This window comes from Sorex araneus, chromosome 2 (assembly GCF_027595985.1).
Source record: "Sorex araneus isolate mSorAra2 chromosome 2, mSorAra2.pri, whole genome shotgun sequence".
NCBI lineage: Eukaryota > Metazoa > Chordata > Mammalia > Eulipotyphla > Soricidae > Sorex > Sorex araneus.
The window spans coordinates 34,037,466-34,109,554 of record NC_073303.1 but is presented as its reverse complement, the minus strand read 5'-3'; the positions used below and the strand labels follow the sequence as shown (position 1 = coordinate 34,109,554).

General features: G+C 38.7%; 1 protein-coding gene and 1 pseudogene across 1 annotated transcript; both read left to right on the top strand.

Moving 5' to 3' along the window:
* The first annotated feature begins 6,269 nt into the window (after positions 1–6,269).
* LOC101537091 (U2 small nuclear ribonucleoprotein B''-like) lies at positions 6,270–10,785 on the top strand (annotated as a pseudogene).
* Positions 10,786–23,527: 12,742 nt separating this feature from the next.
* Positions 23,528–24,493, top strand: LOC101557103 (olfactory receptor 14J1). The gene has a single exon (XM_004619648.2). The coding sequence runs from the start codon at positions 23,528–23,530 to the stop codon at positions 24,491–24,493; it is 966 nt and encodes a 321-aa protein (XP_004619705.1).
* Positions 24,494–72,089: the final 47,596 nt, after the last annotated feature.

Here is a 72,089-nt window from a genome sequence, read left to right as displayed (position 1 = left end):
ATCTTGTTTTGTGAGCCATCAATAAACAAGGTTAGGGCCCCAGGGATGGGTCTTGAGATGGTGTTTTTGGATATAATAAAGGGGGTAGTCTTAAGAAATTGTAAAAGCTTGTCCCCGGGCAGGTGTGTGTCAAACTGTCCCTGATAGCTAGACAACAAGACTGCCCAGTCGTCATGACGGCTCTGTAGCCATCCAATTTGTTCTTTAGAATAAGGGGTGATAATCATGTCAGGGTCACGCCCGAAATATCTGACGGCAGTTTTTAATCCAAAAAAGATCAATTGTCCCACTAGCAGAGGATAAGGAGGCAGAACCTTGGAGAAGGACGCAGGCATATGAATCCACATAAGGGGTTGTTTTTCCTGCCACAGCAGGCCAGAAGGCGAGTAAGGGGATGTGAAAATAATGAGATATAGGACTTTGGAAGGGTAAAAATAGCCACAACTCTGTTGTGCAATGGCAGTTTCAACAAGTTTCAGGGCTTCCTCAGCCTCTACAGAGAGGGACCGAGGAGAAGTAGGATCTGGGTCACCGTGGAGTATATCAAATAAAGGTTTAAGTTCCCCAGTAGTTAATTTTAAGTAAGGTCGAAGCCAATTTATATCCCCTAATAATTTTTGAAAATCATTTAGGGAAGTGAGAGAAGACCGTCTGATCTGAATTTTCTTTGGGTGTATGAGGGAGGGGTCAAGCTGGAAACCCAAAAAGAGGAACGGATACTGAGTCTGGATTTTGTCCGGGGCGATAATAAAGCCGCAGTTTTTAAAGGCTAAAACTATTTCTTGCGCAACCTGCTACACTTCTGCAGGGGAAGCTGTGGCAATCAGTAAATCATCCATGTAATGAATAATATATGCAGAGGGAAAAAGCATCCTAAAGGGGTCAATAGTTTGGGCTACATAGCGCCTGCAAAGAGTGGGGCTATTAGCCATGCCTTGCGGAAGGACCTTCCACTGAAAGCGAGGGTTGGGTCCTATATGGTTAGTAATCGGAACTGAAAAAGCAAAGCGTTTGCAATCCTCGGGTGTAGGGGAATGGAGAAAAAGCAATTTTTTATGTCTATGATTATTTTTTGAAAGCCTGAGGGGATAGCAGCTGGAGTTGGGAGTTCAGGTTGTAGAGCGCCCATAGGTTGCATGGTCTTATTTACACTCCTGAGGTCTTGCAACAACCTCCAAGTCCCATTTTTCTTTTTGATTACGAATATGGGGGTATTCCAAGGGGAAGTAGAGGGTTCAAGGTGGCCTAAGCATAATTGCTCCTGCACCAGCTCACAGGCTACCTTGACCTCTTCTAGGGGCATGGACCACTGATCAATCCAGATGGGTTCATCAGATTTCCAAGAGATTTTGTCAGCCTGGAGTGCAGGGGAATGGGTGGATCCAGGGAAAATCTTTAAAAACTCCCAAGCTGACATCTGAGATTAACCCCTTACAACCCTAAGCTAAGTAGTTTTAAAAATTTTAGTTACCAGAAGTCTTGGAGATCAAATAAAACAATAAGTTTTTCAACCAATTTTGCAACTCTAGAAAATAATATTTTAAACTGAAGCATTACTCTTTGAACCTGTTTTCATAGATCACAATTATTTCAACTCACAAGATTCTCTAGGTCAAATAATTCTAATCCAGTGCAGATACAAATATATACATTGGTATAATAGCATAAGACCTTTGGACCATCAATTTTTGTGAAACACGGTAAAACCTTCTTTGACTTAATTTTGATAGTTTTTGTACTTTAGTTCAAATCATGAGCTTTCTAACTTTAACAATTCTACAATACAAACATGCTTTACACATACATACACATATACATACATATACATATTTTAACCAAACTTAGATAATAGCATAGAAAAAAAATTTGGACTGTCAGTTTATGGAAACATAAGAAAACTTTGTTTATTTTGAGGGTTTCTGTACCTTTGTTGCTTTAAAAATAGCTAAATTCCTCATTAAAATTGGCTGAGGCTTGTAAGATAAAGCCTTGCACTTTCTGAATTCTTATTTCACTTTTTAGTTTTCTGGATCTAGTTCTGTAGCTTTTTCTAGATAGTACAAATACTGGAATTCAAAAGAATTTCAACTGTTAATAACTATTAATGTTCTTCCAATAAGAAATTTAGATTAAAACTTTCAATTTCGTTGTAGGCGCTACATTCTAATTAGAAATCTTTGTTTAAACCTGATCTAAGAAGTTCCAAAAATACCTAGATCTTTTAAATTGTTGGGCTTCATATCACTCTGATCTCTCTAGATTTTGTTTGCCCAGGTCTTAATAATTACTGACTTCAAACTAGCTCTAACACTCGAGTGTTCCACAGACAGACAGACAGACAGACAATAAGTTCACTAAAAATTAGTTCACTAAAAACATCACACGTACATGTGCACACGTCTATAGTTGATCTTTCAATCTGACCCTTCAGAAACGGCAGGGAGAAAACTGACAGACTGAGATAGGAAGGAGCAGTCCCCAGGGCAAATTTTATTGCTCCCCGTTTCCCTGCCTGACCAGCCAGTCTCCTGCTTATTAAAAATGGGTCAAGAAAGCGCTTTTGTTGATATAAGCCGGCAAAACCTCTTCAAAATTGTTGAAACCTAAGGTGGTCAGATGCTAGCATTTTTCTTTCTTGGTCAAGACTAGTTCTGAGGTGGGGAACTAGTATCTTCTTATCAGACTTGGGGACACAGAAATGAAAACACAGGACAAAGGAATTCAACCTTCCACCAGTGACTGTCTTCACTGGGAGGCTGTTTCTGCCAACTCGACAGAAATGAGAACACAGAAAGGAAAGGGTCACTGGTAGGCTGTTTCTCTAACTCGACGGAAATGAACAAGAAGGGGGGGGACGGGGACACTCATAACAAACCACTCAGTTGCATGTCTGGCCAGTGAGGAACTTAGCCATAGTGGATCAGCCTGAGAGGTAACTTGCGGCCGGTGTCTAAACCAGCACCACCCTAGACCATATGTTCCTCCTGGAATTGCAGACAGCCCAATCGGACTCCGTAACCTTAAAGGGATCTTAAGGATGCCAAGTCGTGGAGCCACAGACTCAGTGCAAGGACGAGGACGTCCAAGACTGCACAATCACTCACACACACACACACACACACACACACACACAAGACAAGGGAATTCAAGCCTTTCCGCCAGTGACCGTCTCGTCCTTATATTAATGAGCATCAATATAACTAAAAAATTTTACCAAATTTTTTTTTAACCCATACTCCTCTTTCCCTGAATGAATTTTTGAGCTCCTTAATAAAGCTCTGTTCCTTAAATAATGAATGGCCCATGCTGAATGGGACGGCATATGAATAGGTATACCTTTTTATGTCCCCCGCCTCCGAAGGTCGCTCGGGCAGCACTGATCCTTCGGGGGCCTTCTCCATTGCTGGCGCCGTCCGGTAGTTGGCCGTGTTTCAGGTCCCTGTTGAGGGCGCCACTTGTCCCGTCCCGCGGGACTAAGTTATTCCAGGGTCTGAAGAGGCGCTACCTGAAATAGCAAGGGCGAGAAAGAAGAGGGAGACCAAGCAAGGAACTGTTGTCAAGGTCTCATTTATTGAAGGAAAGTTTACAGAATATATAGGCTGAGGGGCAAGGCTTTTGCGAGGGGGCCAGGGTGGATCACTCGGGGCATTCGAGGGGCATTTGCATAAGGGGGATCAGCAGGCTGGAACATGATATGCCTGTCATCTTTGTGGGTCTCGCCCTTGGTACAGGATGTCTGTTTCATAATACAATATCTTGGTGGGCACTCCCTGTCTGGGAAAATGGCTAAGTTCTCCTTTTCCCAGGGTCCCGGTCCCCCACATTCCGTGACCTTGATTTCCAGTGACCAGCTCTATTCAGGAGTCCATCCAGTGTTGCCTCATTAGAATAAAGATGCTCCTATTCCCCTCATCCCCCCAAATTCATGAAGTTTCAGGAGCCTCCTGTCAGGAACCACAGTAAAAGACCAAATATTACAACTGAATATGTGTCTAAAGCTCTGACCACTGAGGAAATCCCAAGGGTTTTAAAGGCTCTCTACCAGAAATGGGAATGAAGCAAAAATGTGTGTGTTACTATAAACCTCAAAATCACAACCTCAGTTGAGGTAATTGTGCAGAATCCCAAGCTTACCCACCACATCCCTCATTTTCACATAAAAGTTCTGCCTTGGCTAAGTCCACACATTTATGGTGTGACCCTCTCAATTGTATTTGCAACTGCCCTTCAGCTCTCTCTGCCCATCCTCTAAAAGTTATTTTTTGAATATACTTTTAAAAACTCATATGTAAAGCCATTATTTTCTGGTCAATAATCCTGGGATTCTTATACTTTTATAGGGCACCTATGATAAAATTCCCTTCTTAGGGCTTCCCCTAATAAATTCCCTCTGAATGTAACCTCATCTTGGCTTCTACTTAGAGGATGTAGAATAGACTACTAAAGCCATTTCTGTTGCTACACCAACACCCAATGTTTGATTCAATCCTTTAATTTCTTTGCTTCCCCTAATTCTTCCATCACCATCTGATTTTACTTGGTTTTATCTCTTTTAGCTAATAGACACTTGTTCACCCAAGTCCCCAATTCTAGGATTATTTGTTACAAATTAATAAGTATTAATAAAGTTTTCCTGTTTCTGCTGTCCTATAGTTATTACTTATATCAACTTTGTTTCCTGAGTCTTGTAACTGTTATTCATACTAGCTTCAGTTTCTTCTCTTCTACTTCTTCCTTTTACTTTTTAAATGTATTTTTTCTTTTCCCTTCATTGACACTATAATGACAGAAGTAAGAAGTGTGTGCTTGTACATGTGTGTGTATGTGTGTTTGTGTGTATCTTGGGGCACACCTGTCACAAACATACCTGTTAACATATATGATGATAAAGGGATATATTTTGAGGAAATAAGTGTTACGTGAGTGGAAAAAATGTAAATTTCCCAGTAAAAAGAAGAATAAGGGGATGCAGCGATAGTACAGCAGGTAAGGCGTTTGCCTTGCACGTTGCCGACCTAGGTTTGATTCCCATGATCCCATATGGTGCCCGGATCGCCGCCAGGAGTAATTCCTGAGTGTGGAGCCATGGTTGACCCCTATGCATCCCTGCATGTGACCCAAAAAGAAAAAAAAGGAACAAGTGGTATCTTTACAAATATTTCTCCTTTCATACCAAAATAATACAGGGCATATTTCACATTTTAAAAATATTTTCTCCTGGGATATGGTGCTGCCAGCAAGTAAACCTGTACTTGTGGGGCAAGTGCATCAGCAGCCTGATGGTGCCTTCAGACTTCCAGATACCCCAAAATTGCTGCTGTGCCTTTGTTCAGACCCCAATAACTTGGGGCCAAGTTTACCAAGAAATTAAATGGCCAAAAGTTAGGTATGTGGGAGACACACCCACAAACCACCTCTGGTTCAGCTACATAAGTGCACTTCTCGGAGAGCCTGGCAAGCTACCGAGGATATCCCGCCTGTATAGCAGAGCCTGGCAAGATACCCATGACATATCTAATATGCCCAAAACAGTAACAACAACGTGCTCTTCGTGTTCCTGGAGCAAGCAGATACCATTGGGCTACACTAGCATGCGACAGGTATGAATGGAGACGTAACTGGTGCCTGCTCGAGCAATCGATGAGCAATAGGATGACAGTGATACAGTGATACAGTGATGGTAAGGTTATGCTTTTGCAGGAAAGGAGATCAGTCTCAATCTTCAGTGTATTTATATTATTTATCTTTTCTATAGAAAAGGTAAAGTAAATGATGCTTGTAAATGATACTAGGAGAACTTGCTCGAGATGGGAGATGTGTGCTGAAAGTAGACTATGGACCAAACATGATGGCCACTTAGTACCTGTATTGCAAGCCATAACATTCAAAAGGAGAGAAAGTAAAAGGAAATGTGCCTGCCACAGAGGCAGGCGGGGGGAGGTGGGGGTGGTGGGAGGGATACTGGGAACATTGGCACTGGTGGAGGGATGGGTACTCGATCATTGTATGACTGACTGAAATGTAATCATGAAAGTATGTAAGTCTGTAATTGTGTCTCACAGTGACTCATTTAAAAATAAATTATAAAATGAATAATTGCATATTTACTCTCAAGGATGGCTAATAAAATAGTAAAGAGTGATATAATTGGGCTAAAGATAGAAATTGTATTCTAGTCAAGCCTCTTAAGAATTGATGTAAAATGTTGATGTTTTGCCCTGCGCTCTTGCACGCTGTCTCCCAGGTGTTTGAAAAGTTTGACTCAAAACATGGATATCAGACCAAATCATACAATTTATATCAATAATATGACTGACAAAATTATAAAAAAGAACTAAAGAGATCCCTATATGCCCTGTTTTCTCAGTTTGGCCATGTGGTGGATATTGTGGCTTTAAAGACCATGAAGATGAGGGGACAAGCTTTTGTTATATTTAAGGAACATGGTTCATCCACTAATGCTTTAAGGCAGCTACAAGGATTTATCTTTTATGGTAAATCAATGTGAATCCAGCATGCAAAATCTGATTCTGATATAATATCCAAGATGAATGGCATTTTTGCTGAGAAAGAAAAGAAAGAAAAGAAAAAAGTCAAAACTGTGGAGCAGACTGCAGCAATTGCAAACAAGAAGCCTGGTCTGGGAACACCAAATTCAGATATTGCACAAGGAAATTAGCACAAAATCCTCAGGTTCCTGACTACCTTTCAAACTATATTTTATTCCTTAATAATTTACCAGATGAAGAACAACTATGTGAACAAGCCGGGTTCCAAAAAAGATTCAGCACAATCGACCATATTCACATGGTGACCAAGTTCATTGTGTTTTACAAGAGTTCAAGATGGGCCAGGAGGATTGCACCATAGCTGGAAGACTTTTTCATGAATGGAGGGGAGAAGGGAGATGGAATATAGAAGGGATCCCTAAGAAAATGATGGCTGGAGGAACCAATTGGGTTGGAAGATGCATGCCGAAAGTAGATAATGGACCAAACATGATGACCTCTCAGTGTCTGTGTTGCAAGCCATAATGCCCAAAAGTAGAGAGAGAGTATGGGGAATATTGTCTGCCATGGAGGCAGGGGGAGGGTGGGAAAGGGGCTGTATACCTGGGATATCGGTGGTGGGAAATGTGCAGTGGTGGAGGGATGGGTGTTTGATCATTGTGAGATTGTAGCCCAAACATGAAATCTTGTAACTATCTCACGGTGATTCAATAAAATAAAATTTAAAATAAATAAATATAAATAAATAAATAAATAAAAAAGATGCTGTTCTGTCTAACATTTATCGATTTAAAGAAGGCCTTTGATTCTGTTGAGACTGAAATAGTCATCGAAGCCCTAGCCAAATAGGGCATTCAAACTCAGTATATCAGGATCCTTGGCGAGCTGTATTACAGATTCACCAGTATGCAAAAAATAGATTCTGAGGGGCTGAGACAAGGAATGTGAGAGTAATTATATTTCATGTATGGCCCAGACTTGCTCAGATCTTGTGACAAAAGGTAGAGTGTCCTGAGATCTCCTTTTATTACCATCATACCTCTAAAAGGCTCAATACAGTGACGTCATCAAAAGAAGTTACAGAAAGAACATTGAGGCAGCAAGACATGTATTGTTTCCTTGTGTCTGCAAATCAGTGGATTTAGGCCTCAGGAAAGAGATACAGAACCAAAACCAAAACGGAAACCTTTCCTGGACTACAAGCATCTGGGTTTGCATCCCAAAGACAAGCTGGGCAAGATTCTGGAATCTACATCCCAAAGGGTAGGCTAGTACCTGGAATCTGGATGTCAAAGACAAGCCAGGCTTTTGTGAGAAAAGGAAAATGGACTCTTTCAATAAACAAATTATTTACTGAAGGCAGCTTAAAGGAAAAGATGTTCTGCTTCATCCAAACCAGTCAGGACACAGGAGAAACCTCGCCCATTTTCATGGGTCACTAAGTTGCTACCCTGTGTGCACTGAAGTCTACATGTGTTCATTCTGATAGTTCAGTCCAGCCCCAACATTTATCACCTCTGGATAGATCAACAAAATTGAAACCCAGCTTGCTTGCATGGTAGTCCTTTGTCTAGTGTTCTGCCTATTCTATTCATGATGACTTGAGTGAACAACTTGTAGATGATGGACAACAGGCAGATTAGGTGATAGTTGCTGATGTCATGGATGTCTCTCTTCTTGCACAACAGAACAGTCCTGCTGGTTTTCCACTGGGATGGCGGCAGATTCTTCAGGTGTTCGGGTCTGACCTTGTCTGGATCAGGTGATGTATGCATCTTTACTGACAAAATGGCATGTTGGTTTTCAGAAGGGAGGACGTTGGGAACGACATATCCATCCTGTGGAATTTGGTATGTGGGCAGGAGGACATGGTTGTCGAAGAGATCCAAGTAGAAGTCATGAATAACCCTATCCATTGCCATTCTGGAAGATGTGATAGATCCATCAGGACGTTGGAAGGAAGTCATCTTGGTCTTGTAGTTGGCAAAGGACAGGCGAGCATTGTGAATACTTTTCCCAGCTTCTGCTGCATCAGCCAACACTGCTGCTCTTCTCTCTTTGAGGTCTTCCTTTATCGCTTCTCTGCACAGTGAGCTCGCACGTTAGCTTGTGGCTGCCTGAGGCTTGTGTCAAACCACTTTGGTGAATGAGCTCGAGAGTTTCCAAAGACAGGCATCTGTTTGTGGCTTTCCCACTCTCGGCATATTTCACGCAGTCATGGAGATGCTGAACCAGTCAATCATAAATAAATATTTTTCATTTATATTTATTAAAATTACATAATAATTTTAGTTTGCAAAATTATTCATAATACAGTTGTTTCAAGCATTCAATTTTCCAACATCAATCCCACCACCAATGTGACCTTCCTTCACCAATTCCCCAGTTTCCCTCCCACCACCCAATGTGTTATTATGTGTTATTAGGCACATAATAAATTTATTTCATATTGTTTGTTCCAAGAAAATTTAAAGGAATGGTACATGGAATGATTTGAAAAATAAAGCTATACAATTCCATTTGTGAGGATTGATTTTGATAGATTTTAACTCATGTAAATAAATTAAAATAATTTCATAGAGTAGAATGCCTACTCTCCACTATATAAGTTTTCAACTCTTGTATCTTATATATATTGCACTAACTTGTATTTTGTAGTTAGATCTCATTATGGCAAAAATCATGTCTTCCCTGTTGTTTTTTGCTTATATATTTTGGAGTTTACACTAACTGGGTAACTCCTGCAACTATATAATTTAGTAAGAGAGAAGAGAATAAAATTTAAAGGGGAAAATATGAATATGCCTATAAGCTATATGTGTTTTATCCAAAGCAAGGGAATATTGGTTTATATTAGAAGAAATTATATTATAGATACTGTTTAAGTGCCTGCTATTGCAGATGAGAGATTGCTATAAAATCTCTATTGATGCATAAAAAGACTGATAAGACATAAAGACATAGAACATTCAATATTAATGCTATGTTAGTTCATTGTTGAAAATACATAAAATCCCTTAGCAACCTAGGAGTAAACATACCCTCCTTAACCTAGCAGAGGGCAACCATACACACCATGAGTGAGTGCCACACTCAGTGGCACATGCTGAGAAACGTGTCCTTTAGAGAAGCTCCTTTTTTAAAAAAAAAATTGAATCATGCTGAGAACAGTTACAAATCTTTCCAGTCTAAGTCTCAGTCATACAATGATCAAACACCCGTCCCCTCACCAGTGCACACCCTCCACCACCAAGAACCCCAGTATACCCCCATCCCACCCCTCCCCCCACCTATGTGGCAGATGATTTCCACCTTACTCTCTCTCCGTAGAGAAGCTCCTTTTAAGCTTCCTTTGCAACTGGTTTCAGGGCTGTGCATTCCCTAAGCCTGTCCCTGAAGCTTTATATCATTCCTCCAAATGTGAATGATAATCTAGCTGACTAGAGTATGGTTGGTGAGATGTAAGTTTTGTTGAGGTTGTCTACTATATCCCTCTCTTCTGGCTCATTTGATAGATCTAATGGGAATTATATGGGCGTTCCTTTGTATGAGTCTTGCTTTATTGCTCTTGCTATTCTCAATATTATGTCTTCATTTTTGGAATTTGTTAATTTGAATATGATGTATCTTAGAGTTCTGGGGACCCTTCCAGTCTCCTGGATCTCTATGACTATAATCTTCAAATCTAAGAAATTTCTACTTATGATTTTTCCAAGTGTTGTTTCTTCATCAAAGTTTTGTCCCTTTGTCTCTTTTCAAAGACTCAAGTGATTCTTATATTTTTCCTCTTAAACTCATCACATAATTCTCTGGTAGGCTGTTTATTACTTTTGACTATTCTCCACCTTCTGTTATTTTCTAGTGGTTTCCTCTTGAGATCTTTGTGATCCTTGATATTTTATTAAGCTGCTATTAATCTTTTGTTCATACCTTCTATTGAGCTTTCTGTATCACCTACCAAAATCTGCATTTCTGCTGGTAGTATTCTCTTTTTAGTACTCATTCTTCTGCACTGCTGGCCATGCTTAATACCTGTAATATTGTTTCTTTGACCTCATCCAATATCCTCACAATGGTGTTACTAATATCATTGTCTGAGAATATGCTAACTTGGTTGGTGCTGGTGGCGCCCTCCGTGTTCTTGTTTTCACACATTGAGCTTGGGGGCTTCTGTGTGTCTTCCCCATCGGGCTTGCTATGCTCCTACTATGTTGTGAGTAGAGTGAAATTTGGAGGAGCTGTCACTTTAGGAGTCATGGAACTGGAGTGTCGATAGGCGGAGTTAAGAGTTTGTGTTTGCAGGGCTGGAGCAATAGTTCAGTGGGTAGGGAGTTTGCCTTGCACTTGGCCGACTCAGGTTCGATTCCCAGCATTCCATACGGTGCCCTGAGCACCACTAGGAGTAACTCCTGAGTGCAGAGCCAGGAGTAACTCCTGAGCATCGCTGGGTGTGACCCAAAAAAGAAAAAAAGAAAGAGTTTGAGTGTGGTTCTGGGAATATACCCTGGGGGCCCAAAAACACACAGTAGAAACGTCATCTGCACTTTTATGTTCATTGCATAAAATGCAGTGTTCACAATATCCATAATCTGGAAACAACCCGAGTGCCCAAGGACAGATTACTGGTAAAGAAACCATAATATATCTACACAGAAGAATACTATGCAACTGTTAGAAAGAATCACTGTATCACTGTCATCCTGTTGTTCATTGATTTGCTTGAACGGGCAACAGTAACATCTCCATTTATCCCAGCCCTGAGATTTTATTTTATTTATTTATGTTTTAGTGTTTCTATTTCTTTTTTTTCTTTTTTTCTTTTTAAAATTTCTTTTTAAATTTTAAATTTTTATTAGTGAATCACTGTGAGGTACAGTTACAAACTTATGAACTCAATATTTGCTCAGTAGAGACTGTTTGCAAGTGTTTCTGAATCTTCAATTTTCTGGAAAAGCTTAGAGAGGATTTGGAGTGAATCCTCTTTAAGGATTTGGAAGAATTCATTAGATAAGAGATGGGTACTCTATCACTGTATGATTGAAACATAATCAGGAAAGTTTGTTAGTCTGTATCTCACAGTGATTCATTAATTTTTTTTTAAACGTTAAAAAAAAACATTGTTTGAAAACCCATGGTGATTTATGATAGATTCAATGCCTGGAATCCCATATGATCCTCTGAGCATTACCAGGAATTAGTGCTTCCTGAGTACAGAGCCAGAAATCATTGCTATGTGTGCCCCCCCAATAAAACATCACTGTCACTGTCATCCCGTTGCTCATCGATTTGTTTGAGTGGGCACCAGCAACGTCTCTCATTGTGAGACTTGTTGTTACTGTTTTTGGCACATCAAATACGCCACGGGTAGCTTGCCAGGCTCTGCTGTGCGGGCGCAATACTCTTGGTAGCTTGCCAGGCTCTCGAGAGGGGTGGAGGAATCGAACACGGATTGGCTGCGTGCAAGGCGAACACCCTACCACTGTGCTATCTTTCCAGCCCCCCAGTTTTAAAAAACATGAAACTTCAAAATACTGAAATTATCTATGAATTATCAACATAAAAATAATGGGAATTTTATTGAAAGTAATCTGTAAAATCACATCATCACAAAACAAAGGACACATTATATTTCTTCTCTTTTTATGACTTTGAGAAGATATTGAAGAGCCTAATACCATCATGCCTTATGAAAAACTGAAAGCAGAAATTATAAACAAATATGTTTTTGAAGATCTGAAAATTGAAATATAGATGAAATATTTATTAAAAAGGCTAAAGTGGTTATAATTAAAAGAGCATGGTACTGGAACAAAAACAGGCTGCAGACAATGGAACAGGGTGAAATATCCTTACACACACCCTCAAATATATGATCACCTAATCTTTGACAAGGGAGTAAGAAATGTGAAGTGGAACAAGAAAATCCTCTTTAACAAGTGATGCTGGCAAAACTGGACAGCTACATGCAAAAATATGGGCTCAGATCTCTACCTAACACCATGCACAAAGATTAGATCAAAATGGATTAAAGACTTCAACATCAGACCAGAGTCCATTAGGTACATTGAAAATATGGTTGGCAAAAAAAAAAAAGAAAAGAAAATATGGTTGGCAAAACTCTCTATGACATCGAGGCACAAGGTGTCCTTAATGAGGACACTCCATTGGCCAACCAAGTAGAAACAGAGATAAACAGATGGGATTACCTCAAACTGAGAAGTTTCTGCACCTCAAAAGACACAGTGAACAGAATTCAAAGACAATCAACAGAATGGGAAAGGATCACTTGTATCACTTGTCATCTCGTTCGTCAATTTGTTTGAGCGGGAGCCAGTAACGTCTCCATTTGTCCCTGTCATGTGCTAAGTGTAGCCCAATGGCATCTGCTTGCTCCAGGAACATGAAGAGCCTCAGACCATTAGTTCAGGGTCTTGAAGAAGAAGTCTGACCATCTCGTAGGCGGGTGGCCACGTGGTCTTTTGACATCCTGCAGAATCTAGTCGGTAACAGCTCTAGTCCTGCGGTCGTCTCTAAATCGCAGTATGTGTCCTGCCAATCTGATTTTCGAAGCCATGGCAAACAAGACAGCATACCTGATTCTTGATTGTCGATGGAGGTCGGAACTCTGGATCCCTTCTCTCAATTGAGTGAAATGTGGTACTCCAAGCATAGCTCTTTAGATTCCTCTTTGGGATACTCGAATAGCATGCTCATCCTGTTTTCTTAGGGCCCAGGTCATATGTTAGTACAGGAAGAATGGTGGAGTCCTAAAGATGTGCCCGGAGCTGAAGTTTCTTTGTCCTCTTAACAACTTTTCTGAGGCTCTTGAAGGTGTTCCACCCCACTCTCTTTCTCCTGCGCAGCTCAGGTGCCAGGTCGTTCGTCATGTTGAGTTCTCCACCTACGTACACATAACTGCTGCATTCGGAGATGTTCGTTCTGTTGAGGGCAAATGGAACATCAGGAACTAGTCCGTTTCTCATGAACATTGTCTTCATGAAATTCAGCTCCAGTCTGACCTTTCCATACTCACAGTCGAAGTTGGCCAGCATTTGTGCCACTGGCTGATATTTGGTGTTATGAGAATGATGTCATCAGTGAAGTGGTGGTGGTGTGGTTGCCGACGTCTATCTTCACTCCCATTCCTTCCCATTCCAGTTGTCTCATGACGTTCTTGAGGGTGGCACTGAAGATTTTCTGTAAAACGGTGTCACCCTGCTGCACACCTCTCTTTATGTCAATGGTCACTTTTTTGTAGAATGGTGAGGTCCTGGTGGTGAATCCATAGTACAGCTCATGGAGGATCCTGATGTATTGAGTTTGAACACTATGTTTGGCTAGGGCTTCGATGACTGCTTCGGTCTCAACAGAATCAAAGGCCTTCTTTAAATCAATAAACGTTAGGCAGAGAGGCATCTTGAACGCTTGCGAAACCTCAATGAGCTTGGTCACCATGTGGTTATGGTCGATAGTGCTGAACCCTTTTCGGAACCCGGCTTGCTCACATGGTTGTCCTTCATCTAGTGTTCTGTCAATCCTATTCAGGATGACTTGAGTGAATAACCTGTAGAAAATGGACAACAGGCAGATCGGGTGATAGTTGTCGATGTTGTGGATGTCTCCCTTCTTGTACAACAGAATGGTCCTGCTGGTTTTCCCTTGGGATGGTACTTTGCATTCAGATAGGTAGTGTGTGAAAAGCCGAGTCAGTGTATTAACGAGTACTGGTGGCAGATTCTTCAGGTGTTCGGGTCTGACCTTATCTGGACCAGGTGCTGTATGCTTCTTTACTGACGAAATGGCATGTCGGATTTTGGAAGGAAGAATGCTGGGAACAACATATCCATCCTGCCCAATTTTGTATGTGGGAAGGTGGACATGGCTATCAAAGAGAACCGAGTAGAAGTCGTGAATAACTTTTCCATTGCCCTTCTGGAAGAGGTGATAGATCCATCAGGATGTTGGAGGGCAGTCATCTTGATCTTATAGTTGGTGAAGGACAGGTGGATGTTGCAAATACTTTTCCTAGCCTCTGCTGCATCGGCCAACACTGCTGCTCTTCTTTCTTTGAGGCCTTCCTTTATTGTTTCTCTGCACAGCTTTGCGAGCTCAGACATTAGCTTGTGATTGCCTGAGGCTTGCACCAGACCACGTTGGTGAATGAGCTCAAGAGTTTCTGAAGACAGGTGACTTTTTGTGGCTTTCTGTGTCTCTGCATTTCTCGTGCAATTTTGGAGGTACTGAACCAGTTGATCGTATTCCTTGTTGATATTGTCAATGACAGAATCTTCCTGTATTGCTGCAGTAGTGCCAAAGAGCTCCCAGTTGGTGGTCATTCTGGGAGTTCTCTTCTTAAACTTTGCAACCCTTTCTCCCCGCTATGTGAAGTAGAATTTTGCATAAAGGAGATGGTGGGGCGGTATGATCCCATTTGGAATTTTGGGACAACAGCGACACCGATCAGGCAAAACCGTCGATTGAATATGATGTGGTCAATTTCGTTGTGGAACTGTCCACCGGGAGACTCCCATGTCCAACGTTTAGATTCGGCCTTCTGGAACTGCAAGTTACCATGGATGCTCTTGGTCAACATGATGAACTCAGACAGTCTCTCACCCTGTTTGTTCCATTCTAGGCTGTGGGTCCCGATGTGGAGATCTTCATATGACCTTCTCGGTCCTATCTTGGCGTTAAAATCACCAACAATGACCTTGTAGAAGGTGTGTTCTTCTTTATAGAACTTCTCCAGCTCCATGTAGAACTTCTCAATTTCTTCTTCATCGTAGTTGGATGTTGGTGCATAGACAACCAAGATAGAAACTGCTGGCAATGAGCTACATCTATTCAAATGTAAGCGTCTGATTCAGGTTATTAGGCATTTGATTGAATCAATGCTCATGGCTAAGTTCATGTTGAAAAGGACACCGACACTACTGATGCCTCTACTGTTCCATGTTCCGAGGAACAGCTCTTCTCTAGTGTCGAAAACGGCATGATGTGTTCGACGCCTTATAGTCTAGGTCCATTCAATGACATCGTACTTGATCTTCCGCGCTTGCACCATCAGGTCCTCTATGGATGCCAGTGTAAGTGCATTAGAAGTGCAAATAGTCACTTTACTCCTTCTTTGTTTTGGCAGGCTAGTTCAGCCCTGAGATTTTATCAGCCTCTCCTTGTTCATCTTTCTTAACACTGCCATATTGGGACCTCTTTCAGGGTCAGGGGAATGAGACTCATTGTTGTTACTGTTTTTTGCATATCGAATATGCCAAGGGTAGCTTGGCAGGCTCTGCTGTGGGGGCAGGATACTCTTGGTAGATTGCCAGGCTCTCCAAGAGTGATGGAGGCATTTAGGGCAGCCTCCAATCGCCATTATAGGTGTTCTGATGGTTCACACCATATTTGATGCGGTAATGATGGAAAATGGGTAGGAAGTGTTTATAATGTGTCCAGAAAAGCAGCCTGGAGCATGGCGGTAGTTGGGTAGTAGAGGTCTGCCGATGAGGAATTTATCTGATGACAGCAGGGTGGGTCTTATGGCTGTGACCCATGGGTCACTGGAGATTGGTGGAAGCAGGCAGAGGATCTCTATTTCTGGGTTCCATTGAACATAGAGTCTAAGGTCACAAAGTTCCGTATTACCTGGTTCTGTGGAACTTCACTCATGCATGAGGATAGGCCCGAGCATCTGGAAAAGTGGCCTGCAGTGTGGCGGCAGTTGGGGGAAAGGATATTCACCCGATACCTATCCGGTAGGGGTTGATATCAAAGATTTACAAGGCAGTGGTTGAACTCTACAAAAAGAAAACATTGAACCCCATCAGAAAATGGGACAATGAAATGAACAAAAACTTTCTCAAAGAAGAAATCTGAATGGCAAAAAGGCACATGAAAAAATGCTCCTCATTACTAATCATCAGGGAGGTGCAGACCAAAACAACTATGAGATATTGCCTCACATCACAGAGACTGGTCCACATCCAAAGAACAAAAGCCACCAGTGTTGGCATGGATGTGGGGAGAAAGGGACTCTCCTTCACTGCTGGTGGGAATGCTGACTGATTCCATATTGGAAAACAATATGGACAATTCTCAAAAGATTAAAAATTGAGCTCCCATTTGACCCAGCACGACCACTTCTGGGAATATATCCTGGAGAAGCAAAACTGTATAGTTGAAATGACATCTGCACTTGTATGTTCATTGCAGCACTGTTTACAATAGCCAGAATCTGGAAAAGACCCGAGTACCCGAGAACAGATAACTGGCTAAAGAAACTCTGGTACATCTACACAATGGAATACTATGCAGCTGTTAGACAAGATGAAGTCATGAAATTTGCATATAGGTGGATCAACATGGAAAGTATCACGTTAAGCGAAATGAGTCAGAAAGACCGGGACTGACATAGAAAATTTGCACTCATTTGTAGAATATAAAGTAACAGAATGGGGGACTAACACCCAAGATTATTAAAGATAAGTACCGGGAGGATTACTTCACAGCTTAGAAGTCAGCCTCACATACTGGGGGAAAAGGCAATTCAGTTAGAGAAGGGATCACCAAGTAAATGGTGCTAGGAGGATCCGCTTGGGATGGGAGACGAACCCTGAAAGCAGACTATAGACTGAACATGATGGACACTTAATACCTCTGTTGCAAACCACAACACCCAAAAGAAGAGAGAGAGGAAAAGGGAATGCCCTGCCACAGAGGCAGGGTGGGGGAGAGGGAACAGGGTGGGGATGCTGGGAGAGATGCTGGGACCATTGGTGGTGGAAAATGGGCACTGGTGCAGAGATGGATACTTGACCATTATATGACTGAAATGCAAGCATGGAAGTTTGTAAGTCTGTAACTGTACCTCACAGTGATTCACTAATAAAAAAAATTTTTTTTAAGACAGTAACCATTCTTTTTTTTTTTTCTGCTTTTTTTGAGTCACACCCAGCGATGCATAGGGGTCATTCCTGGCTCATGCACTCAGGAATTACTCCTGGAGGTGCTCAGGGGACCATATGGGATGCTGGGAATCCAACCCGGGTTGGCCACATCTGTTGCGTGAACGTTCGTGCGGTCGGAGGCGCTGAGATAAGGAACGCGGAAGAAATATGTCTCATGGAGGACCAAGGCTCACTCTGGCTCTTGGCAAAGGCAGAGGGCCTCGTGGATCTCCTTTTATTGATCATGGTACCTCTAAAGGGTGCAATACAGTCACATCACCAAAGGCATCAAAAGATGTTACAGGAAGAACACTGAAGCAGTAGAACATATTGTTTCCTTGTACCTGTAGGCCTGTAGCCTCGGCCTCGGAAAGAAGATACAAAATCAAAACTGAAACCTTCCTTGGGCTAAAAGCACTTGGGTTTACATCCCAAAGACAAGGCTGGGCTGCCACAAAAAATCTACATGTCAATTACAAACTAGGCAGCACCTGAAATCTATATCCCAAAGACTAGGCTAGGCCAGAGCCTACAATTTACAATATCAAAGGTCAGGCCTGGCTAACACCTGAGATCTGTATGTCAAAGACCAGCCAGGCTTCTGTGACAGAAGGAAAACTGCTCTTTTCAATAAACTGAAATTATTTTCTGAAGGCAGCTTGAAGGGGGAAAGTGTTCCTGTCTGTAGTACAGTCTACATGGGCTCGCCCTGGTAGCTCAGTCCATCCCCAACACACATCCAAGGCAAACACCCTACCCACTGTACTATCACTCTAGCCCCTGACAGTACCCATTCTTGAACAGAGAAATTTTAATAGATTTGCACATAGAATAAACAAAATTATTAAGACAATAAAAATGAGAACAATGTATGTATTACTTGTATCACTTGTCATCCCGTTGATCTTCGATTTGCTCAAGCAGGCACCAGTAACATCTCCATTCATCCCTTTCGAGTGCTAGTATAGCCCAAAGGCATCTGCTTGATCCAGGAACATGAAGAGCCTCAAACTGTTTGTTTAGGGTTTTGACGAAGAAGTCTGACCATCTCATAGGTGGGCAGCCACATGGTCTTTGGACGTCTTGTGGAATCCAAATAATGTATGTATAAAGCATAAGAACTAATAAACTCATAAACTCAGTTTCTAGAAAATTTATTCTTAAAATGCCCATTACACTTGAGGTCACATGTACATGTGTGTTACATAAAGATCATAAGAAAAATATATGTTCTGTGGCTGGAAAAGTAGTACAACCGATAGGATGCTTGCCTTGCACGAGGCCATTCCGGCAACCCATATAGTCCCACAGGAGTTATCCCTGAAAGCAGAGCCAGGAATAAGCCTGAGAATTGACAAATTTGTCTTAAATATCAAATAGAAAAAGAAATATGCGTATATACTCCAGTGATGCAAATGTTTAGTGGCATATGTGCTACATAGAATGGCAAAAGAAGTAAATTGCAAATAATTTAGCAAAATATAAAGTCAAATAGATAATTTATAGGAAAATTAAATTAAAATGACATCATTACTTGCTAGATTTGCAAAACAATAAAATATATGATTCTAAGAGCTTATTATTTTGTTTCCACAGAAATAGCAAATAAAAAGCAGAAATGTTCAGAAGCAATGTTGTTGGAATTCTTAAACCATTTGAAGATTTTAGAAGAAATTAAATGTTGGGTCAAAAAAGCAACTTAAAACTAGTAGGAAAGTTTTGAGCTATCTTTGTTGGTCCTTGTTGCAGTTCACTGTATCACTGTCCCCATTGTTCATCGATTTGCTCGAGTGGGCGCCAGTAACATCTCCATTCATCCTAGCCCTGAGATTTTAGCAGCCTCCCTTTACTCATCCTTCCCAATGATACCACATTGGAGGCTCTTTCAGGGTCAGGGGAATGAGGCCCATCATTAAAACAGTACTTTTAAACATTGTACTGTTTTTGGCATATGCCACCGGGAGCTTGCCAGGCTCTGCCCCTTGCTCCAGTTATTCTTAGAAATAGTCTTGTTGTGTTGACAGCTTGAGCTCTTAGTATGTGACTCTGGGTTCTGATTTGAATGAGTAGGAGTATACACAGTCTTTGAAAGTTTTAGTGTGAGATTTAGATTCCCTGAATATATCTAAAGGACTGATGCAATATCCTAATTTTTGTTTCACATGTTGAGACATAGTAGACTGGTAAAATAGTTTGTATAATGTGGTAAGATAATTTAACACATTGAAGATATATATGGCTAGAGAAACATACAGATTGAACATTTGAAATATTTTCTAGGAAATTTATAAAAATTGTTTGGAATAATATTTGCAAGTTTTTACACTAAAACATATGTACAGGTGCAATGGATTAAAAGTTTGTGCAAAGGGTTTGTCATTATTCAAGATTATGCCCTAGTTTTTCTATATATATCACAGATAAGTGATATCAGCCCATATTTCTAATTTTATTTAACATGATACTTCTAGATTTATCCATTTTTAAAGAAAACTACAGCATTTCATTTTACAGTTGTCTATAGAACTGTATATATAACTATATTAAAATAATTACCATCTAAAGTATGAATTACATTTTGCTCTTTAATGTGCAAGTATAGAATTATATTGTCAGGGCCAAAGCAGTGAATGAACTTGCCTTTCACATGGTCAACAACGATTTTATTTCCAGCACCACATACAATCCCTGAGGACCATCAGGAGTGATCCCTAAGCTCAGATCCAGGAGTAAGCCATGAGCTCAGGCTAACTCCCCAAATTTTTAAAAGAGTATTCATTTGTAAAGCATGAATATTTTATAGAAAATGTAATTTAGAATCTGAAATTCAGGACTCCTGATGAGACTCAGAACTCAGGGGTGCATGCCTTGCCAGGGCAAAGACCAGAGTTCCAATCTTGGCACCACAAGGTTCCCTTAACACCACCAATTAGAGCCCCAGATCACCCCCAGTCATTGCCAATAATGACCTTGGAAGCTCCTGAGTATAGCACCACAGACATGAGCAGCTTCATACTCTTTTTTATTAAATTAAATCAAAAATAAAAATTGCCTTTTTCACAATTTAAATACCAAATACTTTTATCCTTGGATAAAATTTTCTCTTTTAGCAATTGTTTAAAAGGCTAAAATAACTTTGATGCTATTTATACATCAGGATTACTCAGTGTTCTGTTTGTTTCTATTTGGGTTGGTTTTGGAGCCACACTCAGGGGTGCTCAGGTTTAAGCTTGGCTTTGTGTTCAGGGTTCATTCCTAACAGTGCTCGGGGATCAAATCTGGGTCAGCCATGTACAAGGCAAATGTTACTCTGGACTTTATTTTAGTCCTAGGCAGTGTTTAGATGAGTATTGGACTAAACTGCGTGTATTTTCAAACTCTTAGATTCTTTGATTTATAATTTTGTATGAGATTGTATAAACTGCTAACTACTAAGCGTCCCTTTTTATATGAAGTCCAAGAAGCACTGTAGCACTGTAGCACTGTCGTCCCATTGTTCATCAATTTGCTTGAGCGGTCACCAGTAATGTCTCCATTGTGAGACTTGTTGTTTCAGTTTTTGGCATATCGAATACTCCACGGGTAGCTTGCCAGGTTCTGCTGTGCGGGATACTCTTGGTAGCTTGCTGGGCTCTCTGAGAGGGATGGAGGAATTGAACCGGGGTCCGCCGCATGCAAGGCAAACACCCTACCTGCTGTGCTATCGCTCCAGCCCAAATGACTTAGAAATCCATGAAAATATACTTAAATTGGTAGTTTATCAATTACATTGAAATTGTTAATGGGTGAAAAATATTTCTTGCTAGATTAGAGAAAACCAATGTTTGTAGTATGTAAAATGTTATCTTCAACGTTTCTGCTCCCTAGACTGTATATACCTGTAAAATTCAGTTCAACCAAGAAGTTAATTAGCTATTTTACAGAGGCAATTCCTTAAGGGAGAACTCCTTGAAGCCCCATGCCTTGAACTTGCAATGTTTACTTGAATTGCTAAACAGGCTAAACAGATTGGTTCCCTAGTGCCTGCATAGTATTGGCTTCATTTCAAGTATCACAGTCCTAGAATGAAGTTAAATCAGATCCCTCTGTCTATTCTTCCTATTAGATCTTAAGTAAAGATATCTTGGTCTTTTCCTTGGGTGAGCATTTCAAAGACTGAACCAGAATGTTGATTTTAATATAAAGAAGCTCAACCTCTGAGTTATATGAGATTTTCTCCTACTCACTAAAATCTACTTTGGTGAGTAATACTTCTTCTTCATAATTTAGGTTTATAGCTCTACTATAAACATCAGCCCATACTTTCTTTTTCCTTAGATATCATTTTGTTTACTACTATCATCTTGAGTCCTTCAAAATTCACAAATGAATGATTTTTCACAAAATTTACAAATGCCTTTACTGTGGTAATTGTGATAGTGTGCACTTATTTTAAACGTAGCTTTTTTGAAATAATAACTGCTATTATTGTACAATTATTCCATAGAAAATGTGTCTCTTCCACTAACTTTTTATGCTACTCCCCATTGGTTTTGTCCCTCCTCTGTAAATGTTTCTTTTTCAGTCACTGACTTGGTGTTATTCTGTGCACCTGTTAAAACTTTATAGTACCTAAAAGTTTGTTCTTAGATCTCTGCCATGTCCCTTTTTAACTCAGAAAAGTCTTGTAAATTTTATTTAAAGAGAGAAAGTTAAAGGCATCTCTCCATCATTTTGCATACTTTTATTGAACAGTGTGTTTCTAGGATGTTCCCTGAAAATCAATTTCAGTGCATTTGCAAGATAAACTACAACAAAGAGAAAGATATTAGTTTAGTGATTATTAACCATTTTCCATTTCTTAAATAGAATATACAGCAATGTCTTTAGAGTAACTTGAAAACTATCATCTTTATGTGTTAAGTTGAATAAGTAATGTGTATAAATACTTAACTAGGTACTTAGTACCTATGTATTATGTACCATACCGGAGAAGACTGACAATAATGATGAGGGAATTTCCTAGTAGTGATATTACCACTAGGGTAAAATGTAAAGTTAATTTATCTTTTATAAAATTTAAAAAACATATCACTGTAAGTTACAAATCTGGCATATTTTGCATATTTTACATTTTAAATTACAAATCTGGCATTTTAAAATTCCACGTATATTTTAGATCATGTAGTGCTTGTCTTTCCATCTGAATGATTTTATTTAGAGTAATATAAATTTTATCCATATTGATGCAAATAAATTTATTTTATTTTATTCATTTTAATATTAGAATTCTAATATTAATTTATTATGTACGTATAGATGCAATGATATTAATATATCACTATTATTTTCACTGAATTTGTTGACAATAGGACTCCAAAAATTTTAATTATCTAAACTCTTCACCAGAAAATTCTAAAAACATCTTCAACATTTGTGAGATTATCACATTTTAAGGGTTCTAGTTTAACTTAATTTTATTTAGGGCATTTTCAAATGGTGCTTAGGAAGTTCAGCGTCCCCACAAGCAATTATCAAATGGCCAGTTGTTTAGTGCAAGGACCCAAGAATGGGATTCTTCTCTGGTCTGCAATGCTGGGCCACCTTGTCCACGTTTACTGTTCTGGGTGCTAGGGATTCTTTTTTTAAAATTTATATTTTTCTGAATTAAATGTTAACTAAAGGCTAGGGGGGTAGTTCAGGGGTCACAGGCACTTGACTGGAGACCCAGTACTTCATGACCTACAGAATGCCAAAGGTGCATACCTGAAAGACCCCATGCACTATCAGCAAAGTCTCATACTCCCCAACAACCCTGTGTATTAACACCATTGCATCACCTTGTCTAACACCAAATCTTCTTATTCAATTATCACCAAAAGTGGCCCCTGGCCACTTTGGAAACCCCCTAAAATAGTGATAAAGTGTTAATAGAGATAAAATGTTAACTAATCACCATGGGGGTAGACCCATCTTGATTTTAGTGGGTCTATGCTGAATATACTCTTAACTGACACATATTAAAAACATATATTATTTTCCCACTATTCCTACTTGACTTCCTAAACAACCATATTTGTTATCTTCACAGTGACAATGGCCAATCTGACATCAATGAATGGATTCTACCTTATGGGGTTTTCTGATGATCGAAAATTTCAGATTTTACATGCGCTGCTGTTTTTGGCTACCTATGTGCTGGCATTAATAGGAAACATCCTCATTATCACCATAACTACATTGGATCATCGCCTCCATTCCCCCATGTATTACTTTTTGAAGCATTTGTCTCTTCTTGACCTATGTTTCATCTCCGTTACAGTACCCCAGTCCATTGCAAACTCTCTTGTGAACAATGGTTATATTTCCTTTGGTCAGTGCATTCTTCAGGTTTTCTTCTTCATAGCTCTGGCTTCGTCAGAAGTTGCCATCCTCACAGTGATGTCTTATGACCGGTATGTAGCTATATGTCAACCACTGCGATATGAAATTATTATGGATCCCTGTTCTTGCAAGCACGCTGTCATAGCTGTATGGGTTGCTGGGGGTCTCTCTGGGCTTTTACACACAGTTGTTAACTTCTCCATACCTCTCTGTGGAGAAAGAATCATTCATCAATTCTTCTGTGATGTTCCTCAGATGCTGAAACTAGCTTGTTCTTATGAATTTATTAACGAGATTGCAGTGGCTGCATTCACGACCTCAGCAGCATTTGTCTGTTTGATCTCCATCATATTTTCCTATGTTCACATCTTTTCTGCAGTGCTGAGAATCCCAACTGCTGAGGGCAGAACCAAAGTTTTCTCTACCTGTCTACCACACCTATTTGTAGTGACCTTCTTCCTTTCAGCTGCAGGATTTGAGTTTCTGAGGCCTCCTTCTGATTCCCTATCAGCTATGGACCTCATGTTTTCCATTTTCTATACCGTAATACCTCCAACAATCAATCCAGTTATTTATAGTTTACGGAATGAAGCCATGCAAGCTGCTCTAAGGAAAATACTATCAAAGGAAGAGTTTGCTCAGAGAAAGATATATTTAAAAGCCATGTTTAAACTCTAAGGAATCATACACATGAAACTTTAGCTATAATATTTCATATTATGTCTTCCCTCTCTAAACACCTTCCAACTTTTATATTCTTTCTTCTCAAAGTATAATTCTTAAAATTTTAAGATGCTGTTTATAAAGATATTGGTCTTCCTTTCCCAATTTACTAGTTTAAGGCATTTTCTTAGTGGTTCTGAAATAAAAAAGGCATTTAGCTTGAGCTATGAAACTCAAAATTTAATGTCAGTGTTAACAAAAGATTCTGGAATGCTCTTGTCAGATAACATAACAATGTTTATGTTACTTATCGATGATGTATGTATATGGTTTCCAGTGGGTCCCAAATTAAATATTCATGTTAGTTTTATTTTCTGTCATTAAAATAGTGTTTCATGTTATAATTTATCTAGTCTCCAAAATTTGTGCATTTTATATGTGAAATTTTTCAAACAAGTCCTTAATTTATGCCACATGTTCACTATTCAATCACATGAAATTTAGTAGATATTAATTTTATTGATATTTATGAAATAAAAACAGTAATATTGTTTCAAATTAGCCTCAGGTAATTTATCTCTGTTGAAAATATTTGGTTTCCCAATGTGTGTATGTAATATTAATAAAAAACATTTAAGTCAATAACAAAATGGCCACCAGGTATCTATTTTTAACTACTGGGAATATTTATCCTCTTTTTTTTTTATGACACAAAGAAAAGTCTGGCATGTTTATCTTTTACAGAGTTAGTCAGGGCATGACTTCTGTGTCTCTGAAACAGAATCCACGTGTGGAATAGAAAATGTTTGAACCAATAAATATGTTGTTTATAGATCCTATGAATCTGAAATTCCTATTAATTTTAGCATAATGTAAATTCAATAAAAACTTATAACTCATAAAAGTGCAGTAATGTATTTTCCTCAATTTTTGAAATAAATTAAAATATGTATTATAATGATAGTTATACAGAATATTGAGTGTAGTGCTGAGTAATTAGGGGACTCCAAAACAGTTCTCAAGGTGCCTGGGAATCACAGCCAATTGTACCTGACCAATCAGACCAAATAGTTTAATGCGATGGCTTAGCAGTTACAGGGGCCTTAGGGGTCATGTGATGCTGGGTATAAAACTTAGGATCTTGCACATCCAAGTACTGGGACTCAAAGAGTATTATTTATGTCTTTTTATGATTATTCTTTCAAAACACACATGAAAGTACTTTTATGTTTATATTTAAAGGCAACACATTTTCTTATTCTTATTGCAAGTAGAACTGATGAAAATTGTGTATATTAGTGACATATATTGATGTCCTCAAATTTGATCAGAAATTGTTACTCTTTTTCCATAAGGATATTTCAAATAATTAATTTTTTAAAACATTTTACACTATTTTCAATATTCAAGATTTATTTTATTGTATATGCATGTGGTGAATAGCTTGTGTTGAAATGTTATAATAATCAATAAGTTAATAATCATTAGTAAGTTCTTTTGTCATAACTATTTCTAGATAATTGAAATAATTTTAGTGATCACAGGTTTTATTTAATTTATTCCCAATATTTAGTTACTTCTTTTTCATTCTCCATCTCCTGCATGTATTAATAATATCAATAGACTTCTATTAGTTGTTTTATCTCTTCCAAGACAGAGAAATTTCCATGGGATTTATTAATTCTTAAACTTAATTCCATAAAAAGTTTCTAATTAACAGAGACAAGTATAGTTCTCAAGGTCAAGAAGAAACCATATTGAACAAAGAATTAAAATACAGTGTATTTTAATTGCTTTGTCCTTTCCCCCCTTGCCACAAGGAGCTTAGGTTCATCCTGGTCACACCCATTAAGGTGCTCCCGAGTCACTCCCATTTCTTTGTTTATCTGTAACTACTTCTCTATGCTCTCTTCCCCAAAACAACTAATCAGCTTTCCCCCTAATCTGACTCTGTTAATTTGTAAAGTCAGACCTTTCTAGGACACTGAACTTATAAGTTGATACTGCCTTTCTCCTCTCCTTATGTCTTTTGAATAATTTACTTTAAAGTAATGTCCTTTTTGTATAGACATAAGAAGACAATATTATGCCTTTTTAACTTGGGATTTAATTGGCCTTAAATATTATTCCCTCCCGGGCATCTGCTTTCTCGACTTAAGCCTCAGTTGCCCTCAGTTCCTAGCACCCCAAAAGCAGGGCCCCAACGAGGGATGGGATGGACCCAGGGCAAGCGGTGAGTTATATGCTACCCTGGCATCGAGATGGGTCTGGCCAAAGTGCCTAATTCTTTTTTTTTTTTTTTAAATTTTTTATTGTGGAAAGTTACAAAGTTACAAAGTTTTCAGGTTTAAATCTCAGTTATACAATGCTCAAATACCCATCCCTTAACCAGTGCTCATATTCCACCACCAAGAATCCCAGTATAGCTCCACCCCGCCCCCTCACACCCCAAACCCCCCCACGCCCCTAGCCCCCCCACCCTAAGCCCCCCCCCCCGCCTGTGTAACTAATAAATTTCACTTTACTTTCACTTTGATTGCATACAATATTTCAACAAAACTCACTATTATTGTTTGGAGAGTCTCTCCCCTAAAGTCAGACCTGCTGAAAAGGAAGCATTAGATAATTTGTTTTCCATTGCTGAGGATGAAGAGGTATGAGGTCGAGTGACTACACTTAGCAGCCTCTCAGTTTTGGGTTTCTGTAATTTAGTATTTTAGTAACTAAGTCCAGAGAGATATCTGCCAGAAGTTGCATCGTTGCCAACTTGTACTTCTCAGTTACATTATATTCCACATATGAGTGCAATCTTTCTATGTCTGTCTCTTTCTTTCTGACTCATTTCACTCAACATACTTTCCATATTGATCCACTTGTATGCAAATTTCATGACTTCATGTTTCCTGACAGCTACATAGTATTCCATTGTGTAAATATACCAGAGTTTCTTTAGCCAATCATCTGTTAAAGTGCCTAATTCTTAACTATAAGTTAAGAGCTTGATCATGGACAAATGCAGTCATGATCCAAAAGTAATGACGAGACTAGGACCCTGCTAGGGTAGGAAAGACTAATCTGGCCTGAGCACTGTAGTCTGAGATCGAGATGGCCCCAGGAGAGCAATTCTATAAGCTTAATGCATTTCTTATTGTGTCCATACAAAATGATTAATATTATGAATGCTTATATGTTTGCTGGAAAAGAAGAGGAGAAACACACTCATGGGACTCTGCCCTTGGGTGGATCCTCCTGCTGAAAAAGAATCAGTCCTAGGAGAAGCATCCCCTGAGGGAAAGGAAACTTACCCCTATTGATTGTGACCACACCTATGTGTATGCCCCAACCCCCACATGCTGGGGGGATTTAACTAGGCTGTAAGAGTGGGTTGGGAGGCAAGATCCAGAGAGAGATCCAGAGCCAGGAGAGAAGCAGAGAGAGGAAATGAAATAAACTGATCGAGCAACCAGTTTGGCCTTCTTCTTTCCATCGCCTGCTCTTGACCAACAGCCACACACAGCGGTTCCAGAGCACAGAACGAGGGCGGTGAGACAGAGCAGCCCGGAGAGCCCATGAGTGCACACACCCGTTGGCGTGCTTTAGTTTTTTACAATACAGGACATTATTATTTGAATGATAAATCTTTCACTGTTGAAAAATAATAGTGAATACTTCACAATCTTATTTTTAAGGCATTAAGGCACAATTTTCTATTATGTACTTATGGTGATATAATTATTACAATAGAATCAGCTAACATTAATCTCATATAAATAAATATAAAATAAAGAAATAAAAAATATATATGATGGGAACAGTGAGAGTTTGTTATCTAAATAATATTCATATGTTATATGAGTAGTATTAACTATATTCATGTTTGTACATGTAATGCCTATTAAACCAAATTAATTATTATATTATAACTAGAGTTTTGTATGCTCTTCCGATTAGCCCCATCCTCTCCTGATGTAAGCACAATTTGATATTTTTTGAAGTTTACTTTTTTGTGTTAGATCATGTAGTACTTATCTTCCTATGATGAAACTCAGTGAAAATGCCTAAGACTTATCTATCAGTGACTTTGTATATCATGACTCTTTAATTAAATAAAAAATTGAAAATGAAAAGAAAATGAACTAACTTTCAATAAATTCAAATATTAGAGAACATCTGCCTTGTGAATCACAATATATTTTCCTAAGAGTTATTTTTTCTAGATTCCAAATATAATTTACATCACATAGTAATTTTCTTTCTGTCAGTTGTTTTTAAATTTTTTTTTTTTTTTTTTTTTTGCTTTTTGGGTCACACCTGGCGATGCACAGGGGTTACTCCTGGCTCTGCACTCAGGAATTACCCCTGGCGGTGCTCAGGGGACCATATGGGATGCTGGGATTCGAACCCGGGTCGGCCGCGTGCAAGGCAAACGCCCTACCCGCTGTGCTATCTCTCCAGCCCCTGTTTTTAAATATTATGTACAACTTTTATCTATATTGTTGCAAATGTTATGCTTTCCTCATTTTCCCATACTACTTCATTTTTCTGATTATAAAATATTAGCAATATAAATTGATATATGTTTATGTTCTTTAGATATATTACATTTTTTTTTACTTGCTTATCCATCAGTTGACAAGGTTGTTTCAATGTCTTTTAAAATATTTATTTATTTATTTATTTATTTTGGTTTTGGAGCCACACCCAGCAATGCTTAGGGGTTAAGCATGGCTCTAATCTCAGGAATTACTCCTGGCAGTATTCAAAGGACCATATGGGATACCTGTGATTGAACTCTGGTGGACTGCGAACTCTGCCCTATCTGCTGTATCTCTCCAGCCCTAGTTGTTTCAATGTCTTGCCTATTCTGAAAGAATGATGAAAGTAATCTAAATTTGAATAGATGAACAGGACACAGAGAGATAGTACAACATGCAAGACTCTTTCCTTATAGAGTTGATCTGGTTTCAATCCATGGCACCACATATGGTCCCTTAGAGCACTTCTAGATTTGGACCATGAGCAGAGTTAAGAATAAGTCCTGGTCACAGCCAGATGTGTATCAGAATCCTCACCCTTCTCTGCTCTCTGACCCCTCAAAAAAATAAAAAGATGGAAGTGTACTGGGGGAGATTTCTATTGGTCCAGTCTTTGGAAAACAAAATGGACATTCTTCAAAATACTAGAAATTGAGAGGACACTGAGGCAAGTGCAGTGACGATTAGCATTGAGGATCAGCTGGATACTCGAGATCACCATCTTATCCTGCAGTTCAGGATTAGCACTGCCCGTGAAGTGGAAAAAAAGGAGACAGCTGCTAGCCACTCTGGCTTGGCCCTGTCCAGCCTGGGTCCCATATCCTCACCTCTCCATAAGTCACTATGAACATATAAAATTACATGAACTGTAGTCACCTAGCCACACAAAAACACAATAGAAGCAACTTCAAACTGCAAACATCACAATGGGAAAGTAACACAGAACTGCACCAGGCTTAGTGAGTGAAGATTATAGGATTGAAATTTATAGTGAGTAAAGATTGTAGCCTGAAAGATTCAACTAGGAATAATGAACTCTGTAATCTCTCTGATAAAGAATTTAGGGGAGAATTATTAAGGATGTAGAAGGAGCGTATAGAAACAATTAAAAGAATGACAAAGTGATATGAGAGCAGAAATTAAGAAATTACCAACTGAAATGGCAGAACTGAAAAAGTTGGTAGGTAAAATGAAAAACTCACTGGAAGGCCTTAGCAGCAGAGTAACAGTTGTTGAGGACAGTGTAAGTAAGCTCCAAGATAATGTACAGAAAAACACCAGTCAGCAGAGGAAAATGGAGAAAAAATGGAAACAAAAGTGTTTAAATAAGGTGTGGGGAAAAAATAAAATGACAATTCTATCTAAGTTATTTTATAGAATCAAGGCAATCCCTATCCAAAATCTAATAGCATTCTTCCGGATCTAGAAAAGTCAATAATAACGTTTTTATGGAATCAGAAAAGACCACAAATAGCCAAAGCCATATTAACAAATAAGAAATTGGAAGGTATTTAATGACTGAATTTGGAACAGTATTATAAAACTAAAGTATTCAAAACTGCATGGTACTGGAATAAAGACAGGGTCAGAATCAAACACTTAGTGATAAAATCCCATATACATGGACTGTCAGTTTTCTTTCTTTTTTTAAATTTTATTTTCATAAGTCTGTTCACATTAATTGGTTACATTCAATATTTCAACACCAATTCTACCACTATTACACCTTCCCACCACCATTATTTTGAAACTTCTCACCACCATTCAAGCCTGCCTGCCAGGAGCAGATGCTAGATAATTTATTTACTGTTGCTTATTATGAATATCATGAGAAGTTGCATGGCCTCTTTTGGATTCTAAAATTGTAAATGGTTGGGATCCCTGTAGGGAGTTAATCTACTTTGAGATTCATTTGGGAGTCTCTGGATCAAGGTCATTGATATGCTGAGATGGGGTCCGGAGGCAGATAGTGGGCGTGACAGCCAGGACCCCAAGTGGGTTGGGAAAATGGGAAGGAACAGCCCATCTCCACCACCGCCTTATGCCCGGAGTCTCAGTCCTTAAGCCCACATACCTGGGTTTTGCTTCTTGAAATTTGTGGCCACCAGGGTTTCATCTGGAGGGAGCGGAGGGGGCACACCTGCTCCATCTGAGGTGCCCCAGTGGAACTGACTTGGTCTGGGGTCTGGCGAGGTCTCTGGTGAGCTGTTGTCTCCTGGAATTCACTGCTGTGTTTCTGGATCAAGGCTTTTGATGGGTTGAGATAGAGCCCGGAGTTCAATTTTCTTTCTTTTTTTATTTTTTGTTATTTATTTTTTAATGAATCATCATGAGATAGTTACAGACTTACAAACTTTTGTGATTATGTTTCAGTCACGGCATGGAAGCTGGAGCTCAATTTTCTATAAGGAAGCTGAGAACATAAAATGGAGTAAAAATAGCCTCTTCAATAAATGGTGCTGAGAAAACTGTATAACTTTGTGTAAGATTAAAACTGTATTTTTATCTTAAACCTCACACAAAAGTCAATTCAAAGTGTATCAAAGATGTTGAAACACGACCAGAAATACATTGAGGAAAATATAGGCATAACACTTCAAGATTTGCACCTCAAAATCACCTTTAATGATCTGATACCGCTAACAAAGGCAACAAAATTAAAAATAAACAGTAGAGTACATAAAGTCAAAGAAATGTGGACTAAAAGTCAGTAAACTGAGTAGAAAGATATTTATATTCAGCATATCAGATAATGTTTTGATTTCCCAGATACATAAATTACTCACAATGATCAACAAAAAAGTACAAAAATTGTATTTAAAAATGGGGAGTGGTGGGGCTGGAGCAATAGCACAGCGGGTAGGGCGTTTGCCTTGCACGCGGCCGACCCGGGTTCGAATCCCAGCATCCCATATGGTTCCCTGAGCACCGCCAGGGGTGATTCCTGAGTGCATGAGCCAGGAGTAACCCCTGTGCATCGCCAGGTGTGACCCAAAAAGAAAAAAAATGGGGAGTGGAAATAAATAGACACCTCACAAAGGAAGACAGGCAGACCATAAGTAGGCACATAGAAAAATGCTCAGTATAATTTATTATCAGAGAAATCCTAATCAACAAAACAATAAGATACCATCTCACCCCAGTAAGAATGGCTCCAATCAAAATAATATGAATAATCTGTTGGTGAAAATGTGGTGAAAAAGAAACTCTATCCTCCACTAGTGGTAATGTTGTTTGGTACAACCTCTGTGGAAAACAGTATGGAGAAATATCAGTAAATTTAGAACTGATCTGCCATATGACCCAGAAATGCCAGTTTTGGGTATCTTCCCAGTACATAAAAACACTCTCTCAAAAAGACTTATGCACACTATTATTCATTGCTGCACTCAACACAATAGCTAAGATATGGAATCAACCTAGGTGTCCAATGGCAGATGAATGAATTATAAAGATGTAGTATATATACACAACAGAGTACCATGGAGCTGCAAGGAATGATGAAATCATGCGATCTGTTTCAATCTGGTTGGAACAGAAAGATACCGTGTTTAGTGAAGAAAGCCAAATAAAGAAAGACAAACACAGGATGACCACACTTATCTGTGGTATATAGAATGCTGGATGAAGAAATTTATTGTAGTGAAAATAGGGATTGTCCCTGACTCCAGTATTTAGAGTGAAGTACAGAAAACGAAAGAAATAATCTAAGCAACAAGAGAATGGGACATAATAATAGAACAGGCATCACTGCTTCATTTATATTTGTGACAGATTAGTGGTAGGGCAATATATACAAAACACAGACTCAGCAACACTGAAAACATGAGCTGCAATCACTGGAACTTTGTAATGTGCCTGTCAATTGACAAATGAGAAATGGGGCAGATTTGGGGGGTAGTGATTGAATATGGATATAATGGTGGAGGGAAACTGACATTGATATTGGAATTGGTGTTGAAATATTAGTTGCCTAAATCTAAACAATTAACAACTTTGTAAATTTCCATTCTTTGTTTAAATTTAAATTATTTAAAAAATTTTTAAAAAGGGATAAAAAAGACAAGTCCCACCAACATGTGAAATTCCTGCAGAAAGTTGGTTGATAAGTTAATTTAATGTCAATGGCTAAATTAAGAGAAATTGAGTGGGAAAATATAATAGAAAATTGAACCCAAGACTCTGCTGCCAGCAAGAAACACATTTAAATAGTCAGAAAAAAACACATTCAAAGTTGAAGGATGAAATGCAATTTTTCAAGCAAACACCTCAAAAAGATAGGATAGCCAAAATAGAATTAGACAACGTAGACTCCAGAAAGGAAGAAGTGACTTGCATAAATAATTTAATTGCAAACTTAAAATACTGGAAAATGGTCAGCAAAAGGGGTCCAAAGCAAGCAGGAGGAAGGAAATAAATACATCTTATAGCAGAAATTAATGAACTAATATAGAAAACAATCCAAAGAACAATAAAACCAAGAAATGGTTCTTTGAACAAATAAAAAAAATTGATAAATCACTAGCAACGCTCACAAAGAGGGAAAGAACACTAATAAACTGAATCAGAAATGAAAGAGGAGATATTTCAATAGACATCACAGAAGTGTAAAGCATAAGAAATTTGAGAATTTTTATGCCATGAAACACAAGAACCTAGATGAAATGGATACATTCCTGGATTCCTATAGCCTCCCGAGCCGAACTAGGATGGTTTGGAATACAAAGCTGGCCTATCACTATCAAGGAAATTGAAATGGTTATCAAAATTCTTCCTCAAAGCAAAGTCCAAGCCCTGATGGATTCACTAGTTAGTTCCTTCAGACCCGCAAAGAGACCCTATTTCCAATACTGTTTATGCTCTTCCAGTAAATCGAAGTAACAGAAATACTCCCAAACAGTTTCTATATATCACTTGTATCACTTGTCATCCTGTTGATCTTCGATTTGCTTGAGCAGGTGCCAGTAACGTCTCCATACATCCCTTTCACCAGCTAGTGTAGCCCAATGGTGAGTTCCTATGAAACAAACTTAACCTTGATAGCAAAAGCAGAGACTACACCAAAGAAGAGAACCACATAGTTAGCCACATAGTTAAGTCACTACAACATATCCTTATGACAACTACCACACCAAAACAGTACTGTTAGGGGTGGCAGATCTCTGCCCGGGGGAGGCTTGGAGAAACAAAAGAACAAAACCAAGACAACTCTTTCTGCAAACGCGAGGTTTATTCAAGCCAAGATAGCTATATCGGGACCTTCAACTGTGCCAAGGCCCCGAACTCAAAAAGTGAGCTGTTTTTATACCCTTTTGGGGGAAAAAGGAAAATCACCCATATTGCAGCAAAGGGAATCACACCTTATTGGATCGAAGGGAAATCACACCTATAGATCAAAGGGGATCACAGATAGGTCGCTTCATTTGCATATCTCAACATTTGTTGACTGTTAACTATTTCCCTGCAAATGTTTGCTTACAGTTCCTAGGGCAGTTTGTTGGCCCATCTGGTGACAGTTTCCTGCCCAGCAGTAGGTAGGTCTTTCAAAGCAGCCAAGCATTTACAAAGGCACATTTAACCCTTAACCTGCCCTCCTCTTCAGTACTTTATTTTGTAAATCTTGACCCACTATTACTTCCATGTTTTTTTTCTTTTTTTTCAGCTGTTGAGTGCACAAGGTGAAGAAAAAACTGAGTTAGAAGGGGGTTGCACCTGGAAAATAAATGCTCATAAAAGCAGTAGTAACTAAGACAGCATGGTATTGTATGAAGGACAGAACCTCAGATCAATGCAATAAAGTTGAATATCCAGAGACAGATCCTCAGGTCTATGATAAATTACTCTTTGATAAAGGAGAAAAAAATATGAAATGCAGCAAGTAAACCTTTTCAAATGGTATTTGGAAAATTGCTCAACTATAGGCAGAAAATAAACTTAGACCTCTTTCTCACGTCATTGTGTATTCATAAAATGAGTAGGAAGCCCTTGGCTCTCTCCTGCCTGCATTCTGTGGTCTCAGGCCACTTTCCCACCTGGGACAGCCAATGTCAGGGGTGGACAAAGGAGGAAACGAGGGCCAGGCTGTTTGGTGATCAGCGGCCATTTATTCCATTCTCCCTGTGTGCCTGTTCCAATCTCAATAAACTCCCCATTCCAGTCTCACCCTGTCCTTCATCCCCATCTCATCCTGTCCCCTTTGCTAGACCCTCTGAACTCCCCACTCCAACTGGCTGTTCTGGTCTCTCTTGTCTCTCACCCCTCCAAACCTAGCCTGTAGCAACCACACCCAGGTCTGGTAGCACAGTCAACATATGAAAAGCCCTTCCTGATCTCCTGCAGCCAGGAGATCTGCTCAAGGGTGAAATACCACCTAGGATGTGTTTCTCCCTTCTTCAGTCCAACAATCATTTAAACATTTATCTTAATTTTACTTCTTAATAATATTAGTAATTTTGTATGGACACCATAAGAGATACATTAAGCTTATAGGGTAGCTCTCCAGGGGGCATTGTGCTATAGATCTCAGACTACAGTACTCAGGCTAGATTAGTCTTTCCTAACTCTAGCAGGGTCCTAATCCAGTTGTTACTTTTTGGATCATGACAGAATTTGTCCATGATCATGCTCTTAACTTATAGTTAAGTACTATGGCACCATTTCATTTCCAGAGTAGCTCACAGCTTGCCCTGGGTCCATCCAGTCCCTCATATAGACCTCAGTTGCTAGGAAATAAGGGCAACTGAGGTTTAAGTCAAGAGAACAGATGCCCAGGAGTGAATATTATTCAGAGTAAATTAACTTCCCAAGTTACAAAAGCATAGCATTAACTATCTTCCTGTGTCCATACCAAAAGGACAGTGCTCTGAAATAACTATTTCAAAGGACATAAGGAGAAGAGAAAAGCAATATTTACAAGTTAACAGGGTCTGAGGAGATAAAGGTGATTGACTGGTTGGGGAAACAGAGCACAAAGAAAGAGTTTACAGATAGACACAGAGGAATGGGAATGTCTCGGAAACACTGTGATGGGTGTAACCTAATAAACCTAAGCTCCCTGGGGCATAGCAGAAGGGACAAACCAATATTATCCTATTCAACATGCACAAAAGTAAAATAATAATGGATAAAAGACCTTGATGTCAGACCTGAATCCGTAAAGTACATAATGAAAAACATAAGTAGAGCTTTCCATGACTTTGGAGCTAAATGCCTCTTCAAGGATGAAACAAGTGGAAGCAAAGATGAACAAATGGACCTACATTAAACTAGATAGCTTCTGAGCTTCAAAGGAAACAATGACGAGTATACAAAGACTGTCCATGTAGCACTGTAGCATTGTTGTCCCTGTTGTTCATCGATTTGCTGAGCAGGCACCAGTAACATCTCCATTGTGAGACTTGTTGTTACTGTTTTTGGCATATCAAACACACCATGGGTAGCTTGCCAGGCTCTGCCATGTGGGCAGAATACTCTCAGTAGCTTGCTGGGCTCTCTGAGGGGACAGAGAAATCAAACCTGGGTCGGCCTTGTGCAAGGCAAATGCCCTACCTGCTATGCTATTGCTCCAGTCCATATAATGGGAACTTATTTAACTAACACCCATTCATTAAATGGTTAATATCAAAGATATAGGAGGCACTGGTAGAATTTTACAAACCCAAAAAAATTCAACCCTACCAAAAAATGGAGTGAAAGATAAACAGAAAATTCTTCAAAGAAAAATTAGAAATGACCAAAAGGGTACATTGAAAAAGAAATACTCTATGTCACTAATCATCAAAGAGATGCTAATACAAACATTTATGAGATATCATCTAATGACAGAGAATGGCACACATCAAAAATAACAAGAACAAGCAATACAGGCCCAGATTTGGGAAGAGACACTTATCCATTACTGGTGGGAATTCCAACTGCTGTCGCCTTTGGGGGAAAAAAAAGTATATTCCTCAAAAAACTAGAAATTAAGTTTCCATACAGCCTAGCAATACTGTTCCTAGGAATATATTCTTCGGACCTAAAAATACAATGCAGAAAAGTCATTTGCACTTAATTGAAGCACTAATAACAATTACCAAAATCAGAAAACAATCCAAGTGCTCAAGAAAAATTACTGGATAAAGAAACTATGGTACATCTACACAGTGGAATACTAGTGTCATTACCCAACACCAATGTCCCCAGTTTTCCTCCAGCCCCCCCAGCCTGCCCCTATGACAAATACTTTACTTCTCTCTCTCACTCTCTTTTCCTTTTTTTCCCTTTAGGCACTGTGGTTTGCAATATTGTTACTGAAATGATATCATATATATAATTTTACCTCTTTCAGCACTCAGGTTTTGTCCAGAATGATCATTTCCAATTATTATTGTCATAGTGGTTCTTTCTCTAACCTAATTGCACACCACCACAACTTGTAATAAGTTTTTTACTATGAGCCATTCTTTCTGGACCTTCTACTGTCTTTGGGTGTTATTCTCATACTATGTTTTATTTCTTATATCCCACAAATCAGTATTATCATTGTATGTATGTATGTATGTATGTATCTCTCTCCCACCGACTCATTTCACTCAACATGATACTCTTCATGTCCATCCACATATAAGAAAATGTCATCACTTCACTTTTCCTAATCTGCAATAGTAATCTATTGGTAGAAGGAGTGGACAGTAGTGATGGAACTGGTGTTGGAACATTGTATGCCTAAAACTAAATTATGAGTAATATTGTAGCTTCATAATTCAGTTGATTCAATAAATTTTTTAAAATAGGAAATAGAAAACTTGAAAATGCCAATTAAAAGTAAATATTTTGAAACAGTAATTTAAAATATTTCCAAGAGGAGAGCAACACAGAATGTCCTGACCCTGCTCCAGGCTGTCTTCCGGAGGGCACCTTGGAGAGGGGTAGGTTAAGTTTCCCTCCCCACCCCAAGCAGAACCCCGGCAGCCAAAAACCTCCAGAACCCAACTACCGCCATGCTCAAGGCCACTCTCCACATGCTCAGAGAAGCCTCACTCAAGAGGGAACCAGCAGAAAAACCCGTGACTGAGATCTACAAGCCCACTCGTATTGGGTCTGGGCCTCCTTTCCAGTTTTCCAGTAGCTTGGCAGTCACACAAACAAACTGCCCCCGGTGCCATGTAATCTCATCAACAGCCAAGATCCAGAGACTATAAACTAAAGTTCCCAGAAGAGAGCTACGCAGAGTGTCTTGGAGCTTGCAGCAGCTAATGCTGCCTCTCAATCTCTTATACTCTAGTCCTGTTACGTACTAAAAGTAGCACACATTTGTTTGGTTTTAACATACTTGCTTGTATTCTCTTACTGTAGCACTGTCGTCCAGTTCTTGATCGATTTGCTTGAGCGGGCACCAGTAACGTCTCCATTGTTAGACTTGTTGTTACTGTTTTTTGGCATATTGAATACACCATGGGTAGCTTGCCGGGCTCTCTGCACATCAAAAAAATGTGCAGAAGAAATTGATGTCGGTGGGCCTATGGGTGGCTTATGTGAAGAGGGAAGGAGAAAGATGATCACTCTCTCCCCATCCGCCTCTGCAACCCGGGACCCTGGATTACTGGGTTCTTGTGTCGACTCGCAGAAAAGAATTTCAGTAGTAAAGCAGTGAACTAAAACAGATTTTATTTGAAGAATTTTAGGAGGAAGAGAAGGTGGGAGAGAGTGGAGACTAACGTGCTCAAGAGAGAACCCGGGCTTCTCCAAGGGCGGAGAGAGCCCCAATACACATCCCAGCATTAGACATGAAAGCATGAAAGCACAAATCTCAAGAGGGGAGATGTGGGGGCCACAGTGCTCAGCCACGTGGGTGCAAGCAGCACATGGGCTGGGGCAGCATATGAGTGCCCTTCTTTTGTTCAAGATGGCTTGTATAGGGTTTCTCCACCCCCAAGTGGGGCTTCTACCTAGGTAAAAGTCCACTGCTAAGGAGGTTGCCAAGGGGGATAGGGTCCAGAGTGGTGATGGTCTTCTTTGAAATTCTTTTCCCGGTCTTTTGTTTCTGCTGGAGCTCCTCCGGATCTGTTGCTGATGATAAGTGAGGGTCTTATCAGGCCTTAGCTCCTGTTTTCTGCAATGTTGGCTTTTGTATCTGCAGGTTTATTACTTCCTAGGAAATTTACTGCCATTGCCTTGGAAGGGGACATTCCCCATCCACCTGCCTACAACAAAATCAACAGAAACTTCCTCAAAGAAGAAATACAAATGGCAAAAAGGCACATGAAAAAGTACTCTAGAGGTGTCCCGGTGGCATGGCAGCAGGGAAAGACACTTTCTGGGGTTCAGGAAGTTTTGACCAGGACCCTACTGTAATAGTAGCTACTATTGCCTGCTAATGTCTAGCTACTGCCACAAGTGGGCATGACTTTGAGAGCCAGTGGCTGCTCATGAAGCTGCCAGTTAATTTCCCACACCATATCCTGTTTGGGGAAAGAAAAGCCCATCATACACCATCTCCCCCAGATCCCTCCCTGGCAGTGAAAAGGTGACACTGATAGTGTATTAGAAAGAAGCACCTTCAGACTACCACAGGCATCATGGGGAAACAGCACAGAACTCCAACACGAGGACTGAATGAAGAAATAAGCCCCAAAGCCTCAACAAAGAATGCCAACATAAAAAAAAAACCTCTCTGATAAAGAATTCAGAGACAAAATTGTGAGGAAGTTAAATGACCTCTAAGAAACAGTAAAATAGACAGTAAAATGCAAGAGGAAAGGAGAGAAGAAATAAGAAAACTGCAAACAGAAATGGCATTAATTTAACATTTTGTAGGTGAAATAAAAACCTCAATAGATGCTCTCGGCAATGGAGCAGCAATAGCTAAAGACAGAAACAGTGAGCTTGAGGATGAGAAGAAGAAAACATCAAGGTAACAGCAAAAGATGTGAAAAGTCCTCAAAATAACTCAAGGGCAAAGTAGAAGTCAGGGATGAATTCAAGAGGAACAACGTAAGAACCATCAGAGGGATGCCAGAGGAACAGGGAGCTAACCCCACTATGGTAGTTAAAGACAGCATTGTGAAAAGTTCCCAGAGCCAGAGAATGCAGGCATCCAGATCCAAGAAGCCCAAGGGCACCAGCTAAAAGAGACCCTAATACAAAGACTCCAAGACATATACTAATCACAATGACTAACACCATAGATAGAGATACAATACTAAAAACAGCAAGATCAGAAGGGGAAATTCCATACAAAGAAGTGTCCCTTAGATTTACAGCAGACCTATCAATGAGACCCTCCAAGTCTGAAGACAATGGTGGGATATAGTTAAAAAACGTAACGAAATAAAGGCTTAACCAGGAATATTTTACTGGTAGAATCTCACTCAGATTTCAAGGAATGATACACGAATTCATGGATAAATAATTACTCAGGAACTTTATAGACCAATTTTGAGAGAAAAACCCAAGACAAACACTATAAGCACAATAATATTCTAAAGAAAAATGGTATAAAACACCATTACAATAATCTCTCCATGTTAATGGTATAAACACACCAATTAAAAAACAGTGAGGGGATGGGGCTGGAGAGATAGCACAGCGGATAGGGTGTTTGCCTTGCACACGGCTGACCGGGGTTCGATTCCCAGCATCCCATATGGTCCCCCAAGCACCACCAGGAGTAATTCCTGAGTGCAAAGACCTCAGTGTAACCCCTGAGCATCCCCGGGTGTGACCCAAAAAGCAAAAAAAAAAAAAACAGTGAGGGGAATGGATAAAAAATTAAATCCAGCATTCTACTGGCTACAAGAAATACATTTGAATAGTCAGAGAAAACATAGACTCACAGTCAAAGACTGGACAAAAATTCCTCAAGTAAAAAATTCCTTCAAAATGGCTGAGTGCCATGTTAGTATCCAACCTCATAGATTTCAGGCTGAAAAGGGTTGCAAGAGACAGCAAAGGTCATTTCTTAATAATCAAAAGTTATTCCAAGTGCCCCCAAATAGATAACTAGTTAAAGAAACTTTGGTACATCTACACAATGGAATACTATGCAGCTGTTAGAAAAGATGAAGTCATACAATTTGCATATAAATGGATCAACATGGAAAGTATCATGTTAAGTGAAATGAGTCTTAAAGAGAGGGAGAGACATAGAAAGATTGCACTCTTCTGTGGCATATAAAGTAACAGAATGGGAGACTAACACCCAAGAATAGTAGAGATAAGGACCAGGAGGTTTACTCCATGGCTTGGAAGCCAGCCTCAAATGCTGGGGGAAAAGGCAGCTCATATAGAGAAGGGAACATCAAGTAAAGGGTATTTGGAGGACAAGCTCAGGTTGGGAGATGCGAACCGAATGTAGACTACAGGTAGAACACAATGGCCACTCAATGCTTCTAGTGCAAACTACAACACCCAAAAGGAAAGGGAGAACAAAAGGGAATGCCCTGCCACAGAGACTGGGTTGCGGGGAGGGGTTGGGATGCTGGGTGGGATATTGGGATCATTGGTGATGGAGAATGCACACTGGTAGAGGGATGGCTACTCGGTTATTGTATAATTGAAATGCAAGAACAAAAGTTTGTAAGTCAGTAACTTTACCCCATGGTGATCCACTAATAGAAAAAATAATCAAGGGTTATGTACATCACGAAGAAATTACATACCTAAACCTGTATGCACCAAATGAGGGACAAGCAAAATATTTTTTATAAAACCTGCTACTAGAGCTCAAGGACAACAATTATAGCAACACAATAGTAGTTGGAGACTTCAACATTGCCTTGACACCTCTTTATGGATAAACAAGACCAAGGAAATACTGGCTTTGAGGGATGAAATGGAAAAGAAATGGTGAGTAGATATATACAGGGATTTTAATCCACTAAGAACTGAATATACATTCTTCTACAGTGTACAATGGGATTTTCTCCAAGATAGACCACATGCTGGACCACAAAATATCCCTCCATAAAATTAAGAGGATAGAAATTGCATCAACTATCTTTTCAGACAGACAGTAGAAGTTAATCACACACAGAAACAAAGAATCAAATACAACTCCTGGAAATTTAACTGCTTGCAACTAAACAATCAATAGAGAGGAAATCAAAATATTCCTGGAATAAAATGAGAAGAAGGACACAAGCTACCAAAACTTATAGAATACAGCAAAATCAGTGTTAAGAGGGAAGTTTGTATCTTTGCAAGCATACCTCAGGAAGGAAGAAAGGACTCACATAATTTACTTGACTTCACAACTTAGGATCTTGAAATGTGAACAACAAAATTCGTCCAAACCAGGCAGGAGCAAGGGAATAATAAAACACAGATCAGAAATAAACAAGTGCAATGTTCACCCCCCCCCCACCATTCAAATGATCAAATAAAACCAAGCATTGATTCTTCGAATAAATACACAGATTGATAAACCACTAGGAAGACTCACAAAGAAGGAGAGAGAACACTAATAAACCAAATCAGAAATGAAAGGGCATCACAACAGAAAGCACAGAAATTCAAAGGATCATCAGTGATCACTCTGATAGTCTTTATGCTGTGAAACAGGTGAATCTAGATGAAATGGATGAATTCCTGGATTCCTATAACCTCCCAAGGATGAACCAAGAGATTTTGAATACCTGAATAGACCTATCACCATTGAAGAAATTGAAATGCTATTCAAAAGTCTTCGCAAAAGCAAAAGCCCAGGCCCAGATTGATTCACTACTAAATTTTTTCAAAGCTTTAAAGAGAACCTACTGCCCATCTTATTCAAGAATTTCCAGGAAATTGAAGAAATGTAAACACTCCCAAACAGTTTTTATGAGGCACATATCACTCTGATACCCAAAACAAACTGAGACAGCACAAAAAAAGAAAACTAGAGACTTACATCCCTCATGAAAACAGAAGCAAAGATTCTCAACAAAATACTAACAAATAGTGTCCAACAACTCATCAAACAAATCATACACCATGACTAAGTAGGATTCAGAATGGTTATTCAAGAATTGTTAAATATTTGGAGCTGGAACAGTGGGTAGGGCATTTGCCTTGCACGTGGCCGACCCAGGTTCGATTACCAGCATCCAATATGGTCCCCTGAGCACCGCTGGGAGTGATTCCTGAGTGCAGAGTCAGGAGTAACCCCTGTGCATCGCCGGGTGTGACGTAAAGAGCCAAAAAATAAAAGCAAAAACAAACAAAAAAAGAATTGTTAAACATTTGTAAGTCAATCAACATAAAATACCACATCAATAAAATTTAAAAACACCCGTATGTTCATATCACTAGATGGCAGAGAAAGCATTTGACAAGATCCAGAACCCATTCATGATAAAAACTTTCAACAATGGGTCTGGAGCAATAGCAGAGCGGGCAGTGTGTTTGCCTTGCACGCAGCCGACCCGAGTTCGATTTCCAGCATCCCACCTGGTCCCCCAAGCAATGCCAGGAGTTATTCCTGAGTGCATTGCTAGGTGTGACCCAAAAAGCAAAAAAGCAAAAAAAACAAAAAAACAAAAAACTTTCAACAAAATGTGAGTTGAAGGAATTTTCCTTAATTTAGTCAAAGCCATTTACCACAAACCCACAGTGAGCATTATACTCAATGGGGAAAAACGAAAAGAGTTACCCCAAAGATCAGTCTATAAACAAGGTTGCCCATTCTCAGCATTCCTATTCAATATAGTCATGATGTAAGTACCTGCTACAGCAGTTAGGCAAGAAGAAGATATCAGAGGAACCCAGATAGGAAAGGAAGAAGTCAAGTTTCCACTATTTGGAGATGACATGATGCTATACTTAGAAAATCCCAAAGAATCTACAAAAAAAACTTCTAGAAACAATCAATTTGTATAGTAAAGTGGCAGGTTACAAAATCAGTACTACACATTTCATGGGTTTCCTAGATAGAAATAATGAAAGAGAAGAAAGAGATATTAGAAAACTATCTCGTTCACAATCGTCGTCAGAAAATCAAGTACCTCGGAATCAGCTTAACTAAAGAAGTGAAGGACCCATACAAAGAAAAGTACATAACACTATTTCAAGACGTAAAAGAGGACATGTGGAAATGAGAACACAACCTCCTGCTTATGGGCTGGGAGGATTAACATTGTCAGAATGGCAATAATACCCAAAGCATAATACAGATTCAATTAAGTCCCTTGAAGGATATCAATAACATATTTCAAAGAAGAGATGAAACACTCCTTAAATACATATGGAACAATAAACTCCCACAAATCACTGTATCAGTGTATCACTGTCATCCCATTGCTCATTGATTTGCTCGAGCAGGCACCAGTAACGTCTCATTTGTCCCTGTCATGTTCAGAGTCAGGGGAATGAGACCCATTATTGTTAAATTTTTGACATATCGAATATGCCACGGGTACCTTTCCAGGCTCTGCCATACAAGATTATGCATTGCTCTCTTCTGGGAACTTTGTTTTATAGTTTCTGGATCTTGGTCATTGATGAGATTATATGGCGCTGGGGGCAGTTTGTGGGTGTGGCTGCCAAGCTACTGGAAAACTGGGGATCTGGGTGGAGGAGACCCAGTCCCAATCCGAGCAGGCTTGGAATCTCAGCCACGGGTCCCACATACCTGGGTTACTCTGCCAGTTCCTTCATGGGTGAGGCTTGTCTGAGTGTGTGGAGAGTGGCCTTGGGCATGGCTGTGGCTGGGTTCTGGAGGTTTTCAGCAGCTGGGGCTCTGCTTGGGGCAGGGAGGGAAATTCAATCTTCCCCCCTCCAAGGAGCCCCAGTGAAGACAGCCTGTCGTGGGGGGCAGGAGATTCTGCCCCCACAATAGCTAAATTCCTACAAATAGCTAAAGAAATCCTTGGGAACAAAAAGATGGGACATTCACCTTCCCCAAATTCAAACTGTACTACTACTAATTTAAGCACAGATGAATGGAACAAACTTGAATATCCTTGCACTGACACTCAAATGCATGATTCACTTAATCTTTGATAAAGGAGTAAGAAATATGAAGTGTAGCAAGTAAAGCCTCTTCAACAAGTGGTGCTGGGAAAACTGGGCAACTATATGTGAAAAATTGAACTAAAACCTCTTTCTAAAGCCAGGCACAGAAGTCAGATCAAGATGGATATCACATCTGATATTTAATCAGGCCTGAGTCCATAAGGTACCGGGAGGAAAATTTAGTCCAAGCCCTCCTTGACATTGAAGCTAAAAGATCTTCAAAGATGAAACACTACTTAGCAAGCTAGTGGTAGCAAATATAAACAAAAGCAACTACTTTAAACTACCTTCTGCACCTCAAATGAAATGGCGACTGTGATACAAAGACAGCCCACAGAATAGGAAATATTTACCCAATACCTATCAAATAAGGGGTTAATATCAAAGATATATAAGGAACTGTTAAAACTTTATGAGAAAAAAAATCTAACCCCATCAAAAAATGGAGAAAAGAAATGAGCAGAAACTTCCTCAAAGAAGAAATACAAATGGCCAGAAGGCACCTGAAAAAATGCTATACATCACTAACTATTAGGGAGTTGCAAAATCAAAACAAAATGATATATCAATTTATGCCACAGAGACTGGCACACATTCAAAAGAACAAGAACAACTAGTGCTGGTATTGATGCGGGTAGAAAGAGACTTTCACTCATTGTTGGTGAGAATGCCAACTGATCCAGTCTTTTTTGGAAAACAATATGGATATTACTCAGAAAACTACAAATTAAGCTTCCACATGACCACTATTACCACTCCTAGGTATATATCCTGGGGCCCCTCCAAAAAAACCACACACCGCAGAAATGCCATCTGTATTTCTACATACATTGCAGCACTATCCACAATAGCCAGAATCTCGAAACAACCCAGGTGCCCGCAAACAGATGACTGGATAAAGAAACTATGGAACATTTACACAATGGACTACTATGTTAGGAAAATTTAAGTTATGAAATTTGCTTATAATTGTATAGATAAGAAGAGCATCATGCTGAGTGAAATGAGTCAGATGGAGAGGAACGGATATAGAATGACTGCATTCACTTGTGGGATTTGTAAAAATGCTATGAGACTAATATCCAAGGCCAGGGAAAACAGGGGTCAGTGGTTGGAAGCTACCACATGTGTGTGGGGGATGGAGGGCAGTTAGAAAAGAGAAGGGACTAGTATGACAATAAAAGATGGAAATGATCTCTCTGGACAAGAACTGAGTGTTGAAAGTTATGCATAATAACTTTCAATATATGTATTGAAAATCATAATTTCTGAGAGAGAGACAGAAAGAGAAAGAGAGAAAGAAAGAAGAAAAATTCCTGCTATATAGTTGACTGGCAGGAAGGTAACTAGAGACATTGGTGGTGGGAAATGAGCACTGGTGAAGGGATGGGTGTTGGAACACTATATGACAAACCCAATTATGAACAACTTTTCAAGTGTATATCTCACTGTGGTTCAGTAAGTAAGTAAGTAAGTAAGTAAATAAATAAATAAATAAAGTGCTCTACATCACTAATTTGAGCAAATCAATGAACAATGGGACAACAGTGCTACAGTGCTACATCACTAATTATCAGTTACTAAATACCCTCCTTAGACAAGGCAGCACAGTGATGTCAAGACACTGTTCCTCAAGATTGCCATTTCCTGCCCTCCTCCCAGCCTAGTTTGAAGGCTCCATGAAGCAGAGGAGGAAAGGGTACACTGCCAACCACCTGCTTGGCTCACCTAGTCCTAATCCTAAAACACTGAATTAGAGTAGTGGCATTGAGATACTGTTTGTTCTCAATTTCACCTCTTCATATCTTATCATCAGCATATAAAACATCTTAACTCTAGTCACCTAGCCACATGCAACATACAAGAGACACCTCAAGCTGAAAATGTCACAATGGGAAAGTAATGCAGAACCCCACCATGCTTAGTGAGTTAAATGGTAGCCCTGAAGGTTCAAACAGTGATAATGTGCTATACAACCCCTCTCATAAGGGCTTTGGTGAAGAAATGTTGAAAAAGTTTCAGGAACAGCCAGTAAAACACAAGAGTATATAAAGCATGAATGAGAAAACTACAGAAAATAATATAACAAGTCAATGGTAAACAGAAAAAAAAGCTTAGGCAGCCATAATTATACCAGATCAAACAGTATTTATTCTGAAGAGATGTATTAGAAATAAGGATGGACATGCTACTTATTGATTAAGGGAAAATTAGATCAATAAGTACTTTAATTAACATATATGCACCAAATATAGGATCAGCAAAGTTTATTGCTTTTGCTCACAAACCAAAAGAAACATATGAATGGAAACACACAATAGTAGTGAGGGCCTTCAACTCTCCACTGTCATGTCTGGTTAGATCAACTAGACAGAACTTAGTAAAGGCATAAGAGCACTAAATGAAGAACTAGAGGTGTTATGGCTTATGAATAAATACAGGGATTTACATCCTCAAAAAGTCAAGTATACATTCTTCTCCAGTGCACATGGAACATTCCTCAGGATAAATCACATATTAGAACATAAGGCAAACCTACATAAATTTGCAAACATTAAAATTATACCAAGTATCCGATCAGACCACAATGCCATAGAGATATCAATTAATCATAGACGAATATGTAGAGAAACTAACACCCGAGAGTGAACAGTACTCTATTAAATAACAACAGGATAAAAGAAGAAATGAAGGAAGAAATTTTTAAAAAATCATTGAGGATAATGATCATAAAGAAACAAGGCTTCAAAATCTGGATACAGCAAAGCCTATACTTAGAGGGAACACATAGCAATGCAAGCCTATGTTAATTGGTAAAGGAGAAAAAGATAAAATAAACAACCTAAATGCACATTTCAAATATCTAGAGAACAATAAGGAACTAATCCAAACCTATAGAAGGAAACATTGATGAAGAAGCAACAGTTAAATACATCATTGCTGAGAAAAATCCCAGAGGTTAAGATCACATGTACCCAGATCCAGGTGCCAAATCAAAGATATCCAAGTAAAAATACTCCAAGACACGTCCTAATCAGAATGAAAATAAATAAATAAATTAAAAACCATTGATAGAGATAAAATAAGAAACATAGTAGGAAAATAACAAATACCCAAAGGCAACATAAATTCAGAACATGAGAAAAGGTCTTCAGTAGGAAGCATCCCTTGAGAGTGATGGGAGTGGGGAACAGAACAGAGTGGATTACACCACGACAATGGTGGGGTGGACTGGTCATTCTGAAGGAAGAGGAGGTACTGGATGGGAGGTAAAAAGTGGTATACATGATGATCACACAATGATCAAACACCTCACACTGATTCAATAATTTTTTTTTAAAAAGTGGTATACATGAAACCATATCAGTAACAGTATTATAAACTGCATTGCCCTAACAGGAAAAAAAGGTATAGCTGGGAGGTGGAAGTAAAACTGGGGACATTGATGGGAGAGTGGAAACTGGTGAAGGGATTGATGTTGAAACATTGTATGCCTGAAACTCAGTCTTTGATAACTTTGCAAATCATGGTGCCTCAGTAAAAATAAATTTTTTTAAAAAGAAGACAACTCCTGGTTAACATCAAGATTAAGTATGCATGCATCAAACCAAGCATGTAAGACCCTAGGTTATTGTAATAACAGAGCAAAGGTGAAAAAGTCAAATAAATTTTAAATAATTATAAATGAAAAAACTATAACTATGATTTGTTGTTTATAGAAATAGAAGACACCAGGGACAGAAGGAAGGAAGGAAGGAAGGAAGGAAGGAAGGAAGGAAGGAAGGAAGGAAGGAAGGAAGGAAGGAAGGAAGGAAGGAAGGAAGGAAGGAGGAGGAGGAGGAGGAGGAAGAGGAGCAAGAGGAAAGATAATGGGAGTGGAAGGGAGGGGAAGGGAAGAGTGTGGAGGGGAGAGGAGAGGAGAGAGGAAAGGAGGGAAGGAATAAAGGAGAGAAGAGGGAAAGGAGAAAGAGGAAAGGAGAGAGTGAGAGAAGGAAGAGAGGAAGGAAGGTGGGTGAGGATGAAGGGGAAAAGTTACCATTATTCACTGTTGATGGAAATGTAACTGGTTAAGTCCCTATAGAAAGGTTTATGAACATTTCCCAAATATTTTCAAAATTCCTTGGCGCCAGAGAGATAGTACAGGGGTAAAGGTGTTTGCTTTGTGCACTGTTGAACTTGTATTGTTATTAGGACAGATGTTCAACCTCTTTTTGGCTTCAAGGTCTTAAGGTGCTTTAAGGTTTTAAGGCACTTTTCTTTTGTGGCAACAAAAGTGGAAGATAGGTGAAAGTCTCTCTTTAAAAATTAATTCCTGGAACAATTATCTATATGATAGAAGTGTGATATTAATTGGCATACTGGGAGAATTTTATCCTTGGGATCTTCTCAGATTCAGAGTCCTGTGCTCAGTAGCAGTCTCTCTCCTGACTTTATGCTCTTTAGGGATCTCAACCTCAAATAACTCCCTATAATCAGAAGAGGAAACTTACCACATTTTAATTTCAAGGTAACAGCGTAAAACCTAACACTTAAAGTTATCATTCATATCAAAATGAAACATAAATCTGAAAAAGTGTCTGGAAAGTTTCCTCTCTTAATTTAATGTAGTCCTGTTTGTTTATTTTTGCTTCCACTTGCTTGGCCAGTGATGTTTTGTCTTGAAGATGCTTTTAGCTTCAGTGTCATGGAGAGTTCTGTTTACATTTTCCTCTATGTACCATATGGACTCAGGCCTTCCATCAAGGTCGTTAATTCATTTTAATTTGAATTTTTTGTTTTCCAGCACCACTGTTAAGAAAGTTTTCCTTGTTCCACCTCATAATTTACTTCTTTATCAAAGATCAACATCACATACCAGAGGGTCTGTGTCAACTCTATTTCATTGATATAAGAGGCTGTCTTTAATCCAGTACTATGCTGTTTTAATTACTACCACTCTGTCGTACAGTTTGAAGTTAGGAAAAGTGATGCTATCTTCTTTGTCCCAAGGATTGCTTCAGCTCTACTGTTACAGTTTTAAAATTTTTGGTTGGTGGTGTTTCATCTTTGAAGATATCTTGAGCTTCAATGTCATGGAGAATTTGCCTACTTTTTTTTCCATGTACTTTATGGATTCTGGTCTGATGTTGTGATCTTTAATCAATTTTGATCTGACTTTTGTGCATGGCTATAAGTAGAGGTCACAGTTCATATTTTTACGCATTCTCTTTTACTCTCTCTCTCTCCTTTAGGGCCAGCACCACTTGCTAAAGAGGCTTTCTTCGCTACACTTCTCCACTTCATATTTCTTGTTCCCTTGTCAAAAATTAGCAGATCATATATTTTAGGGTCTGTGCCAGAATATTCAACTCTATCCCATTGGTCTGTGGTTCTGTCTTTATTCCAATACCATGCTGTTTTAATTATTAGCACTTTGTAGTACAGTTTGAAGTTGGGGAAAGTGTATTGGTTTATTGTTTCTAGGATCTTTTTAGTGTTGTGTATATGATCATATCATCCCAAGAGAGTTGACTTCTCATTTTAAATTTGGATCATTTTGATTTCTTCTGATTGTTCTTGATAATATTACTAAAGCTATACTGAATAGAAGCAGAGATAGTAGGCTCCCTTGACCTGAACTCAAACAAAATTCTTTCAGTTGAAAGATACTGATTGAGGGCTAGTTATATATGACCCCTACTTTTTTGAGAAAAGTTCCTTATATCCCTATTTTTGTTGAGGATTTTTATTATGAATAGATGTTGAATCTTGTCAAAAGTCTTCTTTGCATTGAATAAAATTATCACTGATCATTAATTTCCTTTTATTGTTTTGTTGTGTTATTATCTATTAGTTTATGTATATTGAAATATCCTTGCATCTCTTGAATGATCATGATGTATGATTAATTTTGATATGTGGTTGAATTTTTGTTGCTAGGATTTTCTTAGGGATTGTTTTATCAGTTCACATCAGGAAAATTGATCAAAAATTTACTTTTAGTATCTCAATAATTATTTGTTACAGTGTAAATGTAGATTCATAGGGCTTTAAGAAATAGTTACTTTTTTTTTTTTTGCTTTTTGGGTCACACCCGGCAATGCACAGTGGTTACTCCTGGCTCTGCACTCAGGAATTACTCCTGGCGGTGCTTGGGGGACCATATGGGATGCTGGGAATCGAACCCGGGTCGGCCGCGTGCAAGGCAAACGCCCTACCCGCTGTGCTATAGCTCCAGCCCCAAGAAATAGTTACTTTTTATTCAATATTTGGAAGAACTTGAGGAGTAAATGTAAGTCTACATTAAAGGTTTAATAGAATGCACAAGTAAACTCAAATATATTAGGGATTTTATTCTTTGGGAGATGCTTAAATACTTTATAAATGTGTTTGCTATGTTTGGTCTATTCAGTTATTCTATTCCTTACTACTTGAATTTTGGGATATTGTATATTCTTAGAATTTCTTTTACATTCTAATACTAACAGCATAACATTAAAGATACCTTGAATTTATGAGGGGTCTGTTGTAATATTTTCCATTTTGATTCTGACCAGATTAATCTGCATATTTACAATGTTTTTATCCCGTGAATATATCCAAAGGTATGTCTATCATATTAAGTTTTTACAGAACAGGCACATAATTCTATTGACTTTTTGTGTTGAATTCTATAATACTGATTTATCTGCTAGTTTTTATTATTTACTTCATTCTGGTTATTTACTTATTTCAAATAAAGATCTGTGACTTAAAAAGATATAAATAGTTGATTTTTAGGCATATAATATTCCAATACTAATCCTACACCAGTTTCAAGATGATTCCTCCACCAGAGTTCCTGTATTCCCTCCCCACTCCACTCCACCCCCTACCCAATCCCCACCTGTCAACTTGACAGGCACATTAAAAAGTTTCGGTGGTTGTAGCTTAGATCCCATGTTTCCAGTTTTCTTGAGTCTGTGGTTTGGATATGTGGCTATACCACTCACCCATAGCACCAGTATAACTGAAACCCTGATACCTGTTCACTTATTACTTCCCTTTCTCTTCTTACCCTCTTGCTTTCTTTCCTTCCTGTCCTTCTTCTCTCTGAACACTGGGATCAAAGGTGATCGAGGAATCCCTCTTCTTCTTCCAGTATTCTATATACTACAGAGAAGATCATCCTGTATTTGTGTTTCTTCTTTTGGCTTACTTCACTCAACATTGATATCATCCAGTTACTTCACTCAACATTGATATCATCCAGTTCCAACCAGGTTGCAGCAAATTGCATGCTTTTACTGTTTCTTGTAGCTCCATGGTATTCCATTGTATATATACCACATCTTCATAATTCATTCATCTGCCATTGTACACAAGAGGTTGATTTCATATATTATGTATTGTACTGAGTTCGGCAATGAATAATGGTGTGGTCTGTCCTTTTGAGAGGATGTTTTTATGCCCTAGGTGTAGATGCTCAAAAGTGATAGTGCTGGGTCAATTGCTGCCAGTTCAATTCTAAGTTTTTTTTTGGGGGGTCACACCTGGAGATGCACAGGGGCCACTCCTGGCTCTGCACTCAGGAACTACCCCTGGTGGTGCTCAGGGGACCATATGGGATGCTGGGAATCGAGCCGTGTGCAAGGCCAATGCCCTACCCTTGGTGCTATCACTCCAGGCCCCTCAATTCTAAGTTTACTGAGAATTCTCCACCCTGTTCTCCACAGGGTTGGACCAGAAAACTTTCCTAACACCAGTGAATGAAAGTTTCATTTTTACCACATCTCAACCGACACAGATTATTCCGACTATTATTGATATGTGCCATTCTCACTGGTGTGAGATGCTCATTGTCATCTTGACTTGAATTTTTCTGATAAGTGATGCTGAACATATTTCCGTTCAGTTAACTGTCTTCTAGTTTTAACCCATGTTTCTTTTGCCATGCAGAAGCTCTAAATTTTATGATGCTCCATTGGTTTATTTTTTAATTCTGTTGCCTTTGCCAGTATCAGATTATTAAAGGCATCCTTGAGGTCCAAATGCTGAATTGTTGTTCCTATATTTTCCTCAATGTACTTTATAGTTTCTGGTCAGATCTCAAAGTCTTTGATCCACTTTGAATTGACTTTGTGTAATGTGTAACATATGGATCCAGCACCATTTGTTGAAGAGGCTATCTTTACTCCATTTCATATTCCTGGCTCCTTTACCAATAATTAACTGCCCATAGAAGGATTTAAACACAATTTTCTCAAACAGATCAAAAGATCATTCAGACTGAGAAACAGTTTCTATAACACACATAGATTAAACAGCAACTGAGTTATGGAAGCTCTCAAGAACTTCCATGGCATGAGGCTGGAGCGATAGCACAATGGGTAGGGCATTTGCCTTGCATGCAGCCCACCCAGGTTCAATTCCCAATATCCCATAAAGTCCTCTGAGCACTGCCAGGAGTAATTCCTGAGTGCAGATCCAGGAGTAACCCCTGTGCATCTCTGGGTGTGACCCAAAAAGAAAAAAGAAAGAAAGAAATTCCATGGCAACAGCCCCCTGCAGCAACCCCACCCCCGCCTAGTTTACCAGATAGTGTCTTCATGGGAACATTACCAGTTACATGAGTTATCAAATATGATGCCACTTGGCTGGGAGAGGGGCAAAGAAGATAAAAGAAGGCGTTGAGACACAAGAGCAGCGGCAGAAGCAACTTTGGAGCTAGGAAAGAGCAGTGAAATTTGTGTGTTTCAGTCACCACCTAGGACATTCACTTTTCAACAGAACAAGCCTAGATAAAAAGCATGTTTAGCACCCAGCAGGAACCCAGAAAGGAGGAAAGGACTGTGAAGCATATAACAGATTTTTCTGCCAGTGACATTGAAAACTATGCTAAGAAGCACCTCAGATAGAACTTCTGACAATAGGTGGCACCTGACAATAACAAAAGATAGTACTATTCCCCCATAACCCAAATCCAAAACCTTGGGATAATGATAAACATGGAGTCAAAATACACAGGAATCTGGAAAGACAATCATCCAAATCTAAGCACAAAAACAAAACAGCCAGGCATAGGTACTTGTACACACAAAACTAGATTGTCATCCATAACCCTCAGAGTGTACTAGAAATAATGGGGAAGTGTAGAAGCCAACACACTTAAAGAAGAAGATAGTTCAGAATGAAGATGATAGTTCAAAAAACCAAAAGAAAGAATTTAAATACAATGACTCCTCCATAAGATTCATAATGAATTCTATCAAATGAAGCTACACAGAACAGAGGAAAATATTGGGATGTTGTAAAAACACTCATTGAAATGTACCACATTAAGAAACTATAATCCAGGTAGGTTATCATTCAGAGCTGAAAGAATGAGGCAAAGCCTCATGGACAAAGCCTCATGGGCAAGCAATTGCTTAGGAAATTCACAATCTTAAAGCCAGTTTTGCAAGAAGCATTACAAGAAATTATTTTCAAAAGACAAGCATTACACTCATATTTTCTTAAAAATTGAGGCCATAAATTCCTTCATCTCAGTGTCCTCACTGAATTTCAGTGGCTTTCACTCACTAACCAAGAGACATAATGTCAAAAAGAATCTGAAAACTGAACTCATCTTTGTGATGTATGCAAGAGACACATTTGAACAGTCAGAGCAAACACATGCTCAAAGTAATATGCTGAAAAACAATGTTATAGGTAAAGATTTACCAAAAAAGAAAACATACATTTTAATTAAAAATTACACTATTTTTGATATGTGCCATTCTCACTGGTGTGGTAGCATATCTCATTGTTGTCTTGATTTGGATTTCTCTGATGATAAGTGATGGTGAACATTTTTTTATGTTCCTACTGGCCACCTACTGGTGTCTATTCATTTCATCTCTCCATTTTTTGATAGTATTTTTGAATTTTTGTGTTGAACTTTGCGAGTATATTATATATCCTATACACCAAGCCTTTATCTGATGTGCTATAAAAAACTAAGATCGTGTGCACTCCCGGGCTCTCCAGGCGGCTGTGTCTCACTGCTCTCGTTTGGTGCTCTGGAACCGCTGTGTATGGGCTGGATCGGGATGGCAGTTGGCCAAGGACAGGTGAAGGAAGAACGAGGACCAAGCTGGTTGCTGATTAGTTACCGTTTATTCAATCTTCCATCTTTCTCATCTCCCGCACTCCTAACTCTGCCCTCTCTCTGGATGTACAGCAGCCTGCTCCTTCACTAGTCTCTCCCCCTACTTGTCTCTCTCCACCTTGCCCTCTAGGCTACACACAGCCAGGTCTGACCCCTAGCAGGGTCCGAATCAAGTTATCACTGTTTGGATCATGACAGCATTTGTCCATGACCAAGCTCTTAACTTATAGTTAAGCATTAGGCACTTTGGCCAGGCCCATCTCCAAGCCAGGTTAGCACACAACTCACCACTTGCCCTGGGTCTGTCCCATCCCTCGTCCCTCGTAGGGATCCTGCTTTGGGGGGTTCTAGGAAGTAAGGGCAGCTGAGGCTTAGGTCGAGAGAACAGATGCCCAGGAGGAAAATATCATGTAGAGTCAAATGACTCCCAGGTTACAAGAGCATGGCATTTGTAAGTCTTCCTGTGTCCATACAAAAGGACATGGCTCTGAATAAACTATGCAAAGGATTCAAGGAGAAGAGAAAAATAATATGTACAAGTCAACAGAACATTAAGAAGGAAGCTACAAATAAACTCAGAGGAATGGGAGCACTGTGGTGGGAGTAACCCATAAACCTAAACTACCTGAGGCTATGTTATCCTACAGTATTTTTGAATTTATGTGTTGAACTTTGTGAGTACATTATATATCCTATACACCAAACCTTTATCTGATGTGTTGAATGCAAAATTTTTTTCTCAGTTAGTTGTCTTTTCAGTTTTATCCTTTGTCTTTTATGCCATGTAGAAACGCCTAAATTTTATGTAGTTTCATTTGATTTTTATTGCATTGTCTTTGGCAGTGGTATCAGATCACTGAAGATTACTTTGAGGTCCAAGTCTTGAAGTATTCTACCTATACTTTTCTCAATGTATTTGACAGTTTCTGATCAGATGTCAAGGTGTTTGATCCAGTTTGAATTGACTTTTGGTTTGGTGTAAGATATGGATCTAACTGTAGTTTCTTACAAACAGGAATCTATTTTCCCCAGCACCATTTATTGAAGAGGCTATCTTTATTCCATTTCATGTTCTCAGCTCCCTTATTGAAAATTATCTGTCCATATACTTATGGTTTTGTAATTAGGTATTCAATTATGATCCATTGATCAGAGGGCCCATGCTTTTGCCATTACCATGAAGTTTTGATCACTATAGTTTTATAATCTTGTTGCAAATTAGGTAATGAAATGCCACCCAAATTCTTATTCCGCAGTATGGCTTTGACTTTTCATGAGCTTTTCTGATTCCATAAAAACTATATTTATTACTGATCTTTACGTCCTTGAATAATGTGTCCTCAATTTGGTTGGGGCTTACATTCTGTATCACTGTATCACTGTCATCTGTTGTTCATTAATTACTTGAGCGGGCACCAGTAACGTCTCTATTCCTCCCAGCCCTGAGATTTTAGCAGCCTCTCCTTACTTGTCTTTCAGTAATGATAGGTCTCATTCCCCTGACCCTGAAAGAGCCTTTAATCATTGGGGATTACATTGAATCTATATAATATCTTGGTAAATTTTTATGATATTGATTCTTCTGATTCATGAACATAGGATATTTTCCCATTTTCTAAGGTCTCCTATTTTTTTTTTTGCTTTTATAGGACACACCTGGCAATGCACAGGGGTTACTCCTGACTCTGCACTCAAGAATCCCCCCTGGTGGTGCTCAGAGGACCATATGGGATGCTGGGAATCGAACCCAGGTTGGCCGCATGCAAGGAAAATGCCCTACCTGCTGTACTATTGCTCCAGCCCTTCCTTCTATATCTATGTAATTAAAGTTATAATGGTATACATCTCCCATATATTTTTTAAAGTTGATTCTTAGATACTTGATGTTTTTCGAGACTATTTTAAATAGATTAGACTTGATTTCTTTCTCCTTTGATTTCTTCTGTTTATATGTTTGTGGGCTGGAGCAATAGCATAGCAGGTAGGGCATTTGCCTTGCATGCAGCTGAGACCGGTTCGATTCCTTTGTCCCTTTTAGAGAGTCTGGCAAGCTACCTGTGGTGTATTCAATATGCCAAAAACAATAACAAGTTTCACAATGGAGACGTTATTGGTGCCCGCTCGAGCAAATCCATGAACGATGAGACGACAGTGCTATGTAAATTTTCGGCTGATTTTTCTGTACTGACTTTGTAGTTGGTCACTTAGCTGTAACCGTTTATTTTTTTCTAGGAGCTCTTTCGCGAACTCTATAGGGTCTTATATGTATATCATCTTATATTCATAGTGAAATTTTCTCTTCTTGTCCAATTTTGATCCCTTTGATTTGATTTTCTTGCCTTATTGCTGTATGCAGGACTTAATGTTGTATAGAAGAGTAGAGTGGATATCTTTGTCTTGTACCCAGTCTTTCAGTGTTTTTACCATTAAGGATGATACTTGCTGTGGATTTGTTGTAGGTTTCCATTATTTTCTTAAGGAAAATTCCTTCCATCTCTATTTTGTTGAGTGTCTTCATCATGAATGGCTGCTGGATCTTGTCAAAAGCTTTCTCTGCATCAATTGACATGATCATATAATTTTATTTTATCTTTATTAATATGGTGTACTATTTCATTTGATTTGTGTGTTGAACTGTCCAAGCATCCCTGACATGAATGCCACTTGATCAAGGTGTATGATATTTTAATATGCTGTTGGATTTGGTTAGCTAATATCTTGTTAAGAATTTTTGCATTGATATTCATCAGGGAGATTGCAGTGAAGTTTTGATTTCTGGATGTATCTTTGTGTGTTTTATTTATTAGTTTAATATGATATTCCTCAAAGATGTCATAAAGGAGTCCTGTGTCTTTGATGTATGGAAGATCTTAAGGAGTATATGCAGTAAATATTCTTTGAAGGTTTGATGAAGTCACCAGTGATCCCATTTTAACTGGGACTTTGGTTCTTGGGGATATTCTTTACTACTATTTCAATTTCCTTATTGTAATTAGCCTTTTTAGGCTTTCTACTTCCTCCTAGTTAAACTTTGGGGATTATATGACTCTTAGAATCTATCAATTTCTTCTAAGTTCCCCAGTTTGAGCATTAGCATAAAGTTTTTTTTATAGTAACCACTCATTATAGTTTGAATTTCTGAAGCATCCATTGTGATTTCTCCCCTTTCATCTCTGATCCAATTTGTTTGAACATATTCTCTTTTTTCTCTTGAGTCTAGCTAAAAGTTTATCTATCTTGCTTACTGTTTCAAAGAAACAGCTCTTTGAGTCTTTGAATTGCTTTCTGGTTTCTATGTTGTTGTTTTCTGCTCTAGTTTTTACTATTTCCCATTTTCTACTGCTTTTTGTATTTTTTTCACTTCTCCAGATTTTCAAGATGTGTAATTAGGTTCTCAGTTTGGACGTTTTCTTCTTTCATACTGTAGACTTGCATTGCTATACATTACCCCCTTAGTACAACTTTTGTTATGTTCCATAGGTCCTGGTAGCTTGTGTCTTCATGGTTTTGAGGAGTAATTTTATTTCTTCCTTGATTTTATCTTTGATTCAATAGTTGTTTAGAAGTGTTTTATTCAACTTGCAAGTGTTGGAAGTTTTCCCCATCTTTTTGGTAGTTAATTTCTACTTTCATGACATTTGGTCTCAGAAGGCAGTTTGTATAAATTCTATATTTGTAAATTTATATACATTTAAGATTTTCCCAAATGTATCTATCTTAGAGAATGTTTGGAAGATCTTAAGGAGTATATGCAGCAAATATTCTTTTGAATATTTGATAAGAAATGTGTATTCTTTTGTGGGGGATGTAGAATCCTGAGTTCAAACTGTTGGGGCGCAATGCATGCATTCAGTGGTGAAGAACCACCTCCCTAGGATGACCAACAAACGATGGATGAAAGCAGGAACAGGAAATGAAGGAAGAGGACCCCAGGCTTGTTGGTAATCAGTGACCATTTATTCTCTTTTACAGTGTGGTTATATAGAAATCATGAAGGGTGGGGGTACACATAGGTGGGGGTGAACTTTATCATCATAATAAACAGATGTAAAGCCCCTCCTTTAGAGGAAGATCTTCTAGGAGATTAACTCAGGGACCGAATCTCATTTGGGGGTTCAGCACTCTAGATTATTAGAAGATCCACTTAAGGGCAGGATTCCATCTAAAGGCATATTGTTTTCTTTCCTTAGCTAGTAATCCATTTAAACAATCATATTAAATTTATTTACTAATATTTTTAGTCATCTTTCTGTAATACAAGATGACTAGAAATATTAGTCATACAAAACACAGCAAGAGATATATTAAATTTAAAGAGTGGCTCTTTCTAGGGACATCTCGCTATATATCCCAGACCACAGTTCTCAGGTCAATAAGGTTAATCTTTCCTAATCCCAACAGGGTCCTTATTCAGTCACTTTTTGGAGGTGTCATGACAGAGCTTGTTTCAAAGAGTGCTCTTAACTTATTAAATTTCTTATAGTGCTTAGCTTGTCCCTTTTTGATGTCAGGTAGCTTACAGCTTGACCTGGGTCCATCCAATTCCTGTTCGGGACAATCTTTTTTTAAAAAATTTTTTATTAGTGAATCACCGTGAGGTACAGTTACAGACTTACAAACTTTTGTGCTTGCATTTCAGTCATACAATGGTCGAGTTCAGGACACCTTTTTGGGGGGCATTAGGAAGTAATGACAACTGCATGATTTGGCAATGTCCTTTTCTTAAAGACACAGGGAAACAGTTGATGCTATGCTTTTGTAACATGGGAGTTAACTGACTCTAGATAATCTTTACTCCTGGGCATCTATCATATTCACTTGACTTAAGCCTCAGTTGTACATAAAGTACATAAAGGAAGAGAAAAACAACATAGAATTATTAGTGTCTAACGGAATTCGGTGTGCCTAAGAGCACTGTGATGAGAGTAACTCAATAAACCTAAGCTCCCTGAGGGAGGAGCAAGGATAAACCAATATTATGCAGCACTCCTGTATATGTCCAACATTCCCAGCTCTTTCAGCTCCTTGTATAAAGTTCTTGTCTAGTTGATCTATCTAGTGTGGATAAAGGTATGTTGAAGTCTCCCACTGCTATGGTGTTTCCATCACTATGTTTCTTTAGGTTTGTGAGCAGAGGCTTTAATGAACTTTGCTGAGCCTTCATTTGGTGCATAAATGTTGATGACAGTATTTCTTCACCTATCGCTCCCTTGACCAATAATTGTCTCTAATCACTTTCTTCACATTGAATATAATTATATCTGATATAAGTATGGCTGTCCCAGATGTTTTTCATCTTCCATTAGCTTGTATGATTGTGTGATTGTTTTCAATCCTTGAAAGTCTGTATTTCTGTATTTATCCTGAGAGTTTCAGTATGTTTACCGTAGGCAGAAAATGGACGGATTTTCTTTCCTAATCTACCCAGCTTCTCTATACCTCTTTATAGGGGAGTCAAATACTTTGATATTCAGAGAGATTATTGACAGAAAAGGTTGTGTTGCTATTTGTGTGTATGTGATCCCGTTGTTTTCTCAAGAGTCTAAAAAAAATTTTTTTTTGGTCTTTCAGTAATTCTTGCAGGATTGGTTTAGTTGTTGTAAATGCTGCCAACCCTTGATTGACTAAAAAGGTTCTCATTTCTCAAGTCTAAATAATATCTTTTCAGGGTAGTGGACTCTAGGCTGGAAGATTTGTTTTTGTTCAGTAATTTGAATATGTCATTCCACTCTTTCCTGGCTTGTATGATTTTATATAGAAGGTGTGTTGTGATTCTTATGTTTTTTATATTTATTTATTTATTTATTCTTTTTAACTGAGTCACTGTGAGAACAGTTACAGGGCTTTCAGGATCAAGTCTAAGCCATACAATGATCAAACACCGATCCCTTCACCAGTGCACATGTTCCACCACCAAGAACCCCAGCATAGACACACTCCCACGCCCCCTCTGCCTGTGTGGCAGATGATTTTCACTTTACTGTCTCCTTACTTTGATTACATTCAATTTGCGACAGAAAACTATCATTATTTGGAGTTTCCCCCCAACAGCCAGACCTGTCGGAATGGCATCATTAGATCGTATGTTTTCTATTGTTGATAACAAAGAGCATATGATGTTGCATGGTCGTGAAAGCAGCTGCCCAGTCTTGAGATTCTAGTATTAAGTCCAGAGGTATTTCTGCCAGCAGCCACGGAATTCCAAAATGGGTTTGTTGTGGCGGCGCTGGAGGGGCAGCGACAGGAAGCGGGGTGCAGGACCTGTGAGATTTGGGGCAGAGTTGGCCTCGGGGTTAGGCTGATATTTTAATTCAGTAATTTGGACATATTCTTGAAAAAATAATAGACAGACAGGAAGGAAAGTTTATGAATCCTTTTGATCCAAAAGCCTAAAGTCCAGAAATGGAATGCTGCCCTGGAATGCTGCCCTGGGGAATGCTGCCTCCACTATGATCTAGTATCTGTTCTATGCAGCATTCTCAAAGAACTTCCTATTGTGAAAGCCCGTTACAAAGATGATGAATAACATACCTAAGGCTCATGGATATGTAAAAGTGTAAGGTAGTTTGGCATTTGTCCAAAGAATGTTATTATTTTCCTGAAAAGATCATAGACCTCAAAAGATAATGTACTCCTGACAAAAATCATATACCATGACCAAAAAGGATTCATCCCAGGATTCAAGGATGGCATAACATATATGCAAGTAAATAAATGTACAACACAATATCAATAAAAGAATAAATTGAAAACATGATATCAATAGTTGCAGAGAAAGCATTTCACAAGTTCAGCACCCGATCATGATTAAAAAAACTCTCTGAAAAGTGGGAATTGAAGGAATTTTCCTCAATGTAATCAAAGCTATCTCCCACCATCACACAGCAAAAATTATTCTCAGTGGGGCAAAGGGGAAAGCTTTCCCTCTAAGATCAGGGACAAGATAGGATTGCATACTCTTACAATTTCTACTCAATATGCTACTGGAAATACTTGACATAACAGTTAGGGAAAAAGCATATCAAAGGTATCCAGATAGGAAAGGAAGAAAGAAGTCAAGAAGTCAAGTTCTCACCATTTGCAGATGACATGATACTATACTTAAAGAACCCTGAAGTCACTACCAAAAGCTCCTAGAAACAATAGATTTATAAAGTAGAGTGGCAGGTTACCAAAATCAATACCCTTAAGTTCACAGCTTTCCTATATGCAAATAATGAAAGAGGAAAAAGTATATTAAAAAACAATCCCATTCACAATTGTGCCACAGAAAACCAAGTACCTAGGAATCACTTTAACTAAGTAGGTAAAGGACCTATACAAATAAAACTACAAAATACTACTTTAAGAAATAAGAGAAGATATAAAGAAATGGAAACACATCCCCTGCTCATGAATTGGGTGAATTAACATTGTCAAAATGGCAATGTTCCCCCACAGCATTATACTGGTTCAGTGTGGTTCCCATATACTTTTCAAAGGAATTGATCAAACAATCCTGAAATTGATACAGAATAATAACCCCCCAAAAATAGCTAAAGCAATTTTTGGTAAAAAGAAGACAGAAAGCATCAAACTGTACTACAAAGCAGTAGTAATTAAAACACCATAGTATTGGAATAAAGACAGACCCACAAACTGATGGAATAGAGTTGAATATCCTGAAATATACGATCACTTGATCTTCGATAAAGGAGCAAGAAGCAGAAAGTGGAGCAATGAAACCCTTTTCAACAAGTGGTGCTGGGAAAATTGGGCAGCTACATGCAAAAAAAAAAAAAGAACTCATGGGGCCAGTGTGATAGCACAGTGGGTGGGGCATTTGCCTTGCACGCGGCTGACCCAGGTTCAATTCCCGGCATCCCATATGGTCCCCCAAGCACTGCCAGGAGTAATTCCTGAGTGCAGAGCCAGGAGTAAACCCTGAGCATCGCTGGGTGTGACCCCCTCCAAGAAAAGCAAAAAAACCCCACAAAACTCAGACCTCTTTCTGACACCAAGCACAAAAGTCAGATCAAAATGGATCAAAAACCTCAAAATCAGAGCTGATCCCATAAGGTACATGGAGGACAACATAGGCAGAATCCTCCAATACATTGAAGCTAAAGGAATCTTCAAAAATTAAACACCACTGACAAACCAAGAGGAAGCAAAGATAAACAAATGGGATGACATTAAACTAGGAAGCTTCTGTACCTTCAAAGAAACAGTGACCAAGATACAAAGTCAGCCCAAGGAATGGGAAATATTATTTACCCAATACCCATATAATATTAAAGATCAACAAGGCACTGACAGAACATTGCATGATAAAAATTCCAACCCTATTGAAAGTTGGTAGAAGAAATGAAAGAAACTCCCTCAAAGAAGAAATTCAAATAGCCAAAAGGCTCATGGAAATATTCTCTTCATCACTCATCATCAGAGAAGATGCAAATTAAAGCAACAATAAGATGTCATACAGAGACCAGCACACTTCTAAAAGAACAAGAACAACCAGTGTTGGCACCAGCAAGGGGAGAAAGAAACTCATTCATTGCTGGTGGGAGTGCTGACTCATTCTGGTTTTTTTTTTTTTGTAAAACAAGTGGACATTGCTCAAAAAACTGAGCTCTATTTTGATCCAGCAATACCACTAGTGGGAATATATCAGTACTGTATTGGAGAACCAAAATCACATGGCAGAAATACCATCTGTACTTCTATGTTCATTGCAACACTACTCACAATAGCCAGAATCTTGAAACAATCTGAATGACAAAAGAACAGATGAATGGATACTCTTTGGCACATCTGCACAATGGAATACAATGTAACTTGCTGCTTGGGCTCCTTTTGTTGGTTATAGTCCAGTTTCTCAAGCTGTACAGTCAAGTTACTTCTGTGGGCTCTTTTCCTTCCTGATGAATCTTTGCATAGCAATGAACCTTTCTCTTAACATCACTATTGCTGTATCTCACAAGATCTGTTGGGTAGTATCCTCATTCTCATTTGTTTTCATTAATCTTTTAATTTTGACTTTGACTTCTGTGAAGTTGTGTGTAATGAGCTATTTAATTTCCAGGTGATTGAGTTGTTTCTCCATTTCTGTTTGGGCACTTCTATTTTTAGTGCACCATGGTCTGAGAAAATAGTTGATATGATTTCTATGCTCTTGACTTTGTGGAGGTATGTTTTGTGTCCTAGCATGTGCATTGGATAAGAATGTATATTCGACCTTTTGAGGATAAAAGGCCATTAACATTTGTTATAAGTATTTTGTTGGTCCCTCATTAGGTGCATATGCATCTAGGAGTGTGAGTTCTTCCTGATGTAAGTATCCCTTAATCATTAAGATATTGTCTTTGCTGTCTCCTACAAACTTTTTCAGCCTGAAGTCTATGTCGTCACCTTGGCCTTCAGAGGGGCTTGTTTTCTAAAGAATTTCTCTTCCAAGCTTTGGCTTTGAGTCTATGTTTTCTCTCACTGTTAAAACATTTCTTGCAGGCAGCAGAGTGTTGGGTTAAGTATTCGAATTCACCTTGTCACTCTGTGTCTCTTAATTGGTAAATTTCGCCCACTGACTTTGAGAGATTACTGTTATGAGGTTTTGTGCGATCTTCAGGAATTTGTAGGGCTTGCCTTGTCTTAAAGTAATGCAATTAGTTCTTGTAATGATGGTTTTGAGTTTATGAAGTTCCTGAGTTGTTGTTTACCTGTGATGTTGTATATTGTTTCTTCAAATCTAAATGAGAATATGGCTGGCAAAGTATTCTTGGTGAGGCATTCATTTCATTGAGATTTTTACTATATCACACCAGACTTCAGGCTCAGAGGGTTTCATCTGATTAGTTAGCTGTAAGTCTTGAGAATGTTCTTTTGTATATAATATCCTTCTTTGATCTTGCTGCTTCCAGTACTTTAGCTCTATCTGTGGTCTTTGGCATTCAGATTAGGATGTGTCTTGGGGTATTTTTATTTATATTTCTTTTAGAGGCACACTTCAGACTTCCTGGATCTGGGTTATGTCCTCTACTTTCTGGGAACTTTTCTAAGCAATGATGGCTTTGATTGTTGCTTCTTCATCTAGGTTGTCTTGTTCCCCCCTGGGACCCTGATGTTTCTTATGTTATTCCTCTTGAATTCATCCTGATATTCTCTTTTCATCTATTGGTATATTTTGAGGACTTCTTCCATCTTCTACTATAGCCTTCAGGTTTCTCATCTTGGACCTCACTGATTCTGTCCTCAGTAACTGTTATTCTGCTGCTGAGACCTTCCAGTGAGTTTTTCATTTCGCCTACCAAGTTTTTAGATCTGTCATTTCCGTTTGTATTTTCCTCATTTCTGCTCTTAAATCCTCTTGTATTTTTTGTTCAGTGTGTTCCATTGTTTCTTCAAGCTCCTTATGCATCCTCAACAATTCCATTCTAAATTCCTTACTAGAGGATTATATAGTTCCTTATTACTGCTTGGTCATCTCTGCTATAGTCTTCACTCACTAAGCCTGGTAATTTCCTGCATTGCTTTACCATTGTGATTTTTGCAGTTTGGAGATGTTTCTTGCGTGTTGTTGTGCGGTTAGGTGCCTACAGTTAGGATGCCTTTGGATGTTTACATTGAGTTATGTAGAGGGGAGGAAACGTGCATCTGTGAAGCAGAGGAGAGCTACTTCACCAGCAGGGCCCAATCTCTACCTGGGGGGGTGGAAATGATGCTCCTGAATAAAATTCAGGGCCTTGGGACCCTCGGTTTCCTCAGTTTCCAGGGATTAAAGCTCCGTGGAGTCAAGCTTGGGTGGCTAAACACCCTCCCCTTCCTTATCCACCTCCTGGTGGGAGCCAACCCTGATCTTGGGGGCAGAATAGCACACCTGAGTAAGAGGCAGGCTCCCCAGTGCCTCACTCAGCTTCTTCAGTTCCAAGGACCAGGGCTGGGTAGACCCAAGCGAGCCCTCCCTTTCCTTATCTATTTTGTCAGGGAAACCAATCCTGACCTCCTGACCTCCTTATACATCCTGGTATCTAACTTTTACCCTCGACTCCATACAGTTGGCAAAGATGCTGCAATCCCTTATTAGGCATCATTACTTTGAACTAAAATTAACATCTTTATCTGAATAAAAACAGTATGTTTGGTATATTCCTACTACTTCCTATATGACTTTTTTTGTCATTTTCAACAAAATTAAAATTAACTTTAGTTCATAGATATGTATATATAAATGTATAAGCTCAGAAATTTTGGGGTGACACAAGGATTTGTAAATAATACACCCTATTGGGCCTGTCCAATGGTAAGCAAGTAGGGTGCTTGCCTTGTGTGCAGCCAACGTGGGTTTGATCTCCATATGGTTCCCCAAGCCCCACCAGCAGTGATTTCTGAGTGAAGAGTCAGGAGTAATACCTGAGCACAGCATGTTGTGGCCAAAATAATAATTAATAACAATAATAATAATAATACACACTACATGGCTGTCAGCCACATATATGTTGTCTGAAGTCAGATGCAGCAGTCTATATTCATTGATTACCACTTCAGAGTGCTTTCTGACTCTAATTTGTCATATACCCATAAAACCATGCATCAGTCTGTTAACTATCAATATTTAAAACAAATCTAGTGAGAACATTAAAAGGGCAGTAATATTCTTAGATGACTGAGGAGGATTAATAATAATTTTGGTTGTATTGAATGTACAGATAAGCCTACTTTCACATTGCCACCCTTTAATCATGGCTTACCACACTAGGACAACTTCTTTAGAACTTTTTAAATTTTTACTTACATACATCATATATAACAGGATAAAACTGATAGCTATATCAAGTATCATGATATTATATAAATACTTTCATATGCTAAATAATTCTTACATAAGTATAAAGCACTTAACCAGTGCATATCACACTGTAAGTAAAAATGAAGAGTCTCTAATGCCTGGTTAATTATATAGTGTCATTAGACATGAATTTGCTGTTTCATTTGAATAAAACAATAAGGAGTTCTTACATATAAGCCTAAAAAATATATTTTTCTCTAATAAAAAATTAGTTTTCCAGTAAGTCTTAACTATTGTTAACTTTAGAATATTAAATATATTAATAAAACTCAACAGTGTACTGTTTGTTTATATATATTAAAATTATATGTCAAAGTAAACAATAGTGGGAAAATAAAATTATAAATAAAAATAATAAGTTATAAACTTATTTTATCAATTTTAGTAAACCAGTCTAAAATCTAAAAAATACATTCCCAATTCAGTTAAATGATGTTATACTATATTAAAATGGCTTCCTCTTTTGAACAAAATTAATGACTACATGTTTGTATGAAGATCATTTTAATGTTAACAAAGCTTTGTTTTTCTTATTCTTGGTATTTTATATACTAGAGAAAAGCAAACAGTTGCGAGACACATAACATCATTTCTTTTCATAGTAATAACTCAACTTTACAGTTAAGTGGCGTTTTCTGTGAAGTTATCTATACCTTTTTTCCCTTAGGAAGCATTATGCAGTAAAGAAAACTTATTTATTCCAATACCCTTTGTTAAATCACCTGCCCCAGTGGTCTCTTTTAGTTTAACTGTTAAATTGTTAAAACCATGAGACAAGATTGAAATAGAAGCAAGGGTGGTAGCATAACAAAGCTGGCACCTTATAGACTGCCTTCTTTAGTATGTGTTTTGTGATGAATCATCTCGCTCAAAGAAATTAGTTTTGAGACACCTTAACAATTATGTACTTATTTTCTGCAACTGTCTATAGCATTTTAATAACACAATTATCTGTAAACTTTTTAATGATCCCCCAAGAGATATAATGGAAAAAAAAGTTCTCGCTTGAAAATAGTTCCATTTCCAAAGAAACCAGTTTTAATTGCTTAAAAATTACAAACTGATTGCTTTAAGCAGCTATTGTTTGCTTTTTTATAAAATGAGTGAGCTGTATCTTAATACGGATCTTGATAAACTCATGTCTTTAGAATAGATTATTATTTGTAGTTTCAGACAGAGGAAAAAACTGTAGGGATCTAAAAGCTATTCAAGTTATCAGGTCTCTACATCAACAAAAATAAGTCAAAGTCTAAAATTGCAAATTCTGCCTTGTCTTGTGAGCAAGTGAACTGGAGTAATCTAACATTAAAATACTCCAAATAAAATTATACAATTCCTTATTATTCTATGAAAATAATAAACCACACTGTCAATTCTCAAAGTAATAAATATTATTAGTTTATGAAAGCATAATTTAGAATCAGATTGCTTACTTTCGAAAAATAGCCTATCAATTAAATATGTGAACTTAGAAAAACCAGTTATCCATTAGTAATTTATCTGCCACAAAACCCATGCAGAGCAGCCACATACCAGGAAGACTGGTTATCCCATCCCTCTGTCCTGACCTCTTGGAACCTGTCCTTAGGCCAGGGATTGGTCCATTCTAATGTCAGTCTGTCCAATAAACCCAGGTATGTGCCCACAGAAGCCTGGACCAACACTTCCCTCACCCGGAAACCTGTGAAGCTACAAACCATGAAGATATTACTATAATAATCTCTTATTTTTGTGACAGGCAGGGGATAATCTTCCTTTTCCCCTTAGAGTATACAGCCTCATATTCAGTTAACTCTACTCAGTAACTTGTTAACAATTTGGGAGGCATACTCAAATGACACTGCATGTTAAGAGAAACAACTTGAATAGCAGGAGTATCAGTAGCTATCTAGTGTAAACAATGCAAGAGATAAGTTCTCAAGAAACTGGGAATGTAAACCTCCACTATTAACACCCATAAAATTTAAAAAACAGGGAACTAAGGAGCTCAGCTGCATTTGCAGATAGGGACATAAAACCTGGCAAGTTCCAAAGCTCATCAAAATGCTTGAGTAAAATCAATGAAGACCTAAAATCATTACTCAGCACTGGCAACAGAAATTAAGCAAGCACTTTTTAGTGAAGTTAAGTTAGCTCTAGATGGAGCACTTTGTCAGCCATCCTAAAAAATTACTTATTCAGAGGATGAGAGATTCCATACAAATGGAATTGAAGGAGCTAATAACACACTAGGAAGCCATAGTTGTAAAATCTCAAGGGGGAATAACTGCATTGATTAACTTAAAAACAAAATACAGGACAGTATTGACAAGGAAGTCTAAAAAAGAAAACAAAAACAAAACAATGCAAGAAAATATAAAGTACATAATGAAAATGTCAAGAATAATAAACTTCAAATTATGGGAATGCCAGAAGTCGAAAAAAAGGGGAAAGGTTTTCGAAGAACAAGTGGTTGGAGAAATAATAATTGAGAAATCCCCCACTTTCTGGAGAAAGGCAGCTGCTTAGATTCAAGAGACAAAAGAGTACCAAACAAGAGAGACTCAAAGAGAACAATACCAATGGAAAACATTTACACAAGTCATTGGAAAACAAACAAAAAACCTGGGACAGCCATATTCATAACAAATCAGGTAGAATTCAATCTAAGAAAGTAATCAGAGATAGGAATGGACACTACTTAGTGGATATGGGAACAATAGATAAGAAATACTAACTTTAACATATATGTTCCAAGTGTAGGATCAGCAAAATTTACAAGATTTTTGCTCACAAACCTAAAAAAATACTTATGGATGGAAACATAAAGTAGTGGGGGACCGTCAAAATGCCACTGTCCAAACTAGATAGAACAAGTAGACAAAATATCAATAAAGACATAAGAGCACTAAATGAAGAACTGGAGTGGAAACAGTAGATATATACAGGGCCTTGAATTCTCAAAACGCCAAGGACATATTCTTCTCTAATGCACACGGAACATTCTCCAAAATGGATCATCTATTAGGGCAAAGGTACTCTACATCAGTGCACAAACTTAAAAATCATACCCAATATCCTATCTGACCACAATACCATAGAAACAGAAATTAATCAGTAAAAGAAGATCTGCAGAAACACTTGAAGACTGAAAAACATGCTACTAAATAGCACCTGGATCAAAGAGGAAATCAAGTAATAATATAAAAATTCTGGGGTCAAAACGATAGCACAGAGGGTAGGGCATTTGCCTTGCACGTGGCCTACCTGGGTTCGGTTCCTCTGCCCGTCTTGGAGAGCCCAGCAAGCTACCGAGAGTATCTTGCCCACATGGCAGAGCCTGGCAAGCTACCCATGGCATATTCCATATGCCAGAAACAGTAACAACAAGTCTCACAATAGAGACGTTACTGGTGCCCGCTGGAGCAAATTGATGAGCAACAGGATGACAGTGACAGTGACAGTGACCTAAACTACTAAAGAGATTCAATGCAATCCTTACCCAAATTCAGACTACATTCTTGCAACTTCTTAGAATAGTTCATAATGAAGTTTGTATGAAATCATATAAAACCCATATTATCCAAAACAACAATAAAAAATAAGAAACTTGGGGGGCCTATCATTACCTAAGTTTAATCTATACTATAAAGCCATAGAGCTCAAAACAGCATGGTATTAGAATAAGAACAGATTCTCTGACCAATGTGTAATAATATAATATCTAAGTAAAAACCCACACTTGGGGCTGGAGCGATAGCACAGCGGGTAGGGCGTTTGCCTTGCACGCAGCCGACCCGGGTTCTAATCCCAGCATCCCATATGGTCCCCTGAGCACCGCCAGGGGTAATTCCTGAGTGAAGAGCCAGGAGTAACTCCTGTGCATTGCCGGGTGTGACCCAAAAACAAAACAAAACAAAAAAACAAAAAAAAAAACCCACACTTACATGGTCAGCTAATACTTGAAAAAGGATCTGAAAGCATAAAATGAAGCAAAGACAGCCTCCTACACAAAATATGCTGGCAAAACTGGATAACCACGTGCAAAGATTTAAAACTGGATTTGTATCTTACACCTTACACAAAAGTCAGATCTAAGTGGGTCAAAAGCCCTGAGATCAGACCAGAATCAAGACAATGCACTGAGTAAAATATAAGCAGAAGGAAGCTCAAAGATTTGGACCTCAATGGGTCTTCAATGATTCAATGCCCAATGAAAAAGGCAGCATAATCAAAAATAAACAAATAGGACTACATCAAATCGAGTTTCTGCATGGCAAAAGAAACATGGGCTAAAACTAAAAGACAGTATACTGAATGGGAAAAAATATTTGCAGCCTACATATCGGACAAAATGTTGATATATTTGATATATAAAATACTGACAAGAACCAACAACAAAAAATACAAAACCCCATCAGAAAATGGAGAAAGGAAATGAGCAGGTATTTTACTGAGGATGGCCAATGAATGGCTAACAAGCACATAAAAAGGCCTCACCATCACTTATTAGCATGGAAATCCAAATTAAGACAATGAGATACCATCTCACACCAGTGAGAATGGCACATATCAAAACTAATGGGAACAATCTGTTGGAATGTGATGAAAAAGAAACTCATCCAATACTGGTAAAAATGTTGTCTGGTCTAACCACTTTGGAAAACAATATAGAGAGTTCTCAGTAAACCGTAAAAGTAAGCTGCACTATGATTCAGCAATTCTACCTTGAAGTATTTACCCCCAGAAGGACAGAAAAAAACATTTTTTTCAAAAGAATGTATGCACACCATTGTTTATTGCAACACTCAGTATAGCAAGAGAAATTTGGGATCAATCTAGAGGTCCAACAAAAGAGCAATGGAACATTAAGATGTAGTATCTATATAAATGGAATACTATGCAGCTGTAAGGAATGATGAAATCATGCAATTTGGCTGGGGCCCTGAAGCCCCCAGACCCGCCTCACGCCTCTCAGTCACCTTGCTGCGACCCTGACCCCTCCCTCTTTGCCAGGTAACTGGGATTTTTCCCTCTGAGACCCCGCCCCATGTCGAGGAGCTCTCCAGATCGCCCCCCTTCAGTGGTCTGGGACCCTGACGCCCCCAGACCCGCCTCGCGCCTCTCAGTCACCTCCCTGCCCCCCTGACCCCCTACTCCTCTTGCTCAGGTTGTTAGGGGCATGTCCATAGTCAG

Coding starts and splice junctions, on each gene's coding strand:
- LOC101557103 (XM_004619648.2), top strand. CDS start 23,528: ATGGCCAATCTGACATCAATGAATGGATTCTACCTTATGGGGTTTTCT.